The 72089-nt window shown below is 39.8% G+C and overlaps 1 protein-coding gene, 1 long non-coding RNA gene and 1 pseudogene across 3 annotated transcripts; 1 reads left to right on the forward strand and 2 right to left on the reverse strand.

The window, feature by feature from the left end:
* Positions 1-20691: 20691 nt before the first annotated feature.
* Positions 20692-26490, forward strand: LOC148006800 (uncharacterized). Its single transcript, XR_015644575.1, has 3 exons — positions 20692-21900; positions 22249-22378; positions 24271-26490. It is a non-coding gene; the product is annotated as an uncharacterized LOC148006800 (long non-coding RNA).
* A 4259-nt stretch (positions 26491-30749) lies between these two features.
* Vom2r4 (vomeronasal 2 receptor, 4) lies at positions 30750-45826 on the reverse strand. Of its 2 annotated transcripts, XM_087553733.1 has the most exons (7): positions 45621-45826; positions 44103-44111; positions 42776-43058; positions 41591-42394; positions 40410-40634; positions 32799-32922; positions 30750-31646 (listed from the first exon to the last, which is right to left on the reverse strand). In XM_087553733.1, exons 1-7 carry the CDS (start codon positions 45824-45826, stop codon positions 30763-30765), a joined length of 2535 nt encoding a protein of 844 aa, XP_087409859.1. In that variant the 3' UTR covers positions 30750-30762. The 2 variants fall into 2 exon arrangements, with proteins under 2 accessions (XP_087409859.1, NP_001092928.1); NM_001099458.1 differs by lacking the exon at positions 44103-44111 and having other exon boundaries at positions 30763-31646.
* Positions 45827-71486: 25660 nt separating this feature from the next.
* LOC148006801 (vomeronasal type-2 receptor 116-like) overlaps positions 71487-72089 on the reverse strand; it is an 8596-nt pseudogene continuing 7993 nt past the window's right edge.

Below are 72089 nucleotides of genomic sequence, written 5' to 3' on the forward strand. Positions count from 1 at the left end.
CTTGTATTCTGTTGGTGAAGCTTGTATCTACAGCTCCTTGTCTTTTATTTTGATTTTCTATGTCCAGGGTTGTTTCCATGTGTTCTTTCTTGATTGCTTCTATTTCCATTTTTAATTCCTTCATCTGTTTGATTGTGTTTTCCTGGAATTCTTTCAGGGATTTTTGTGTCTCCTCTCTATGGGTTTCTACTTGTTTATTTATGTTTTCCTGGAATTCTTTCAGGCATTTTTGTGATTCCTCTCTGTAGGCTTCTACTTGTTCTCTAAGTGAGTTCTCCACGTCTTTCTTGAAGTCCTCCAGCATCATGATCAAATACGATTTTGAAACTAGATCTTGCTTTTCTGGTGTGTTTGGATATTCCATGTTTATTTTGGTGGGAGAATTGGGCTCCGATGATGCCATGTAGTCTTGGTTTCTGTTGCTTGGGTTCCTGCGCTTGCCTCTGGCCATCAGATTATCTCTAGTGTTACTTTGTTCTGCTATTTCTGACCGTGGCTAGACTGTCCTATAAGCCTGTGTGTCAGGAGTGCTGTAGACCTGTTTTCCTGTTTTCTTTCAGCCAGTTATGGGGACAGAGTGTTCTGCTTTCGGGCTTGTAGTTTTTCCTCTCTACAGGTCTTCAGCTGTTCCTGTGGGCCTGTGTCTTGAGTTCACCAGGCAGGTTTCTTGCAGGGGAAAAGTTGGTCTTACCTGTGGTTCCAAGGCTCAAGTTTGCTCGTGGGGTGTTGCTTATGAGCTCTCGGTGGGGGCAGCAACCAGGAAGATCTGAGCCGCCCTTTCTGGGAGCTTCCGTGCACCAGGGTTCCAGATGGCGTTTGGTGTTTTCCTCTGGAGTCAGAGATGTGGGCAGAGTGCAGTTTCTTCTGGTTTCCCAGGCGTGTCTGCGTCTCTGAAGGTTTAGCTCTCCCTCCCACGGGATTTGGGTGCAGAGAACATTTTATCCGGTCTGTTTCCTTCAGGTTCCGGTGGTGTCTCAGGCGCAGGGGTCCTGCCGCTCCTGGGCCCTCCCCTACAGGAACCCAGAGGCCTTATACAGTTGCCTCTTGGGCCAGGGATTGAAAAGCTCTCAGGGAGAACTTTCCCTCGGGATGGAGACCCTCCAACTTTAATGACCAGACCGAGACACCACAGGATGCAATCAGCAAGAGGATTTGGTTTATTGTCAGGATACACAGGCACAGGCACCTGTGGGTACCAAACCAAGGGGATCGGTTAAACCACCCCTCGAACCATCCCTGTTGGGAATCAAACAGTTTTTGTCTTTGTGCCAGGCGTTCTCGAAGCTTAGCCATATTATCTCTTACTATTTTCCTAAAAGGGTCTGAATAGTTGAGAGCCAGATATGCACCAGCCACCAAATTGAATAATCGATCCCCGGTGCCTGGCGATGGGGAGATCAAAATGGTGGAGCCCCCCGTTGTGGAGAAGGGGCTTGTAGGGGTAGTCAGGAGGACGGTGTAGGGTCCTTTCCACCGTGGCTCGAGATTTTTGGTCTGGTGTCTGCGCACCCACACGGTGTCTCCAATCTGGAACGGGTGTGGCACCACTGGATGCTCAAGCTTGTCCTGGTAAGCAGCGGCCAAAGGTCTCCAGACGTCTCTCTGCACAATCTGTAGGGCCTGTAAATGGGCCCTCAGAGAAGGGCTGTCAGCAAAATCAGCAATGTTTGAATCAAAGAAATGGACAAATGGGGGTGGTGCTCTATACATTATTTTAAAAGGAGTTAGATCATGGGGGCCTGGGGTATTCCGGGCCCGATATAGAACTAGGGGAAGGAGGGCCACCCAATCCTTTGAACCAGTTGCAAGCATAAGTTTGGATAAAGTCTCCTTAATTGTTCTATTCATGCATTCTACCTGACCTGAACTCTGGGGTCTATAGGCACAATGTAATTTCTAATCAATCTCCAGCAATTTGGCCACCAACTGACTTACTTGGGAGACGAAAGCGGGCCCGTTGTCCGACCCCAACGCTTGAGGCATGCCATACCTGGGAAAGATTTCCTCGAGGAGCTTCTTGGTGACCATTTTTGCAGTCTCGTGCTTTGTGGGGAAGGCTTTGACCCATCCTGAGAAGGTGTCTACAAACACTAGGAGATACTTATATCCATATATACCTGGTTTAATTTCAGTAAAATCAATTTCTCAATGGATGTCGGGACGGTGTCCCTTAGGACGAACTCCTTGTCCAATCATGGTCCTTTTCGGGTTAACCTGAGCGCACGCTTTGTAACTCTCAGTCACCTTTTGTATCGCTTTGTCCCGATTTAAAAAACACAGATTTATCTCTTCTCGATCTAGTAAGGTTTTCATCTTCTTAAACCCCAAATGGGTTAATTTATGTAAAAAGGAGATCAATTCAAAAGTCATTTTTATTGGCATAACTGTCTTTCCTTTGTAGAACCACTGTTTTAGTTGAGGGTGGTAGATGGCCCCCATTTTTTTTTAGGAGCTCTATGTCCTCATGGGCATAAACCCAACTGGTTTGTCCCACTGGTGGGGGCGTGGGTTGGTCTGGGCTATTTAAGGGCAAGATTAGTTTGCTCATGGCCGCTTCTCGCGCCATGGCATCGGCCAGCCGGTTTCCTCGTGCCTCTGGGTTGTGCCCTTTCTGGTGTCCTGGACAATGTATAATACTCAGTCTTTTGGGCAAGAATAGGGCTTCTAAGAGGGCCAGAATTTCAGCCTTATTTTTAATATCTTTATCCTCAGATGTGAGCAGCCCCCGCCTCCGGTAGATCTCCCCGTGGATGTGTGCCGTGGCAAAGGCATAACGGCTGTCTGTATATATATTTAGCCTCTTACCTTTTGCCATCTTGAGCGCCTGAGTCAAGGCGATGAGTTTAGCCCGTTGTGCGGAGGTACCAGCAGGCAGGGTTTCGCCCAAATCACTTTGTCCTCTGTAGTGACCGCAGCTCCAGCCTTTCGCTCTCCCTCTGCCAAGAAGCTGCTGTCATCCGTGTACCATGTGTGGTCAGAATTCTGAAGAGGCTGGTCCGATAGGTCCGGCCTGGTTAACAAGGCTTGGTAGTGGGTCATGTGGGAATCAGAGAGCCAGCGGTCTGGGGTCTGCTTTACCAAGGCCTCCACTGCGTGGGGTGTTAGGATGGTGAGTGGCTGTCCCAAAGTCAATTTTCCAGTGTCCTTGATCAGGACAGCAATAGCAGCCACCATCTTTAGGCACGGTGGCCAGCCGGAGGCCACAGGGTCCAATTTCTTAGACAGGTAGGCCACAGGGCGTTCCAGGGTCCCAACCTTTGTGTTAGGACCTTTTTAGCATACCCCTGTTTCTCATCGATGAACAGTTACTGAACAAATTGTAAGGGTTTGGAACAGTCGGATGAATATCTTCTATCCTCTTGTTGACCTCTCTCAAGTCTTGTATTGGCCTATAATCTCCAGTGCTGGGTTTTTTTAACAGGCAGAAGAGGCGTATTCCAAGGCGACCGGCAGGGGACTAGGATGCCTTGATCCAGAAGCCTCGTAATGTGAGGCCTTATACCTTGATAAGCTTCATGTGACAGGGGGTATTGTTTTATGGAGACTGGAGTTGTATAATTAAGGGGGGCTGTTGGAGCGCCAACCCCATCCCACCAGTCTCTGCCCAAGCCAGTGGAAAATTCGTGACCCAAGTGTCTATTTCTAGGGATTGTGGCTTGTCCTGTCCTCTAATTGTAGGGTTAGAACTTGAAGGGGAGTTCCGTGGGGGCCAGTTATTTGGGCCCCTCCTTCCTCAAAATGAATTTGTGCTTTTAGTTTGGTGAGCAGGTCACGGCCCAGCAGAGGGTACGGGCAGTCCGGAACATGTAAGAAGGAATGGGTCACCTTACCGGTAGCCAGCTGAACCCGGCGGTCCGTAGTCCATCGGTATTGTTTCTCACCAGTAGCTCCTTGTACCCAGGCCGTCCGGTCGCTGAGTTGTCCTGAAGCTTGGGTGAGGACTGAATGCTGGGCTCCTGTGTCTACCAGGAAAGTAACCGGCTGCCCCCCAACTTTAAGCGTTACCCTGGGCTCAGGGGGGGGCTCCTGGCCCTGACCTCCCTAATCTTTATCTAGAGCCAAGAGGGAGGTTCGTGGTCGAGGCTTTCGGGGTCCGCCAGGCTTCTTGGGGCACTCTCTGGCCCAGTGCCCTTTCTCTTTGTAATAGGCACATTGATCTTTATCCAGCTTCAGCCCCTTTCGAGCTCCCCCCTATCTCCCTTCTTTTCTTGGCCCTGAACTACGGCGGCCAAGATTTGACTCAATTCTCTCTCTTCCCTCTCTCTGTGAACTCTATCTTCTTTTTCTTTTAGCTTCTTTAAGTAAATCCTGTAATGTATAGCCCTGTAAATTTTTTAACCTCTGTAACTTAGTCTTCCTGTAATACCTGTTTTACCTGAGCCAAATTAGTAGGGCGTCGTATAGCCCCTCAGAGACCCGCTAGAAGCAACTGGCGATAAAGGCGTAGGTGTCCCTTACCTTCAGCTGTATTAAAATCCCAGTTTGGTCTCTTAAGTGGGAATGTAGCATCAATTTCCTCAGGCAGCTGGGTGGGACGCCCATCATCTCCCAGAACATGCTTTTTGGCCTCTAGGAACACTCTTTGTTTTTTTTCTTTTTTTCTGAGGTTAAGAGGGCCTGTAAGAGCTGTTGGCAGTCATCCCAAGTAGGCTGGTGGGTAAGTAAAACAGATTCTATTAGGTCGGTGAGTGCCACCGGATCTTTGGAGAAATGTCAACTGCTGAAAACGGCCAGTATTGGGTCTGGCCACCCGTTCCCTGTCTAAGTGGGAAAGCCTGGGAGGTTGAATCTGGCATCACCTCGCGCTTATTGCGCAATCTCCCTGCGACAGGGGAGAAACCCTTATCAGACTGTGGCCCGGCAACTGATCTGGCCGGCAGCTCTGCCTCCTCCGTTTTAGCCGGGCCTGTCAGAGAGAAGATCTATGAGAGGGGAGTTTGGGTCTGCCGGGAGGACAGGTTTCTTAGAAGGCTCTGATTTCACAAAGGTAGAGACTGTCCCATGTTAGTTCTAAGGAAGATTAGGACACAGAGATAACAAACAACACCAACAGTCAAACAAACAACAGACAGGCGTGCTGCATGGCTTTGGTACCAAACTGAAAGCAAAAAATCAGATGGAGGTGGCAAAGGTCCAGGGCCCTCTGAAAGCCAAAAATACAGACAGAGGTGCCGTAAGTCCGGATCCTCCTCCTCTAACCAGAGTCCCAGATTGAGCCCCGAAAAGTCGGGCCCCTAACACCCTTGGAACGTCTTCCAGGGCTGCGGGGCGAGAAGTCCGAGCTCGTCAGCTCCTTCTTCGTCCCGCCCAAATTCCAAACAACCTGGCTGAGTGCTCACAGAACAGACCTGGCTGAGCGCTCACAGAACAGACAGAATAAGGCAGAATGAGACAGAATCAGACAGACGCCGGCCGGCTTACCTCCCAGTGGGTGGTCGGTGGTCCCTGGGTGGAGGATCTCCTTTCCCGGCCAACGCACCAAATGAAAAGCTCTCAGGGAGAACTTTCCCTCGGGATGGAGACCCTCCAACTTTAATGACCAGACCGAGACACCACAAGATGCAATCAGAAAGAGGATTTGGTTTATTGTCGGGATACACGGGAACAGGCACCTGCGGGCGCTTCAGTCACTCGGGGGACTGGCGTGCCCCACGGAACCAAGGATGGGCTTTTTATAGGATTTTGGGGAGCAGAAGCAAGCATACAGAAGCAGATGCATGGTTACAGGGATATAATTGGTGGATTCTAATGTGGCAAGGGTTCAGCCCCGGGACAAGTTTCCTAGCTACCTTCCTTAAACATAACGACTGACTCGGCCCCCCAAGGGTTCAGCCCGGGGGCAAGTTTCTTAGCTACCTTTCTGGAACATAACGGCTGACTTGGCCCCCCAAGGGTTCAGCCCGGGGGCAAGTTTCCTAGCTACCTTCTTGGAACATAACCAGGGTGTGGGACCTCTCCCGGGGCTTTTCTCATTGTCAGGTGCTCAACCGCAGTCGTCCTGTTGCCAGGCCTTCAACCAAACACATCCTGCTTGGCAGCCGCTGTGTACTCAGTGTTCTAACCTTTCTCTGAACCAGTCATCTTAAGTACAGCCTTGCAAAATGGCGTTACTGCTGCTAAGCTGGGGTCTTTCAGGATGTGGGCAGGGGTGGGCAGTGTTGGTGGTCTCCTCTGCTCTGCAGCCTCACGGGTGCCCACCTGATCAGGCAGTGAGGTCTCTCTCCCACGGGGTTTGGGAGCAGAGAGCTGCTGCGGGCCGGGATCCGAGGGTCTTACACACATTTTTTAAAGGGGAAAATCAATAGAATCTCATAAAGATGAGCCCATACTAATTATAAAATTTTTGAAAGTGGCAGCATGATGAGCAACATTCAAGCCAACTTTGGCTATATAGTGATGGTGAGGCCAGCATGTGCTCCAGAAGAGCCTGTACCATGAAACCTAGAAGAAAAGCAAACAAAAGAAAAGAAAGGAGTGCAGTGCTTTTGTTTGTACATGATCTATGTTCCCAATGCTTCAAAAATTATTGGTTGCTGTTATACATGGGCATAGCCACAGATGAGTGTCACATCAATGACTGAGGTGCAAGAGCTGTGGTCAACTTTTACCATGTACTTGAAGTTATGCTGCCATAAACTCCTATCACACGTCTTTAAATTTATACATTAATGGTACCTCAATGGACACACCCAGAACCAGCTACGTGATAGATGCCAAGTCACTGAACTGTAGTGTATCAGAGTCCTAGGAGAACATTCTCTCTTAATAAAATGTTCACCGTCATTTAGACAGAGCATATGTTGGGAAATTCCACACTAAAAACTAGGTAGCAATTATAACAGGCAAAATCATTATACAATAAAAGGGAGACAGAGGTACTGTTCACCAATGAGCACCAAAGCCTTTCTTTCCAGTAGTCTAATCAGAAAGTCATATAAGATAGAAACACCCTCTCATCAACATCTTGGAGAACAGGAAGGAACCTGAAAAGGGATTTGCTGCTGTACCATGAAGTTTTTGCTCCCCACTGTCTCCCTTGTAACAGATGAAAAGCCTAAGATTCGAGGAAGAATTTTACTCAAGCCTAGGTTGTAAAGTTAGGGAGAATCATTGACATTATAATTTCCCTGTGTTTTTCCAAAGAGGCAGATGTTTGGAGGTGGATTCAGTGGAGTGCTAGGAAAATCATTCCAAAATTAGGCAATTTTTGTTCCTGGACATGTTCTTTGAGCTCCTTATCTAGTAGGAATCAAGAGCACAGGCATGATACTTTGCTTTAACAAAATCATTATTGTCTCTACCTCCTCTGCATAAAAACATACTAGCTTTAGTGCAGCATTCACCCTCCTTAAGGCAGACTATAGTCTCTGGAATGATAGCTACAGACAGATGTACCCAGATAGATAGAGGGCCAGGCTACGGTGGAGCACCAAGGAAAGTTCTTCCTGGAAATAAAAAAAGGGCTCTTTTTAGATTTAACTTTCTTCTGTCTTTGGATTCTTTATAGATGCCCACTTCCATAATTAGCATCAAAATAATAGGATTTGAGCATTGCCTTTGCCCCTTACATGGAATCATGCCTTTTGCCTTTTTGATCCTACAATAACCAGCTAGGAGGAGGCATTCTTCTGAAGCATTCAGACACAATGGTGACCTTGCTTAAGAGACCATCTAATAGTTCCTGTCAGTCTTCTGAGCAGGAAGACTTGGAGTAATTTGTATTGTACTTGGAAACTAAGTGAACAAAAAAAGGGAAACACTGAGGGAATTAGAAGATCTGGTCAAGAGCCAGTGTGATCAGGGATTGGAAGTTGGTCAAATTTCTTCATGTGCATGTATGGAAAAATCACTGTGAGATTGCTCATCTTGTGTAGTTAATATAAACTAATGTTCCTACAGTGAAAGAAATAAATTCAAGCAAAGTAAGACATTTTAAATGGAGTCAAATTCTAATTAACAAAGAAAATAAAAATGTCTATATTCATACTTTAAAGTAAGAAAGGACAGGAAGAGAAAGATTGTTTAAGTCCATAAAACAAAAACCTCCAAACTGAAACACAGAAATGTCAAGGAAACTCACTATGTTCAGACTCAACAATTCATGAAGAACCATATGCTGTGGCTCACGAGCCCAGAAATCCAAGTACTCTCCAACCAACAGCAAAAGCATTCCCTGTAAGGACAGGAAGTGTAAGTTGGAAGGTCAATGACCTCACAATGGTACTCTTTGAGGTTAGAGCTGAAATGGAACAATGATTGCTGGGTACAGCCCACATTTTTTCTTTGCATTGAGTCCTAAAGATCTGAAAATATGTTCAGTGAAAAGGTAGAGACCTGAGCAAGATGGTTATACCTTGTTAGCAATCCCTAGATTCCCCTATGACCAATTTCTTTCTGCTAAGCTATATTTCCCAGATTTCCTACAACTTGCCCAAACAGGGCCACATGCCAGGGTTCAATCTTCAAATACATGACCCTTTCTTGGATAGTTGATAACCAAACTCCAATAAAGATTTCACCTTTAATAATACTAGGTGGAATCATTTGAATTGCAACAAGCTGCAGACTATTATGCTTCATTGTATATTCACACAGTATTGTGTGCGTTCTCTTGCTGGAATTTAAAACACCATGACCAAACAGAACTTGCTAAAGAAAGGGTTTATTTAGCTTAAATATCCCAACATATTCTACCATAAGTAGAATTCATGGTAGAGTCATGGCAGGACTCTTGAGGCAAGAAACAAGGCAGTCGCCATGGAATAAAGCTGCTTACATGCTTGCTGTCCTTGATTTTGCCTGTTTATGTATATATACATATATACAGCCATGACCTTGTACCTAGGGGTATCAATCAATCATGATGCTCCCCTAGAGACTATAAGCCAATTAAGATCCTTCTGCTTGGTCAGATTTCTGTAGTTTGTGTTACGTTGCCAAAACCTAAATGACAAAAGATAACATACATATATTAGTGGATGGTTCACTTTCACTTGAACCCTAACATTGAGTTATACCTATTGGTTTATAGAACCTACTTCATCCATCCTCATAAAAATTGGTTTATTTTTTTATTAGATCCAGAGTAAAAAGAGTAAAACGGTAGCTTCTGACTGACACTGCGATGCTGTGACAAAACGTTCTGTTGCTTGGGACACTCCAGGGTAAGCGACTATCCTCTGTGGGCTGAGACAGAGAGACTTTGTCACATTTTCACCATAAATTCTTCATCCATTTATTCAGCGCACAGAAAGCTAGCATCCCGGCTGGGGATTTAGCTCCGTGGTAGAGCGCTTACCTAGGAAGTGCAAGGCCCTGGGTTCAGTCCCCAGCTCCGAAAAAAAGAACCAAAAAAAAAAAAAAAAAAAAAGAAAGCTAGCATCCCAGAAGGCAGTGGATTAATATATTTGAAAAGATAGAGAAAAAAATACTTTGAACGATGTTCATTCTGGAATCTTCATCCTGGAAGGGAAAGTCACATATGATTTCCTCAATGAAACCTACTCTTCCCAGGCACATTTTGAGAAAGTAGAGCAAAGCAAAGCAAAGCAAAGCAAAACAAAACAAAACAAAACAAAAAAACCAATACACCTCAAACCAAACAACAACCAAAATAATTGAGAATGTAAAAGATTTACTGTGTACTTTTTGGCTCACACAACTCTAAAATGGCTTGTCAGGTCATGTTTGGATAACTTTAGTTCCCAAGGCCCCTTTTATGATTTTTATCTCAATTTGTTTCTTCAGTAATCCTGGAATATAAATACTAAAATAGTTTTTCTTTTCTCATCCTAATCCCTTAAAATCATCATGTTACTACTTCAGAATTATTAGTCATTGCCTTCAGCATCGATGCCATCTCCCACTATTAGGGCTCTTCTGGTTGTAATTTCTGATCTCCAGGCTCTCACAGACACTCTTTACCTCATAATATTTATTATGCTTGTTAGGCACTTTCATCTTATGACCAATCAACAAGATCCCTTGTCTATTTGCAGCTCTGAGGAAGTTCTAGAGGATGACGTTTGATTCTGGTCAGTGATTTGACCCTGACTATCTCTTAGTGGTGATCTGTCAGATAGAGAGCATTAGTGAATGAATGACTGTTCTGAGCCATACTCATCTTAGAACAAGACACCTTTGACCTCACAGAAGGCTGGATTTACCCCAAGACCCAGTCAATTTTATGTGTGACCAGAAGGAGTTAAACTTAACAAGACTGGCCCCAATCTATCTAGGGTGGTACCACCATTGTATAGAGTTAGACCTTCTTGAAAACAATGCTCTTTATTGTGATAGCCAAGGGAAGAGTCACTTAAGGGACTGAAGGACGTGAGTGGTCTTTTCTAACTTAGGGTGTTTCTTAAGTTAGGTTTTCTGAAGCTGTGGTAAACACCATACATAAAACTAAGTCAAGAATAAGGAAGAAAGGGTTCATTTCCTCCAACACTTTCCATGTAAAGTGACTGTAAAATGGGGAGCCACAGTAGAAACCAAAGGTCAAGAACTGTAGCCAAGACCACAGGTGAAGGTTGGTTTTTGGCTTGCTCCCTCTGTCATTCTACCTTCTTTATACTAAGATACTAGGAACTACCTGCCCAGGGATCACCCATAGTAAAGAGGCAAGGCATTCCTACCCCAATTAATAGTTAGGAATGTTCCCTATAGGCATGCATTCAGGCCAGTCTTGTAGGCAACTTTTCTTATTCTTATTCTTATTCTTATTCTTATTCTTATTCTTATTCTTATTCTTATTCTTATTCTTTCTTATTCTTATTCTTATTCTTATTCTTATTCTTATTCTTATTCTTATTCTTATTCTTATTCTTATTTGTAGTAATAGTAATCATGCCTGCTGAGTCCTGGGAGCCTCATTTACCCTGGTGTCTGGGAGCCTCTGGTGGCTATCCCCAGTTCCTCATTCCTCCCCTGCTACACATTTTTTATTCGATTACCTGACCATCCTCGAGATCCTGATGCTGTGTAGCTTATTTCCCCCTCTATTCTCCCTCCCGGTTCCACTATCACTCCTCTCCTACAGTCATCCTGTTACACACTCAGTGCAGGACTGAAGCATTTACACCCTGGTCTTCTCACATTTTATGCACAAAATGTTCTGTGGGTTGTATGTTGGGCATTGTGTGCTTCTGGATTAACATTTACTTATTAGTGAGTACATACCATGAATATTCTTTTGCATCTGGGTTACCTCACTCAGGACGATATTTTCTTATTCTATTTATTAGCCTGTGAATTTCATGAAATCATTGTTTTTATTGCTGCATAGTACTCCAATGTGTATGTTTCTCACATTTTTCTGTATACATTATTTTGTTAAGGGACATTTGGGATGTGACCAGCTTCTGGTTATTATATATAAGGCTGATATAAGCACAGTAGAACATGTGTCCTAGTTATATGTTGGAGCATCTGTTGAGTACAGTCCAAGGAATGGTATAGTTAGGTCCTCAGTAATAACTATTTCCAATTTTCTAAGGAACCACCAGACTGATTTCCAAAGTGATTTAACCAGCTTCTCGTCCCACCAGCAATGGAGGAGTGTTCTTGTTTCTGTGCATCCTCTCTAACATCTGCTTTAAATGGATTTTTTAACTTAGCAATTCAGACTGGTGTGATTTGGAAATTCAGGATCATTTTGATTCCATGTCCCTAATAATTAAGATGTTGAACATTTCTGTAGGTTCTTCTCAGCCATTTGAGATTTCTTGGTTGAGAATTCTCTAAGTATGTACTCTAATCTATAATAGGATTATTTGGTTCTCTGGAGTATACCTTCTTGAGTTATTTATTTTGGATATTAGCCCTCTATCAGATGTAGGGTTGATAAATAGCATTTCCCACCCTGTGGGCTGCCATTTTGTCCTATTGACAGGCTTCTTTGCTTTACAGAAGTTTCAGTTTTATGAGGTACATTTGTTGACTGTTGCTCTTAAAGCATAAGCCATTCAGGAAGTTTTACCCTGTGCCCAAGTACTCAAGGCTGCTCATGACTTTGTCTTCTATTAGATTCAGCATATCTGGTTTTATGTGGAGGTCCTGGATCTGCCTGTACTTGAGCTTTGTATAAGGATTTAAAAATGGATCAATTTGCATTCTTCTACTTGCAGGCCACCAGTTGAACCATCACCATTTGTTGAGCATACTTTTCCCCCCACTGGATAGAACAGGTGACCATAAGTGTGTGGATTCACTTCTGGGTCTTCAATTCTACTCCATTAATCTTCTTCCCTGTATCTCTGCCAATTTCATGCTGTTTTTATCACTATTGCTCTACACTATAGCTTGAGGACAGGGTCTGGAGGATCCCAGAAATTCCTTCATTGATGGGAAGAGTTTTTGCTATAATTAAATTTTTATTATTTCAAATAAATTTGAGAACTGTTTATTCTAACTTTGTGAAGAATTGAGTTGTGATTTTAATAGAGATTGCATTGAATCTGTAGATTGCTTTAGGTAAGATGATCATTTTGACTATATTAATCTTGCTAATCCATGAGCAGGAGATATCTTTTCATCTTCTGAAATCTTTTTTGAATTCTTTTTTCTGGGATTTGAAGTTCCCTTCCTGAAGAACTTTGATTTGCTTGGTTAGAGTCACAGCAAGATATTTTATATTATTTGTGACTATTTTGAAGACTGTTGTTTCCTAATTCTTTTTTTTTTTTATTAACTTGAGTATTTCTTATATACATTTTGAGTGTTATTCCCTTTCCCGGTTTCCGGGCAAACATTCCCCTCCCCCCTTCCCTTCTTATGGGTGTTCCCCTCCCCACTCTCCCCCCATTGCCGCCCTCCCCCCAACAGTCTAGTTCACTGGGGGTTCAGTCTTAGCAGGACCCAGGGCTTCCACTTCCACTGCCCAGGAGCTCTCTGCGGTGGCAGCAACCAGGAAGATCTGCGCAGCCCTTTCCGGGAGCTTCAGTGCACCAGGGTTCCAGATGGCGTTTGGTGTTTTCCTCTGGCGTCCGAGATGTGTGCAGGGTGCAGTCTCTTCTGGTTTCCCAGGCGTGTCTGCCTCTCTGAAGGTTTAGCTCTCCCTCCCACGGGATTTGGGTGCAGAGAACTCTTTATCCGGTCTGTTCCTTCAGATTATGGCAATGTCTCAGGCACAGCGGTCCTTCTGCTCCTGGGCCCTCCTCTGCGGGAACCCAGAGGCCGTATACAGTTTCCTCTTGGGCCAGGGATGTGGGCAGGGGTGGGCAGTGTTGGTGGTCTCTTCTGCTCTGCAGCCTCAGGAGTGCCCACCTGATCAGGCAGTGAGGTTTCTCTCCCACGGGTTCTGGGAGCAGAGAGCTGCTGTGGGCCGGGATCCACGGGTTTGGGGCTCCCGGTAAACACAGGACGTGCCCGGTCCTAGAGGAATTCTGCCTCTCTGTGTCCCGAGTTCACCAGGCAGGTATCTTGCAGCAGAAAAGTTGGTCTTACCTGTGGTTCCGAGGCTCAAGTTCGCTCGCGGGGTGCTGCCCATGAGCTCTCTGTGCCGGCAGCAACTAGGAAGTGTTTCCTAATTCTTTCTCATACCTTTTATCCTTTGAGTAGAGGAAGGCTACTCATTTGTTTGAGTTTATTTTAAATCAAGTCACATTGTCGAAGTTGTTTATGAGCTGTAGGAACTCTTTGGTAGAACTTTAGGGTTCCTTATGTGTACTATAATATCCTCTGCAAATAGTAATATCTTCACTCCCTCCCTCCCAATTTGTGTCCCTTTGATCTATCTCTTTTTGTTGCCTAATTGCTTTGGCTAGAACTTTGAGGACTATATTGAATATGTTGGCAGATAATGGGCAGCCTTGTCTTGTTCCAGATTTTAATGGGATTGCTTTGAGTTTTTCTCCATATGGTTTGATTTTGGCTATAGGTTTGCTATATATTGTTTTCATTATATTTAGGTATGCACCTTAATTTCCTGATCTCTTCAATAATTTTGACAAGAATGGGTGTTGTATTTTGTCAAAGGCTCTTTTTAGCATCAGTGAAATATCATGTGTTTTTTTTTTTCTTTCAGTTTGTTTATATAGTGGATTACGTTGATGGGTTTCCACATGTAGAACCATTCCTACATTCCTGGGATGAATCATACTTGATCACAATTGTCTTATTCAGGGTTTCTATTCCTGCACTCACATCATGAAAAAGAAGCAAGTTGAGGAGGAATGGGTTCACTCAGCTGACACTTCCACACTGCTCTTCATCACCAAAGTGAATCAGGAATGTAACCAAGCAGGTTAGGAAGCAGGAGCTGATGCAGAGGCCATGAAGTGATGTTATTTACTGGCGTGCTTACTTCCCCTGGCTTGCTCAGCTTGATTTCATATAGAACCCCAGACTATCAGCCCAGGAATTGCACCACCCACAGGAAGCACTCCTGCTTTGATCACTAGTTGAGAAAATGCCTTATTGCTGAAACTCCTGGGAGGCATTTCCTCAAGGGAAGCTCCTTTCTCTATGATAACTCCAGCTTGTGTCAAGGTGACTCACATAACAAACCAGGACATTGGGAGATAATCCTTTTGATATGTTCTTGGATTCAGTTTGCAAGAATTTTGTTGAATATGTTTCCATCAATATTTATCAGGGAAATTGGTCAGTAGTTCTCTTTTATTGATGGTTATTTTTGTGGTTTGGTTTGCCGTGTAACTGTGGCTTCATAGAAAGAATTGAGTAGTGTTCCTTCTGTTTCTCTTTTATGGAATAGTTTGAGGATTATTGGTATTAGAACTTCTTTGAAGGTATGATAGAATTCTGCACAGAAACAATCTGTTCCTAGGGCTTTTTTGGTTGAGAGACTTTTCTTTTCTTTTTTTCTTTTTTTCGGAGCTGGGGACCAAACTGAGGGCCTTGTGCTTGCTAGGCAAAGTGCTCTACCACTGAGCTAAATCCCCAATACCCGGGAGACTTTTAATGATGACTTCTAATTCATTAGCGGTTATGAGAATGTTTAGATGGTTTGCTTGATCCTGATTTAACTTTAGTACCTGGTATCTCTCTAGGAAATCATCCACTTCATTCAGGCTTTCCAACTTTCTTGACTATAGACTTTTGTAGTAGGTTTTGATCATTTTGTTTTAATTTCCTCAGTTTCTGTTGCTATATCTCCCTTTTCATCACTGATTTTGTTAATTTGGATACTGTTTCTGTGCTTATCATGAATCTGGCTTAAGTTTTGTCTATCTTGTTGATTTTCTCACAGAACTAGCTCCTAATTTTTGATTCTTTGTGCAGTTCTTTTTGTTTCTACCTTGTTGATTTCTGTCTTATTTTGATGATTTCCTGGCATCTACTTCTCTTGGGTGCATTTGTTCTAGAGTTTTCAGATGAGCTGTTGAGCTGTTGGTACATGATCTTTCCAATTTCTTTGTGGAGACCCTCAAAAAGAGTTATGAATTTTCTTTCTAGCAATGCTTTCATTGTGTGCCATAAGTTTTGGTATGGTGTGCCTTCATTTTCATTGATTTCAAAAGTCTTTTTAATATTTTTGCCTCAACTTCTTGAATGATAAATTATCTGTCTTATTATTTGACCTGTGGAGTTCATCTTTAAAATGCTTTGAAACCTCAGAATTTCAAAACTTTGGAAAGAGGAACAAGGAGAAGTCAGTAAAATGGCTGTTGTACAAATGTGAAGCTCTGAGTTCAAATTCCTTTTATCCATGTAAATTGTGAATATATTGTGGCAGGTGGATCCCTTCCATTTCACTGGCCAGTCATCTACTGTATAACAAACAAACAAACAAACAAAAACGACCATGAACCATGACCTTCATAGATGCATGTGGAACAAACATGTGCCCTTATTTGTGCTCTCATGTGTGTGCATGTGCATCACAAGATAGGCTGATGACACATTTCTTGTAGCAAAAATACTGAGGATGTGGAGCCAAAAAATTCAGTATATCAACACCAGCCTCATTACAGAGTGATTTTATTTTTTTTTTATTTTTTTTCATCTCTGAGAAGCCTTTCTGTGTCTCAGTCGGCCTCATGCCAAGTGCCTATGCACTCTGATTCTGTTCTTACTATGTTCTTTTTCAACTTCTATTTTGGACATTCTCTTATTTTAAAGCAGAGGCCGCCATCTAAAATCCTTTCTCATTTGAAAGTATTTTTTTTTAACCTCTTTAGTCTTTACCAAAACTCTGTCAATAGATTTCCATGACTTTTTTTTAAAATTTATTTAATACTTAATAATAATTCTTTGGTTTCCGGGCAAACATCCCCCTCCCCCCTCCCATTCCTTATGGGTGTTCTCCTCCCAACCCTCCCCCCATTGCCGCCCTCCCCCAAGCAGTCGAGTTCACTGGCGGTTCAGTCTTAGCAGGACCCAGGGCTTCCCCTTCCACTGGTGCTCTTACTAGGATATTCATTGCTACATATGAGGTCAGAGTCCAGGGTCAGTCCATGCATAGTCTTTAGGTAGTGGCTTAGTCCCTGGAAGCTCTGGTTGCTTGGCATTGTTGTACATATGGGGTCTCGAGCCCCTTCAAGCTCTTCCAGTTCTTTCTCTGATTCCTTCAGCTGGGGTTCTATTCTCAATTCAGTGGTTTGCTGCTGGGATTCGCCTCTGTGTTTCCTGTATTCTGGCTGTGTCTCTCAGGAGCGATCTACATCTGGCTCCTGTCGGTCTGCACTTCTTTGCTTCATCCATCTTGTCTAATTGGGTGGCTGTATATGTATGGCCCACATGTGGGGCAGGCTCTGAATGGGTGTTCCTTCAGTCTCTGTTTTAATCTTTGCCTCTGTAGGAACAGTTTTGAACATTTGAAAGATCAACACTTACTGTTGTTGTAAAAATATATAAATAAAAAAGTATGGTTGTCTTTTATCTCACTAGGTCCGCACCACAGTGCCCAAGGTATCTGCTAGATATCTTGGCAGAATCACATCCCAACTCTTCGGCGGCCCAGTGTCTCATCGCTAGACTGTCCTATAAACCTGTGTGTCAGGAGTGCTGTAGACCTGTTTTCCTGTTTTCTTTCAGCCAGTTATGGGGACAGAGTGTTCTGTTTTCGGGCGTGTAGTTTTTCCTCTCTACAGGTCTTCAGCTGTTCCTGTGGGCCTGTGTCTTGAGTTCACCAGGCAGGTCATTTGCAGCAGAAAAGTTGGTCTTACCTGTGGTCCCGAGGCTCAAGTTTGCTTGCGGGGTGCTGCCCAGGAGCTCTCTGCGGCGGCAGCAACCAGGAAGATCTGCGCAGCCCTTTCCGGGAGCTTCAGTGCAGTAGAGTTCCAGATGGCGTTTGGTGTTTTCCTCTGGCGTCTGAGATGTGTGTGCAGAGTGCAGTCTCTTCTGGTTTCCCAGGGTGTCTGCCTCTCTGTAGGTTTAGCTCTCCCTCCCACGCAATTGGGTGCAGAGAACTGTTTATCCGGTCTGTTTCCTTCAGGTTCCGGCGGTGTCTCAGGGGCAGGGGTCCTGCTGCTCCTGGGCCCTCCCCTTCGGGAACCCAGAGGCCTTATACAGTTGCCTGTTGGGCCAGGGATGTCGGCAGGGGTGGGCAGTGTTGGTGGTCTCTTCCGCTCTGCATCCTCAGGAGTGCCCACCTGACCAGGCGGTGAGGTCTCTCTCCCTCGGGGTTTGGGAGCAGAGAGCTGCTGCATACAGAGTGATTTTAAATCTAGCCTTGACTAAGTGATAAACAAACAAGAAACAAAAAGTGATGGTAGAATACAGAAGAAAAAGCGCCTTTTTATCAGTCATTTGCATTTCCAAAATATTTATGTTTCTAATTTTCAGGAAATAGTTGATCAGTGAGGGTAGCTGAGGTGGTTTTAGTAGGAATGGCCCCATAGACACATGTGTTTGAATGCTTCATCAACAGGGAGTGTTATTATATTAGGAGGTGTGGCCTTGTTGGAGTAGGTGTGGCCTACATAGAGGAACTCTGTCAATGAGGTAAGCTGTTGTGGTTTGCCCTGAAGTTATCTGTATTTTGATGCTAATTCCACTACCCCAAGGACAGCTGCCTAGTCAAGGACTCAGAACTCAGGTGACTTCACCAGAACCACCTCCCCATTGAATTTGTAAAGTACAGGTTAGGGGCAGGTACAGGATAGAAGGAGGCCTGTCATTGGAGGAGAAGGAAGGATGGGCAGGAGAGAAGTTTGAAGGAAGAGGAGTAGCTGAGAAGAGAAAGGAGGAGACAGGAGGGAGAGAGGGGCAGAGAAGCCGTGGCAGGACAAGATAGCAGGTGATGTTAAGATTCCTGTGTATCTACAGGTTGTTATTAATGTTCTCAAGGGATGGATGGTACCAGGCTTTGTATGTTTAAGTGGGCAATTATATCTTATCAATTGGGTCAAAGATTATTGTGTCGTGTTTTCTTTTATGTGAAGGTTTGAGTGTAGGAAAGTGTGTGGTGACAAGAGACACTGGGCCGCCGCAGAGTTGGGATGTGTTTCTGCCAAGATACCTTGGGCACCGCGGTGCGGACCTAGCAGGATAAAAGACAACCAAACTTTTTTATTTATATATTTTTACAGCAACAGTAAGTGTTGATCTTTCAAATGTTCAAAACTGTTCAAAACTCTTCTTGCTGCCTGATGATGTAGACATAAGACTCTCGTCTTCAGAACCTGCTCCTTACTGTGACTGAACCTCAGGAAAGAGCACCAATTAAGGGCTTTCCTTTATATTAGTTGTAGTCATCATGGTATCACTTCACAGCAATAGAACAGTGACTAAATCAATCGGGAGGAAGAGTTCATGGAGAAATATTCCTATTGGCTTGCTCTCTTTGGTCTGCTATCCCTATGCTCTTATAGAACCGAAGACCCCCACTTAGAAGTCATTCCAGGCACTGCGAGTTGCACACAGGAAATTACTTAAGAGACTTGCCCAATTGTCAGTTGGATGGAGACAATACCTCATTTAATGCATCTTCTTCTAAATTCAACTCTAGTTGATATTAGGTTAACAAAGACTAAACAGAATACACATTTAACATTTTGTGAATTCTTGTCCTTTGAGCTTTTAAGTTTGATACTGCTGATTTCTATCCCAGGAGGTCTTGAGCTTGTCTTTGCATGGCTAACTTAAAACGATACTTTTAAATTCCTTCAAGGGCCTGGAGAGATCACTTACCCATTAAATCATTGACTGTTCTTCTATAGGTCCCAAGTTCAATTATTAACACTCACATGACAGCCAACAACTATCTGCAATTCAAGAAGCAGGGAGTCAGATCTCTTTTCTGTCCTCTTACATACCAGGAATATGTGGTACATATTCATCCATATAGAGACAGGCAGACATTTTTGCACATATAAATAAGTTTATTTTACTAAAATAATAAAAATAAATTTCATTTATTTTCAAATTTTTATTTATTTTATGTGAATGAATTGTCTCAGTCAGAAAAGGATGTGGAATCCACTGGAACTAGAGTTGCATTTAGCATGTTGGAGTTGAGCATTAAACCTGAAGAACATCTAGTGCTCTTAACTGTTATACCTTGTCTGCAGTTCCAAAATAAATGTTAATAAACTTTGCTTTCATCTATGTGGAGGTAGCAGTGCATGCTTTTCATCCCATCACTTAAGGCACATGGCTTTCTTGAATTTGAGACTAGCTTGATCTACAGAATATGTTCCAGGACAGCCAGGGCTATGCAGAGAAACCATAACACAGACAACCAAAAGAAACAAGAAAAAAGAAAAAAAAGTTCCTACATCCTGTAAGTCTAGAAATAACAGCCCTGTATAGGATTGTGATTTATTTTGAGGAGAGGCTAATGTTTCTCAGGGTGACCTAGAACTTAATATGTAGCTAAGGCTGGTTATATCATCTCATGGTGAATCTGACCCAACTTCTCAGCTTTCTAACTACTGGAATTTCAAGCAATATTCCTAAGCCCTACCTTTTGGCTACATCATTCAAAAGATGTACAGAGGGGGCTGGAGAGACATAGGAGTAGTTAAGAGGAGCTGACTGTGCTTCCAGAATACTAGAGTTCAATTCCCAGTACCCAAATGGAAAGCCTCTGGCATTCACTATGCATAGCACACACATACTGCAATATATATATATATATATGTGTGTGTGTGTGTGTGTGTGTGTGTGTGTCTGTGTCTGTGTATCTGTGCATGTGTGTGTGTGTGTGTGTGTACACACACACACACATATACATGCAGGCAAACAACAACCAATCAATAAATAAATAAACACATACATACACAAATACATAAATACAAAAATAAATAAATATGACGTAAAAAAGAGATTTTAAAAAGATATATGAGGGCTGGAAAGATGACTCAATGTTAAGAGAACTGACTAGTTTTCCAAATGGTACCTAGCTCAGTTTGCAGCAACCATGTGGTAGCTCAGAACAAGGTTTAATGGGATCCAGTGTCCTATTCGTCTTATTCTGCTGTATCTGAAGAGATCCATAGTATACTCAGATACACTAAATAAGTAAAATGTTTTTGAAATATGATTCGAACAAGACTCTCTATACTTACTTTCCTTTAAGAGATTTCCCTTTCCCTGTTTTTTTTTTTTTTTTTTTTTTTTTTTTTTTTTTTTTTTTTGTCTATATAGTTAAAGTTTGTGCCTATTCCTGTGTGACTGGCTGTATAGTTTGACATGCCTGTCCATTTCTTTTCTTTTTTCTTATCTTTCATTTTGTTTGTTTGTTTGTTTTATGTTGCTTTTGTTTTTTGTTTGTTTGTTCGTTTGGATTTTAGATGGGGTTTCTCTCTGTGTTGATCTGACTGTCCTGGATCTCACTCTGTTGACTAGAGTGGTCTCAATCTGAAAGAGTCCCATTCCTCAGCATTAAAAGCATCCCTCATGCAGGGATTAAAGGATTCACAGCTGCCTGGATAATACAGGATTTCTCTCTGTGTAGCCTTGCATGTTCTCGAACTTAGTTTGTAAACAGGTTAGCCTGAAACTCACAGAAATCCACCTGCTTTTGCCTCTGGAGTTCTGGGATTAAGGCAAGTACCACCACTGGTGAGCAACAACTAGCATTTTTAACGTGGGTTCTGGTGTTTACACTAAGCAAGCCTTTCACTGAGAGGGTGTAGGCTATCTCTCTACCCCACCCCCTTTTGTCAGTATTGTCTTTTGTCTTGAGACAGAGTCTCATATAGTCCACCTGACCTTGAACTGATTATTTTATTTGAAGGTTTTTCCACTACTTTTATAAATAAACTTACAAATTCAAAAGTCTACTGATAGAACTAAGTAGTTTTAAATATACAGTTCTGCAGAAAGGGAACCCTGGCATAGAGAAAAGGCATAGATGCCATGTTGGGAGCGATGCCCTTGAAGCCCTCCATTGTTGATGTTATTATTATGGTTAGAATTAAGTATGACTGGGTTCATGGAAAATCCCCAGCCAGCTGCAGAAGACTAATACAAATCTGGTGGTCAAGAAAAATAATAATATGATAAAGATATCCTGCTGACTAATAGATATAACAAACCTGTGACCTTTCTGACATCCTGTCCTAACCCTGACCACAGGAATATTGTGTCCTTGGCCTGTGTAACTATTTCTTACTCTCTCCCTCCCTCTGTTACCCATGTTATGGTATACATTCAGCCTTGGGAAAAAATAAAATTGTCGCCTGGATCAGACTCTTGTCTTGGCTTCCTTCTTCACATCCTTTGTCCCCTATTCTGTTCCAGGTACACCCCTGGACCAGTCGTTTACAAATGGTGCCCAGTGTGTGGCTGTTTGGAGGTCTCCTGGAGGAGAATGTCATCCCCAGTGAATAGGCAGGCCTGTCTTTCTTGTTTCTCAGAGCCTTTGCTCCCCCTCAGAGCTTTTGCTCCTCCTTGGAGCCTTTGCTTCCCCGCTTCTGGCAACCATGGACTACCCGACCTTGGTTCAGAGGCTTGGTGTATGTTTCTCTACGGATGACACAGATCTCAGTGGTGAGTGATGGGACAAGCATTCTACAGTTACCTTTTGTGACAGGACTCAGGGAGTCATTCAAGATGCGAAGAATAGGGATAAAAAAAAGAAAAGAAAAAAGAAAAAAGTAAAGAAAAAAATTTTTAAAAATGCTTAGATTTTGTAGAAATATTTGTCCATAGTTCCCCCAGGAGGAAACAATTAACACAAAAGATAGTGCAGAGTTAGTGATTGTTTTTGTTGCTGAAATATCCCCTCTGTAATGAATAAAAATTGTGTGCTTTTTGGGTTTGAGGTTGCCTCTTCCTGTATGGTTGGGCAACCCCACATACCTGGATTAAAAACCTTATACCCTCATGCTATTGCAGCGGTCACTTTGTCAATCTGTGCTCTGTGGGTGGCCCTCCTGAGGTAGGGCCACTATGGGGTCTTACAACATTTTGGTGCACCTGCCAGGAACTGTGCTCCCCCAGACTACAATTGTTGAGGATATTGGAGGTAAGCTCTAGCAAATCTGTGTTTTGTGTTCTGTGTTACTTTCTGTTTTGTCTCTGTGTCGCGTCTCGTCTTTGTTTCATATTGTCTTGTGTTTGTCTTCGTCTGCTGTCTGAAGAGTTTGAGTCCCCCCTGGAGAGAAGTTAGAGTCCCCTTGGTGGTTGCTGTGGGTCCTGTGAGGGGCTTATGTCTGTGACAGGCAGACGTGCTAGTTGTCACAGGCCACAGGCCCTAAAGGATGCTCTAGGAGGAGAAATAATCTAGAGGACACTCTGGTATCTCGTTGGGAGGTGGGGTCAGATAGTCCTCCTCTTCCTGGAAGCAGCTTAGGTTAAGCTGCAGTTTGGGCCAGGTACTGAAGGTATCAGGCATTTGTGGAAATTGCTTATAGGACACCTTGTCTTGGTCTTGTTTGTCTAGTTTGTTTTCTGCGGTATTGTCGAGTATCTTCTTGGCTTTTGCTTCACTTTTGAACTTGGACTGATGACTGTGTTTGAAATCATGGACTTAAGACTGTGTTTGAAATCATGGAACTGTTTGTTTTGTTTGTCAAGGAATTTTACTTGGTCCTCTTGGTGCTTAACTTGGAAATGATTTGCTTGAAAGAAATTGTTTTCTGCCAGGGAGTTTTGTCTTTCTCTCTTGAGCCTCCTTCCCAAGAAGAGATGCCCCTCCTTTTGATCCCCTTGCCCAGTCTAGCAGATGTTAACAGTTTATCACACATGTATATGAAGGACTCCAGGTTAGCGAATGATCTTGTCCGAAGTAGGCATTAACAAGAACCTGAAAGCTTTGCCTTGGATCCTGAAGAAAGGTTCTCCCTATTGCTTAGACATTCACAGCTTCTAAGAAAGGGAAGCACAGAGTGAGGAAGTGTGGGGCTGAGGGTGGCAGCTAGCAAGCAAACTGCAGGCTGCACACAGGCAGCTGCGCAGCTCAGGCCAAGTCAGCATAAGAGGAGTTTCAAGGTGATGAGCCTGGCTGGGGTTGAAGCTTTAACAGCAAAAAGATAGATTATTATGAGACCTTTGGCCCTGAAAAAAAAATTGCAGTTGCTGCCTTCAGTGGCCAGACCTTCAACACTTGCTCACAGAAGGAGAGCATTCATTAAGAGAAGTTCTTTAAGGGAGCCTGCCTTATCTGCTGGCCCTATTCCAGGAGAGGAGTTGATCTCCAACATTAAGTTACCTTCCCCGTTAGTCATCATTGACATAGAGAGTGCCTCTGATCCTAACCCTGCAGCAGTCAGTTCCTGCCCCTGTGGTCAAAATGCCCCAGGTTGGGGGTCAGGGGAGCCCCTAAAGTATTTTCATAAAGAGTGTGCAGCAGACTGTGAATAACTTTGTTTTGCCAGACAGAACAGGCTTTACTCTAGGATGATAAGAGGAGAAAGTCTTGGCACTGGCTCTTCAGCTTACTCCAACTGGAGGCTGTGGCCAAGGTCAGGATCAATGTTTTCTTTTCCATGGTCCTCTAAGCCAGTAAGACAGCTTGGTGAAGGACTGTTACTGAAGTCCTGGGAGGGCTGTAGTTCTATTAAAGATCAGTATTCCAGTGTTAGCAAACTCTATATTGGATATAAGAGGCAGGAAGCCCAACTCAATTGTGAGCCTGCCTCAGGAATGGCAACAGAAAGAGTCCTTATAGTCAGTTATCGCTAACTATAGCTTACTCTCTGATACCTGAGGCTTCAATCGGATAACACCCTCCTGGGCAAGTCCCCCTTCAATACTAGATGCTATTCTCTCCTGGTCTCTTGGCTCAAGTTCGCCAGGCACGTCTGACTGCCTGGAAGAAAATTTCCCCCTAAAGTGGATGAACCATACAATTCTTTTGTCAGCTGCTTGGCATCTAGCACCCAGGTCCTAACCATCTCTCCATCCTTTTGTTATTAGTTCTTACTGGAAGCCTAGTGATGTTTGGAGACTGGATCTCTTGAGAGGCAGAGCCACCGAGCTGACACTGAAGGGAGGTACTCCTTAAGCAAAATCTAAGTCCAGAGAGACAGCTGGTAACAGACTCCGGCTGTCCCTCTGCTCACCTTTCTGTTTCACAGGCACAAAGCTTGCGTTTGTATTTGCAATGGCCTTTTCATTCCAAGAAAGCTGCCTCGTTTGTTTAGCTGTGTGACTGAATGCCATTTGTCACCTGATCTGGTTGTTCCACCAGCTCTCTCCAGGTCACCCTCTAGCTTTCTTGCCTGGCCCCTTTCTCCTGTTCTTAAGAATTTTATCACCTAATACACTGCATTGTTTGAGTTATAATATCTCCCATACTACTAATATACATGTCCCAGATTCCCGTTGTGAAGGTTCTAATTCTAAAACAAGGGAATGGTTCATCCCCCTAAATATTAAATTTACCTCCACGGTTTGAAACCTGGATTGGACACGTGGATATACTTGGGTTCTTAGAATGTTTCAATCAGGTGCTAATACAGGGATTGTATTTACCATAAAATTGTTAAAAGAGCCTGTACATTCCTACTCCTCGGCTTCTGGACACTGATCCAAAGAAGAAGCCCAGGGAGGCACTGAACATGGCACAAGGTACATGCGACTTCATCTACAGCCTGCACTTCACTGAGAGGAGCTGCTTGCTCAAAGAAGTGCAACACTTCGAGAACATTGCCATCACAGAAGAAAAATTGGAAGTCCTACCACCCCACTCCAGGACAGCTGAGATATGTATTCTTCTACAATGTGATACCTTTTGTAGGGTTGACTTTTTGGATAATGCAATTATGATTGTTACATGAAACCAAACTGAATTGTCTATTGGAATTATTTTGTGAATGTCAACAATGGCAGTCAACATGTTATTTTTCCTTCTATGTATCAACATATTATTTAACTTTCAGTTATTGATACTTTACTATACTGAGTTTTGGTTTGCTTTTTTCTGACATAACATGCATGGGATAACTATTAATGTCTTTATTTTTTCCCTGATGGTTATAATTCAATGCTGAGGTTTCTCCAAATTATTTAAAATGTTTAATATCAGTTAAAATTGTAATTCTCTGCCTGGTGGCATCCTTTCTGTGATATTTTATGAAATTCTGGTTTGTGAGACAAAGTCAGTGCTTAGATATTTCCTGTGTCTTAGAATATGGTTAAAGAAAACATGAAACAAGTCAGAAAAGGCTTGGAAAAGAGAAAATGAGAAAGAGAAAAACCTGAGAACTGGTATCAAAATTGGTCTCTGTTGGGTCCCCTAGTAGGCCTTCTTTTGCTTGTATCTTTTGGCCCTTGGACATTTAATTGTTTAACCATCTTTGTTAAACAACACGTAGATAATATAGCAGCAAAACTTATTCAGGTATATTGTCATAGGCTAGCTATGGAGGATGCTTTGATGATGGCCAAGCTCACCTACACATCTCCTCCCAGCCCAGGCAAGGACATTTTTTGTCCTTCGGCCAAATGAGGCCAACATTCTTTTCTGCCTGCTGTCCTGATGCCTTTGCTGAAAAATCAACAAATTGTCACCCCTGCATGCTGAGCTGGACAGTCAATGATGGGTAAGAGAGTGATATATTCATGAATAAAGGGCCTAAGACAGAAGGCCCACCATTAGCTGCTGCCTTATCCCATGATGGATCCTGGCCACAAGATTCTCTTGGCCATGTGACAAATACCACTCCAACCTAAGACAGACACAGTTCCCGAGGGGCTCATTCCAGGACATCACGGCCATTTGGCCACCTTTTCATTTGACTGTAAGGAACGGGGAGATGTTGGGAGCAATGCCCTTGAAGCCATCCATTGTTGATGTTATTATTATGGTTAGAATTAAGTATGACTGGGTTCTTGGAAAATCTCCAGCCAGCTGCAGAAGACTAATACAAATCTGGTGGTCAAAATTAATAATAATATGATAACATTTGACGTGTTAAGATACCCAATGTGATGACCTGTAAAGTTTCTGAAACACCAACATCCTGCTGACTAATAGATATGAGAAACCTGTGACCTTTCTGACCTACTCCCTGACCACACGAATATTGTGTCCTTGGCCTGCATAAATGTTTCTTACTTTCCCCCTCCATCTGTTACCCATGTTATGGTATAAATTCAGCCCTGGGGAAAAATAAAATTGTCACCTTGATCAGACTCTTGTCTTGGTGTCCTTCTTCGTGTCTCTTGTCTCCCATTCTCTTCCAGGTACACCCCAGACCCTTCACATACAACATTTGATCCAATTGATAAGATATAATTGTCCACCTAAACATACAAAACTCTGTACACATTTATAACAACCTGTAAAGTTACAGCGTGGAATCTTAACATCAGCCTCCCTATTCTATTTTGGTGGCTTCTCTCAGTCTCCTCCCTTGCGTTCCTGGCTCCTCCTCTTGCTTCAATCTTTTCTCCCACCTGTCCTTCCTTTTCATCCAATGACAGACCTCATTCTATCTTGTGCCTGCCTCACCTGTGACATCACCCCACACTGGGAGGCTCTAAGATGAATGGCCATAACACAGTTTTCACAGTATTTTGAGTTCCCCTATACAACGTCTAGAAATAGTTTCTCCTACATGATTTGGAAATTTATATTAGAGTGTCTGTGGATCTTGGAAGACTGCTATCAACTGAAGTAACACAAATATTTTGAATAATACTATGTTAATATACATACATTAAAATATTTTGTATACCTAATTCTAATTTTAATTTTTATTACACTTATTGTATTTTTAATTTTTATGTTGGTTATTTCACTTATTTACAATTCAATTGTTATTCCTCTTACAATATTCCCTTCCAAAAAACCCCTATTCCACCTGGTTCTATGAGGTGCTCCCTCATCAATCCATGCCTTCTTGCCTCACCACACTAGATTTCTGCTAAGCTGTACATCAAGACTTAACAAGACCAAGGGCCTACCTTTCCAATGATGCCAGAAAAGTCCATCCTATTCTACAAATGTAGCTGGATCCATTGGTACTTCTGTGCTTATTTCTTGCTTTGTGGCTTAGTAACTGGTAGCTCTGGGAGTTCTGGTTGAATGATATTGTTCTTCTTATTGCCTTGCAAATACCTTCAGTTCCTTCAGTCCTTTCCCTACCATGTCCATTGCTGCCCCTGTGCTATATCTGATGGTTGGGAAAAAGCATCTACATCTTTAATGATAAGGCTTTGGCAGAGCCTCTCAGAAGACAGCTACAATAGTCCCTGTCAAGAAGCACTTCTTGGCTTCAGCAAGAGGGAGTGGGTTCCACATGGATCCCCAGGTGGAAAGTCCTTTCCTGCAATCTCTTTCCCCCTTTGTGTCATTGTATTTCCTTTAAACATTAGTGATATTGGTAAAAATTTTGGGAACTGTGAGTGGTCTCATTCCTCAACAGGAGGGAGTGCCTTTTCTCTCCAAATGATCTCTATAGGTTCTCTCTCCCTTGTTGAGTCCTTCAGGTAAGGTCATTCCTATTGCATCCTGGAAACTTCTTGCTTCCATGGAATCTGCGACTTTCCAGTAATTACCTTCAGTTTTTATTCACCATTCCTTTATACCTCTGTTCAAAATCCTTTCCCTTTTGTTTTCCCACCTTTTTTCCCCCATCTTTATTAAATTGGGTATTTCTTATTTACATTTCAAATGTTATTCTCTTTCCCAGTTTTCATGCCAACATCAACCCAACCCCTCCCCCTACACTTCTATATGGGTGTACCTTGTGCAGTACTCCCACCATTACTGAACTCTCAAACAAGACTCCTGTTCACTAGGAGTCCAGCCTTGGCAGGACCAAGGGATTGCCTTCCACTGGTGCACTTACTAAGCTATTAATTGCTACTTATGTAGTTGGAGCCCAGGATCAGTCCGTGTTTGAGATTCTTCCCCACTTTTTCTTCTATTAGTTTGAGTGTATCTGGTTTGATGTAGAGGTTCTTGATCCACTTGGACTTAAGCTTTGTACAGGGTGATAAGCATGGATCGATCTGCATTCTTCTACATGCTGACCTCCAGCACCATTTGATGAAAATGCTATCTTTTTTCGATGGGATGGTTTTGACTCCTTTGTCAAAAATCCAGTGACCATAGGTGTGTGGATTCATTTCTGGATCTGCAATTATGTTCCGCTGTTGTATCTGCCTGTCTTTATACGAACACCATGCAATTTTTATCACTATTACTCTGTAATACTGCTTGAGTTCAGGGATAGTGATTCCCGCCGAAGTCCTTTTATTGTTGAGGATAGTTTTAGCTATCCTGGGTTTTTTGTTATTCCAGATGAATTTGCAAATTGTTCTGTCTAACTCTCTGAAGAATTGGATTGGAATTTCATTGGGGATTGCATTGAATCTGTAGGTATCTTTGGGTAAAATGGCCATTTTTATTATGTTAATCCTGCCAATCCACGAGGATGGGAGTCTTTACATTTTCTGAGATCTTCAATTTCTTTCTCCAGAGGCCAGAAATTCTTATCATACAGATGTTTCACTTGCTTGGTTAAAGTTACACCGAGGTACTTTATACTATTTTGGACTATTATGAAAGGTGTCTTTCCCTAATTTCTTTCTCAGCTTCTTTCTTTTTTGTTTAGAGGAAGGCCACTGATTTATTTGAGTTAATTTTATACACAGACACTTTGCTGAAGGGATTTCTCAGGTTTAGTAGTTCTCTGGTGGAACTTTTGTGATCACTTAAATATACTATCCTATCACTTGCAAATAGTGATATTTTCACTTCTTCTTTTCCAATCTGTATCCCCTTGATCTCCTTTTGTTGTCTGATTGCTCTGGCTAGGACTTCAAAAACTATATTGAATAAGCAGGGAGAGAGTGGGCAGCCTTGTCTAGTCCCTGATTTTAGTGGGTTTGCTTCAAGTTTCTCTCCATTTAGTTTAATGTTAGCTACTGGATTGCTGTATATGGGTTTTGCTATGTTTAGGTATTGGCCTTCTTTTTTTAGCATCTAATGAAATGACCAAGTGGTTTTGATTTTTCAGTTTGTTTATATGCTGGATTAGGTTGATAGTTTTCTGCATAATAAACCATTCCAGCATACCTAGGATGAAGCCTACTTGATCATGATGGATGATTGTTTTGATGTGCTCTTGGATTCAGTTTGCAAGAATTTTATTGAGTATTTTTGCATCGATATTCATAAGGAAAATTGGTCTGAAATTCTCTTTCTTTGATGGATCTTTTTGTGGTTTAGGTATAAGAGTAATTGTAGTTTCATAGAAGGAATTTGGTAGCACTCTGTTTCAATTTTGTTCAATAGTTTGGATAGTATGGGTATGAGGTCTTCTATGAAGGTCTGATAGAATTCTGCACTGAACCCATCTGGACTTGGGCTCTTTTTGTTTGGGAGCCTTTTAATGCCTGCTTCTATTTCTTTAGGAGTTATAGGGTTGTTTAAATGGTGTATCTGTTCCTGATTTAACTTTGGTACCTGGTATGTGTCTAGGAAATTGTCCATTTCCTCCAGATTTTCAAGTGTTGTTGAATATAGTCTTTTGTGGTAGGATCTAATGAGTTTCTGAATTTCCATTCACTCTGTTGTTATGTCTCCCTTTTCTTTTCTGATTTTGTTAATTTGGAAACACTCTCTGTGTCCTCTGGTTAATTTCGCTAAGGGTTTATCTATCTTGTTGATTTTCTCAAAGAACCGGCTTTTGGTTCTGTTGATTCTTTCTATGGTCCTTTTTGTTTCTACTTGGTTGATTTCAGCTCTGAGTTTGATTATTTCCTGCCTTCTACTCCTCGGTGTATTTGCTTCTTTTTGTTCTAGAGTTTCAGGTGTGCTGTCAAGCTGGTGACATATGCTCCCTCCGGTTTCTATCTGCAAGCACTGAGAGCTATGAGTTTTCCTCTTAGCACAGCTTTCATTGTGTCCCATAAGTTTGTGTATGTTGTACCTTCATTTTCATTAAATTCTGAGAAGTCTTTAATTTCTTTCTTTATTTCTTCCTCGTCCGGGTTATCATTGAGTAGAGCATTGTTCAACTTCCATGTATATGTGGGGATTCTTTCCTTATTGTTATCAATGACCACCTTTATCCTGTGGGGGTCTTATAGGACACATGGGATTATTTCTGTCTTTCTGTATCTGTTGAGGCCTGTTTCAGACCGATTATAATGTAAAAAAAAAAGATTTCTTAAAAACACATCTCTAAAAATCAAAGCGATTGTAGCCTCTCCTTAGTGGAGATCTCCTGTTCTCAATATGTTTAGGTTTCTGAGAGCTCATTTGCTACCAAAACTTACTAATTGGTATTGCTTTATGCAGTGTTGTCCTGTGGTACAAATACTATCCCTAGATATTACTTAATTTTATTTGATGATTTATGAAAACTATTGTTATGACGAAGCAAAATAGATATGTTGACCACCATCTAACATTTTAAAAGTACCAAAAGGTCAATAAATCAATTTATCTTTTTATTTCTGAAGAACATTTAAATCTGGTTGAACTAAAAGAACATAACACTTTTGGACAAATATACACCCTAGCAACCCTGCACTAGAAGCCAAGATGGAGAAAACCTCAACAACAACCATAACCTTCCCCCTGGTGCTGTGGTATACAGGGAGGAAGGTGATCCAAACACTGTAGAAGACCAACATGCTGAATGTTAGGAACTTGGCCTCATTGAATCTGTCAGGAAGGTTCCTAGCCAAGAAAGCCACAGTGAAGCTCCCCAGAGCCAAGGAGCCCAAATATCCCAAGACAATGTGGAAGGCAATGACTGAGCCTTTGTTGCAAATGATGATTATCTTCCCATGTTCAGATTGTATATCTCTGTCAATAAATGGAGGAGATGTCACCAACCAGATTGCACAGAGAACAAGTTGGATTAGGGTACAAATGGGAATGAGCAAGTTAATTGCCCCTTTTATCATCATCTTTCTTATCCTTCTCCCTGGTGTAGTAAGCTTGAAAGCTGTGACCACAGTTATTGTTTTGGCCAACACAGTAGAAATAGCAACTGTGAAAAATATTGCAAATGTGGTCTGCTGCAGGATGCAGGTGGCCTGGTTGGGATGTCCAATGAAGAGCAATGAGCACAGAAAACAGAAGGCTAGAGATATGAGCAGGATGTAGCTGAGAATGCGGTTATTGGCTTTCACAATGGGAGTATCCCTGTACTTCACAAAAGTGACTAGTACTAGAATTGTGATGGCTGAGAAGGACAGGGCCATGCATCCTAGAGCCATCCCTAATGGATCTTCATAAGCGAGAAAAGTCACAACTCTTTGGAGGCACTCGGTTTGTTCTAAGTTGGCGTACGAATCCTCTGGACATCTCACACAATGCTCCATATCTGCCGGCAAAGAACAATAATCCCTTATAAGATATCATGATCATGTAGTTAATAATCATATATTTGTTTTATTCAGAGGATTTATTAATAAATAGTTTGGTGTTGAGAATATATTTTGTTCATAATTGCTCTAGGGTCTACTAACTTAAGATTGCTGTCAATTAACCTATGCTTTGTGAGGGAACAAATCATTATCATAGAAAATGGAAAAGTTATCTCTTAAACAAAAATGAAATAAAAATATGATGACTACTAATATGCATAATCTCAGTTCATTTTATTTCTCAAACCATAAATTTGCTATTGCCGACATATTTTTTTGATGCCGGTTGATGAAAACCATTAGGTATTGTGTTTGCTCTGGGAATTGTGCACTGTGTCTGTATCTACACATAGGCTTGTGAACATCCAATTCCTCATTCAAATGCTGTTCGTGTGAAGGAATATTCTCATTTTTGAAGCTGTATGGCTCATAAACTTATGCATGTCCCTCTTATTGTGGCATCATTTCCTTTCCCCCAACTAAACTTTCCATGATTATGGGTATAGAAAGTTATGGCATGAAGATTATTGATATTGACATTCATCCTGCTTTCCTTAGTTAGGCTGTAATTAATGATAAGCACTCTTCCATCTCTTGTTGCATTCTTGAAATCATCACTCTTTTTCTAATTCATTGATAGGACATGCCTAATCCTTTATGGCATGTAAGTTCTTAAAATATGTTTCAATAGAGAACACTTGTTGTTCTGAGCATCTTGTCTTTGTCAGGGACTAAGCCGGGTGACACAAAGATAGTAGACAGTACATGTAGTCAAGACTCTTTTTACAAAGAATCAAAAAAGAGCAAACATCTGCTTAGGTTACACCTAAAATTATTTTTTAATAATTGTAACACATGTATGTCCCCCTAAATATTTTCTGCATGATATAAAATCATTAACCATTATATTGTGAGAGACATGAGTTGTTTGTAGAAGATATTGCAGGTAATTTACTGGGTCCAAGAGAAAATGATATTATTTAACTAATTAAATTCTGAAACATGGAGATTTTTGGACTGTAGTTTCCATCTAGGTCATATCATATTTCTAGTTTGTAAAGAGAAGGTATTCAAATTCATCATATTTTCTTCTGCATGCAAGCATGTACCTGTATCATTGGCAATCTCATTTTCTTGGCACTGGACACAATCAAAGCAGCAGTCGGCTGTTTGTTTCTGATGAATTTTTCTGAATCCTGCAGTACATGTCACACTACACACTGAGGAGGGAACCTGAGGCAATACACATACAGACACACAGACACACAGACATCCAGACATACACACACACACACAGACACACCCACACACACAGACATACACAGACACACACACACACACACACACACATATATATATATAAACATGAACTATACACATTATATATGATATATAAATATGTATTTAATTTGTATGTGTGTGTGTAATTCATGATTACATCATATGTAAAATGACACACAGATTAATATATGGGATATTACCAGATATATTCCTCTGACAATTTATTATTTTGTATTACCCGGCAATGCACTGAATGTCATACAAAAATTACTATGTCATGTAATATTATAATTTAACATTTCACGTGTCAGAATCTAAATTTTGTCCTTCCTAAACTTGTTAATTCAAGTGGAACATTTTTGTGGCATCAGTTTTTCTCTCAAGATTTAGAAATATAATAATAGCTCTGCTCCCAAACCCCGTGGGAGAGAGAACTCACCGCCTGGTCAGGTGGGCACTCCTGAGGCTGCAGAGCGGAAGAGACCAACAACACTGCCCAACCCTGCCCACATCACTGGCCCAAGAGGAAACTGTATACGGCATCTGGGTTCCCGGAGAGGAGGGCCAAGGAGCAGCAGGAGCATTGCGTCTGAGACACCGCCATAACCTGAAGGGACCTACCAGATAAACAGTTCTCTGCACCCAAATCCCATGGGAGGGAGAGATAACCCTTCAGAGAGGCAGACACGCCTGGGAAACCAGAAGAGACTGCAATCTGTACACATCTCTGATGCCAGAGGAAAACACCCCACGAGCAAACTTGAGCCTCGGGACCACAGGTAATACCAAATTTTCTGCTGCAAGTGACCTGCCTGGTGAACTCCAGACACAGGCTCACAGGAACAGCTGAAGACCTGTAGAGAGGAAAAACTACACACCTGAAAGCAGAACACTCTGTCCCCATAACTGGCTGAAAGAAAACAGGAAAACAGGTCTACAGCACTCCTGACACACAGGTTTATAGGACAGTCTAGCCACTGTCAGAAATAGCAGAACAAAGTAACACTAGAGATAATCTGATGGCGAGAGGCAAGCACAGGAACCCAAGCAACAGAAACCAAGACTACATGGCATAATCGGAGCCCAATTCTCCCACCAAAGCAAACATGGAATATCCAAACACACCAGAAAAGCAAGACCTAGTTTCAAAATCATATTTGATCATGATGCTGGAGGACTTCAAGAAAGACATGAAGAACTCCCTTAGAGAACAAGTAGAAGCCTACAGAGAGGAATCGCAAAAATCCATGACAGAATTCCAGGAAAACACAATCAAACAGGTAAAGGAATTAAAAACGGAAATAGAAGCAATCAAGAAAGAACACATGGAAACAACCCCTGATATAGAAAACCAAAAGAAGAGACATGGAGCTGTAGATATGAGCTTCACCAACAGAATACAAGAGATGGAAGAGAGAATCTCAGGAGCAGAAGATTCCATAGAAATCATGGGCACAACTGTCAAAGATAATGTAAAGCAGAAAAAACTACTGGTCCAAAACATACTGGAAATCCAGGACTCAATGAGAAGATCAAACCTAAGGATAATAGGTATAGAAGAGAGTGAAGACTCCCAGCTCAAAGGACCAGTAAATATCTTCAACAAAATCATAGAAGAAAACTTCCCTTACCTAAAAATAGTGATACCCATAGGCATACAAGAAGCCTACAGAACTCCAAATAGATTGGACCAGAAAAGAAACACCTCCCGTCACATAATAGTCAAAACACCAAACGCACAAAATAAAGAATATTAAAAGAGTAAGGGAAAAATGTCAAGTAACATATAAAGGCAGGACTGTCAGAATCACACCACACTTTTCGCCAGAAACTATGAAAGCCAGAAGATCCTGGACAGATGTCATGCAGACCCTAAGAGAACACAAATGTCAGCCCAGGTTACTGTATCCTGCAAAACTCTCAATTAACATAGATGGAGAAACCAAGATATTCCATGACAAAACCAAATTTACACAATATATTTCTACAAATCCAGCACTACAAAGGATAATAAAGGGTAAAGCCCAACATAAGGAGGCAAAATATACCCTAGAACAAGCAAGAAACTAATGGTCTTGGCAACAAAACAAAGAGAAGAAAATCACACAAACATAACCTCACATCCAAATATGAATATAACAGGAAGCAATAATCACTATTCCTTAATATCTCTCAACATCAATGGCCTCAACTCCCCAATAAAAAGACATAGATTAACAAACTGGATAGGCAACGAGGACCCTGCATTCTGCTGCCTACAGGAAACACACCTCAGAGACAAAGACAGACACTACCTCAGAGTGAAAGGCTGGAAAACAACTTTCCAAGCAAATGGTCGGATGAAGTAAACTGGAGTAGCCATTCTAATATCAAATAAAATCAATTTTCAACTAAAATTCATCAAAAAAGATAAGGAAGGACACTTCATATTCATCAAAGGAAAAATCCACCAAGATGAACTCTCAATCCTAAATATCTATGCTCCAAATACAAGGGCACCTACATACGTAAAAGAAACCTTACTAAAGCTCAAAACACACATTGCACCTCACACAATAATAGTAGGAGATTTCAACACCCCACTCTCATCAACGGACAGATCATGGAAACAGAAATTAAACAGAGACATAGACAGAATAAGAGAAGTCATGAGCCAAATGTACTTAACAGATATTTATAGAACATTCTTTCCTAAAACAAAAGGATATACCTTCTTTTCAGCTGCTCATGGTACTTTCTCCAAAACTGACCATATAATTGGTCAAATAACGGGCCTCAACAGGTACAGAAAGATAGAAATAATCCCATGTGTGCTATTGGACCACCATGGCCTAAAAATTGTCTTCAATAACAATAAGAGAAGAATGCCCACATATACGTGGAAATTGAACAATGCTCTACTCAATGATAACCTGGTCAAGGAAGAAATAAAGAAAAAATTAAAGACGTTTTAGAATTTAATGAAAATGAAGGTACAACATACCAAACTTATGGGACACAATGAAAGCTTTGCTAAGAGGAAAGCTCATAGCACTGAGTGCCTGCAGAAAGAAACAGGAGAGAGCATATGTCAGCAGCTTGATAGCACACCTAAAAGCTCTAGAACACAAAGAAGCAAATACACCCAGGAGGAGTAGAAGGCAGGAAATAATCAAACTCAAGCTGAAATCAACCAAGTAGAAACAAAAAGGACCATAGAAAGAATCAACAGAACCAAAAGTTGGTTCTATGAGAAAATCAACAAGATAGATAAACCCTTAGCCAGACTAACGAGAGGACCCAGAGCGTGTGTCCAAATTAACAAAATCAGAAATGAAAAGGGAGACATAACTACAGAAACAGAGGAAATTCAAAAAATCATCAGATCGTAGTATAACAGCCTATATTCAACAAAACTTGAAAATCTGCAGGAAATGAACAATTTCTAGACAGATACCAGGTACTGACCTTAAATCAGGAACAGATAAACCAGTTAAACAACCCCATAACTCCTAAGGAAATAGAAGCAGTCATTAAAGGTCTCCCAACCAAAAGGAGCCCAGGTCGAGAAGGGTTTAGTGCAGAATTCTATCAGACCTTCATAGAAGACCTCATACCTAAATTATCCAAACTATTCCATAAAATTGAAACAGATGAAACACTCCTGAATTCCTTCTATGAAGCCACAATTACTCTTATACCTAAACCACACAAAGACCCAACAAAGAAAGAGAACTTCAGACCAATTTCCCTTATGAATATCGACGCAAAAATACTCAATAAAATTCTGGCAAACCGAATCCAAGAGCACATCAAAACAATCATCCACCATGATCAAGTAGGCTTCATCCCAGGCATGCAGGGACGGTTTAATATACAGAAAACCATCAACGTGATCCATTATATAAACAAACTGAAAGAACAAAACCACATGATCATTTCATTAGATGCTGAGAAAGCAATTGACAAAATTCAACACCCCTTCATGTTAAAAGTCCTGAAAAGAATAGGAATTCAAGGCCGATACCTAAACATAGTAAAAGCCATATACAGCAAATGTTAGCAAAATGTTGCTTACATTAAACTAAATGGAGAGAAACTTGAAGCAATCCCACTAAAATCAGGGACTAGACAAGGCTGCCCACTTTCTCCCTACTTATTCAATATATTTCTTGAAGTTCTAGTCAGAGCAATCAGACAACAAAAGGAGGTCAAGCGGTTACAGATAGGAAAAGAAGAGGTCAAAATATCACTATTTGCAGATGATATGATAGTATATTTACGTGATCCCAAAAGTTCCACCAGAGAACTACTAAAGCTGATAAACAACTTCAGCAAAGTGGCTGGGTATAAAATTAACTCAAATAAATCTGTAGCCTTCCTCTACACAAAAGAGAAACAAACCGAGAAAGAAATTAGGGAAACGACACCCTTCATAATAGACCCAAATAATATAAAGTACCTCGGTGTGACTTTAACCAAGCAAGTAAAAGATCTGTCCAATAAGAACTTCAAGACTCTGAAGAAAGAAATTGAAGAAGACCTCAGAAAATGGCAAGATCTCCCATCCTCATGGATTGGCAGGATTAATATAGTAAAAATGGTCATTTTACCAAAAGCGATCTACAGATTCAATGCAATCCCCATCCAAATACCAATCCAATTCTTCAAAGAGTTAGACAGAACAATTTACAAATTCATCTGGAATAACAAAAAACCCAGGATAGCTAAAACTATCCTCAACAATAAAAGGACTTCAGGGGGAATCACTATCCCTGAACTCAAGCAGTATGACAGCAAGAGTGATAAAAACTGCATGGTATTGGTACAGAGACAGACAGATAGACCAATGGAACAGAATTGAAGACCCAGAAAGGAACCCACACACCTATGGGCACTTGATTTTTGACAAAGGAGCCAAAACCATCCAATGGAAAAAAGATAGCATTTTCAGCAAATGGTGCTGGTTCAACTGGAGGTCAACATGTAGAAGAATACAGATCGATCCATGCTTATCACCCTGTACAAAGCTTAAGTCCAAGTGGATCAAGGACCTCCATATCAAACCAGATACACTCAAAGTAATAGAAGAAAAACTAGGGCAGCATCTGGAACACATGGGCACTGGAAAATTTCCTGAACAAAACACCAATGGCTTATGCTCTAAGATCAAGAATTGCCAAATGGGATCTAATAAAACTGCAAAGCTTCTGTAAGGCAAAGGACACTGAGGTTAGGACAAAACGGCAACCACCAGATTGGGAAAAGATCTTTACCAATCCTACAACAGATAGAGGCCTTATATCCAAAATATACAAAGAACTCAAGAAGTTAGACCGCAGGGAGACAAATAACCCTATTAAAAAATGGGGTTCAGAGCTAAACAAAGAATTCACAGCTGAGGAATGCTGAATGGCTGAGAAACACCTAAAGAAATGTTCAACATCTTTAGTCATAAGGGAGATGCGAATCAAAACAACCCTGAGATTTCACCTCACACCAGTGAGAATGGCAAAGATCAAAAACTCAGGCAACAGCAGATGCTGGCGAGGATGCAGAGAAAGAGGAACACTCCTCCATTGTTGGTGGAATTGCAGACTGGTACAACCATTCTGGAAATCAGTCTGGAGGTTCCTCAGAAAATTGGACATTGAACTGCCTGAGGATCCAGCTGTACCTCTTTTGGGCATATACCCAAAAGATGCCCCAACTTACAAAAAACACACGTGCTCCACTATGTTCATCGCAGCCTTATTTATAATAAACAGAAGCTGGAAAGAACCCAGATATCCTTCAACAGAGGAATGGATACAGAAAATGTGGTACATCTACACAATGGAATATTACTCAGCTATCAAAAACAATGACTTTATGAAATTCGTGGGCAAATGGTTGGAACTGGAAAATATCATCCTGAGTGAGGTAACCCAATCACAGAAAAGCACACATGGTATGCACTCATTGATAAGTGGCTATTAGCCCAAATGCTTGAATTACCCTAGATGCCTAGAACAAATGAAACTCAAGACGGATGATCAACTGTGAATGCTTCACTCCTTCTTTAAAAGGGGAACAAGAATTCCCTTGGCAGGTAATCGAGAGGCAAAGATTAAAATAGAGACTGAAGGAACACCCATTCAGAGCCTGCCCCACATGTGGCCCATGTATATATAGCCATCCAATTTGACAAGATGGATGAAGCAAAGAAGTGCAGGCCGACAGGAGCCGGATGTAGATCGCTCCTGAGAGACACAGCCAGAATACAGGAAACACAGAGGCGAATCCCAGCAGCAAACCACTGAACTGAGAATAGGACCCTCGTTGAAGGAAACAGAGAAAGACCTGGAAGAGCTTGAAGTGGCTCGAGACCCCATATGAACAACAATGCCAAGCAACCAGAGCTTCCAGGGACTAAGCCACTACCTAAAGACTATACATGGACTGACCCTGGACTCTGACCTCATAGGTAGAATGAATATCCTAGTAAGAGCATCAGTGGAAGGGGAAGCCCTGGGTCCTGCTAAGACTGAACCCCCAGTAAACTAGATTGTTGGGGGGAGGGCAGCAATGGGGGAGGATGTGAGGGGAACACCGATAAGAAATGGGAGGGGGGAGGGGATGTTTGCCCGGAAACCGGGAAAGGGAATAACACTCGAAATGTATATAAGACATACTCAAGTTAATAAAAAAAAGAAATATAAAAATAGGAACACTGAGTTCCTAGGAGAGAGAAGGTAGGATATATCAAGAAAGAATTGCTCAGTGAGTAAGAACAAAGGATGTCATATAAGACTCTCATACAATTAATGAACTTCTCCTAAGTGTAAAAGAAAACCTTTAAATCCCATTCCATCCATCCCCCTGCTTCTATTAGAGAGCTTCTCCAACAAATTGGATACCCTGGCTTCATTGATCTAATATTCTTATATTCTGTGGCATGCACCCTCCAGAGGACCAAGGGCCTCCCTTCACTCTGATGCCAGATAAGGCAATACTCTGTAGAGGAGGAGAAACTGGGAAGGAAGATAATATTAAAAAGTAAATAAATAAAATTAATAATAAAAATCTATAAAATAGAAAAAGAAAAGTTTGAATCTGGAAAAATACTTCTCTTAATCAATCCATTCTATACTCAATTGGGCTACAACTATGTTCATATAATCAGATAAATTCATTGTTTATATATATATACATATATATATATTGCTATGAATTTAATAAATATATTTCTGTAGTATGGGGTAAATAGTCACATAGATGGAATTGAACATGGAATTCAGAGTCCTTTGATGGCTATGACCAGATTACATGAATTTCAGTGTTATTTAATTTTGGTGCTTGTAACTGAGAATGGTCATTTGCAAGTCTATTTATTGGTCTTAACTACATGGATATTATTTGAATGTTTGCTATTTTAAAATTCAGATATCTTTAAAAAATAAAAATTTTAATATACCTACCAGTGTTTCTTCTGTGACCCACTCCCAGTCTTCAGATATATGAAGTTGTTGACTCTGTGGCAAACAAGGAAAATAGCTTCCTATTTTCACTTTTAATCCAAGGCCTTGTGGAAAATACCAAATGATGAAAATGTCATACTTGGCACAATAATTTTCCTTATGATTCATATTTACCAGTTCTCCAACAGGGTTAATAAATACCCTAGTTTTTAGCAAAGAAGCCACCTGAATGAGATTAATCATTAGATGATTATATATGCATATCAATACAGTGAATGCCAAATTGAGAATGTTCCACAATCTTTTAATGTCTTTCAGAAAATACAGGTTAAATTAATCCCATGTAGTAAAGTGCATGATACTGCATTATTACAAGTTATAATTACATATTATATTGTGTAATTACAAGTTAATATATTCAAATTAATGTTTGATGGTTAAAAAAGCTAGAATAAATGATTACCAGAGAACAAATCACATGGTATGTGTGTATATGTGTACACATGTCTGTCAAAAATTATATTTAAAAGCTGGAGCCAAATAAATATGTAAGAAATAAGGGGAAGTAAAGAAGTCTGGAAGTGGTTGGGGATTTAGCTCAGTGGTAGAGCACTTGCATAGCAACCGCAAGACCCTGGGTTCGGTCCCCAGCTGCGGAAAAAAAAAAGAAAAAAAAAGTGTGGAAGTTTTGGAAGTAAAGAATGGTATGGGATCAATCATGTACATACTGCATACATGTATGAAATAATCATTAACTTAATGAAATGTGCACTGTTAATCATATGTGTTGTTATAAATAATAATTAATTTAAATGAATAGCTATTATTGGAGCACATGTATTTATTTTTGAGAAATTCTTTTTGAGAAAAATATTCTGGTCTAGTCATCACTTAAGGATTTTCTGATAAAACTCTTGGCTCCTTTTGAATTTTGACCTCATTCGGTTAAATGTTGAAACACATTGTCACACAATTCACTGACATTTATAAAAATGTATTGTCTCCTATTAAAACTTATCACTGGGAATGATATATATCCATGTAAAAAGGTCATTTTGGAGTTTTGAAGTATAGAAAACTTTATACCAAGAGATAACCTCTAACAAATGTATGTGAACTTCTCAGGGGCCTGAAAGGTCACATTGATAAATCTAAGCATTATGAAATGTAACAAACGTTACCTGCTGACAGTCAGTGAATACTCCTTTGGGATCTGCCATTTTCTGAGACTCTGCTTGTTGAAAAATGAGTTCATGGTAGGTGTGGGCCACAGCATACACAGCATTATACAAATTGTAACCTTCTTCACTCAGGACCATGTCAAATGTGTGCTGTACTAACCATTCCAATGGGTTGTTGAACGTAAAACAATCCATTTTCTTCTTGTTCTTTGAGATTGAACAGTTAAAATGGTTCCACTGCAGCATAGACTGCGAAATGTCTATTGGATACTTGGATGTGTTTATTGTTTGCATAAAATTTCTAAATATAGTGATGTCATTGTGGTGATGGGCAAAAGTGACAGTCCCATGGGAGAAATCAAGGCTGAAATCTTTTTGGTTTGTGATGACATCCCATTGTGAGGTTGTGATCCAGATTCTCTGTGCACCTAAATATGCCCATCTTCTAAAGCTGAGTTCTAGAGTGGAGTTCATTTCACCATAAATGACAACAACCTTTGCTGAAGATGTCATAAGTTGTTGGTCATATATCTTAACTCTTGTCTTATATATCTGCATGGTTTCTGGGATCATAATCACAAAAGCTAAACAGATTGCATGCCTTTGCATTTCTTCTCTCAAGTCTGAAAGAAACTGAATACCTTGGTCATCATTTGAGATGACCAGTCCTATCCAAGTCCATCCAAAATGAAACATCAAGGAGACCATGCCACAGAACAAATATGTGTCTTTGTTTGCTCTCTGATAGATATAGGGAAACTGGTCATGGTCACTCAGATTAGGGTTAAATGAGCCAAAGAAAATCTAAAGAGTACAGAAGAGAGGATGAAACATCCACATGAGGAATATGATTGTTAGGAGGTTTAGACATATATAAAAGTAATGTTTCTCACTGTTCAGAACTCAGATTAAGGGTAGTAAGATTAAACTATACATATCATATATTTTTCATATTATATTCTAGAATATTCCTGACAAATCTGAATGTTCTATAGAACAGTTTTTCCTGTTTGCCCAGGATAGCTATACAATCTGATTATTTTATTGTGTGTGTGTGTGTGTGTGTGTGTTTGTGTGTGTTTGTGTAGCAGTATACCCACAAATGCATGGGGTCCAAGTTTTCTTTTAGGCACATATAAATGTAATTTAAAAGTTGGTAATCTGTCCAGTGTCACACATTATTACCTTTGGTGTCCTTGAATAAATTGACAGTTTTAAGGAAGTTGTCCATGATGGTCCTGTCAGGTTTATATCACAACGTTGCTTTATTCCACAGAAATAATTAATTCGTTTGAAAATTTTGCTTTGATGTGAATATGCTTTATCCAGAACTCCCATTGTATCCTCACACAGGCCAACAATGATGGAAAATATCAAAGACATGTTGGATAAAAGATAAGGATTCTTGTTGATCTCATCGATAGCAAAAAACAGTACCAGAAAAAACTCATATTTTCTTGCTGGTATCCTAAAACCAAGCATAATGATGATTAAGAGAGATGCTTGAAAAATAAAATTTCAATTGCAGTTAAGTTTGTACCACAAGACATTCTAAATCTCTAAGTGTCATGAATTAAGTCTCATAAAATTTAGATCTTAAGATTTGAATACAATTTAAGAATTCATAGACCTAGGACACTAACCTATGGTGAATTTTGTAATTGTGAAAGTCAATAAGGGGACTATTTTATCTCTGAACACCATCTTCAAACTACATTAGAGTCCAATTGAGTAAGACTGTTACAATATAATCATGGAGATGTAATTCCACAAATACAAAATAAGAAGCATGACTTAAACTACACATGAAATATGTAACACATTTGCATTATATTTTTAGTATTTAAATGTACTTTATATTCAAACATGTTAATAATATTTCATATTTTTTGAATCATGTTATATCCAAAATTTTGTTCAACTTTTATATTCATATACTTTTGCACCCTAAAATATCATTAATGCATATTTAATAATGTCTATTACTCATGATCCTATACCTAATGTTACATACTAATTTGTTTCAAAACTCAAAATATCCTTTGAGTATCAAGCAGAGTAAAAGAGCATAAAATATTAAAAAGTGAATCATTTAGAAATATTTTCAAAAGCCCTTATATAATAATACCTAACATAGAGTAAGTGTATGCAAAATGAATTATGTATCTGTGTAAATTATCTAACAATCAGTTTACTTCGAAAAGCGTATCAGTGTTTTTAGGAGAGAATTTATGGTATCAGTAAGAACATTTTTCAAATTTCAAATTAGCAAAAACTCTTTCAAGTCAAACATTATGAAAATGCTAATTTTATGCATAGTGAGAAGCATTATCAATAATATTTCCTTGTTCACAGAACATGCTTTTAATAGTTTTCACTGTTAGTATTCATTAAACAATAAATATTCAAAGATATATTCCACTTAAATTTATTTATTCATTTCAAGTACATTAAATGATAGAATATCCTATGTAACCTGAATAATAGTTTATAGGCTCCATTACACATCAACTTAAAGTTACTTTTCAGTGTGTTGTTACTATTTTAATTTTGTAAAAGTAGATTGAGATTTCTCTTAACACTTCAGGCTTCTTAATTCTTTAAGATTCTTTAAGAGTTGTCTGAGCAGTAAGACTTTCTTTCACTTGGAATGTGTACCTCTGCCCAAGCACAGTTGGAAGTTCATCTGTTCATCTGTTATTATTAGCAATTACCTCTCATCAGGAGTAAAACACCAAACATGATCTTTTGCTGAAATTAGCACTTTTCAATTAAATGTTTGGAGCTAAGTTTTCCTTTCTAAACCGTAAAAATGTATTGACGCAATTCACATATTTGTAAATTTAAGTCTTACTATCGCTTATAGAAGTGTCAGTAATGAGAATGTCCACTATTTTTTCCAATGAGATCGGGGATGATAAAGAATGCATCAGAAATGAAATTTCTACTGACCCACACAGAATTACAATAATGTGAAGCCACCACTACTATCAAAGTGTACACAGTATACTGTGGCTATCAATTAGAAAATATTTTGTTTAAATCCCAAAGACACAAAATTTGAATATGAAATGGGATGAGAGTCAGTGATATAAAAGTGCAGGAAACTTCAGTTTATGAAAGAATGAAGTCCCAAGCAGATTGATTAGCTAAAATTTGAGTGATTTCAGCATCCCTTCTCTCATGATCTGCAGCCACTAATGATAACATCTCACACTTGGAATCTAAGCAGTATGTATCCACATTGAGAACAGCTTCTTATCCACAAGAAGTACATTTATTCTCCTAGATGTTCTCGAATGTTATATATTTTTAGAAATTAAGAAAAATATTGAATATCTATATAATGCAGATAATAATTCTAATATGGGCATAAGTGTTTGCTTCACTGGATGAAAAGATATTCTGGTAACAGTATAAGAATTCTGGCAGGCTTTTCCATATTCAGTGACAGCTCCAGAATGACAGGAGAGGCTCATTTAAAGACTATTTTATAATGCAAAGCATATATATGTGATCATAATATATATGTAATAATATACATTTGATCATATATAATAGACATCTTTCCACCACCCCACCACACATATTTCAATGTATAAGTGTATGCCCAACTTTTAGAGGCCAAAATTAGATAACCATTTTATTGAGGCCTTTCCATGCATGCTATACAGGAATGCTAGGCAGAAAGTTGAAGAGAGACAGTGATGCAGTCACTAGCCATAAGTGGGGATTATGAATTCAAGGTAAAGGTAAAAACATATTTCAACATATGATATCAAAAAAGATTTAAGAGATAGAATTCAGTCTCTCTCATTTTCCAGCTCTGTGAACTAGAGCCAATGTAGTAAACCTAAGGTAAACTGTGACAAATTTGAAAATATTAAAATAGTGATTGAAGTTATAATTAATTTTCTGTGGTTCCTAAAGTTACAAGGAGAATAAAAAGGACAGAATCTCACAGGTTTTGTACACAGTTACATATTTCTAATTCATAATATTGAAGCATGAAATAATGTTAATAACTTACCTAAAATTAATAATGCGAGTATAAAAATTTTCTTCAATAGGACTCTCGAGTGTAAAAAGGACAAAACCGCAGTCACTTCGCAAATCTCCATCATTATCTTCACTCCTCTTTATTCTCCAAAAGCAACTGGGTTCAGTCAAGCTGCACAAGATGAGACAAAACTTCAGGGAAAAAAAGGCAATAGTGAATGCCCACATCTTCTTCATGTCTGCTAGGATCTAGCATGGAGCAATTGTGAAACCTGATTCTTATGCAGGCAAACATAACACACACATTTACACAAGTTTGTATTTTTTAAGGCTTCAGCTGACGGGTGATCCACTTAATTATATTCAACAGTTTCTTTCCATTCATCATATGTTCTGCTCCCTGGATACAATGGGAAAATTCTGGCCTCAAGCTCTACATCTGAGGTCTGAAAACTTTTGATCAAAATATTTCCAAAAACATGTTTTGAAGATAATGTTCTCCATCCACAGCTGCCATGATTTCATTAACATCCATGCCATAAATATTCCAAAGGGCAATTTTCTCTTGAACAGCTTCAACAGACCATGTGTCAACAGCAATACATATGAACCCAATAGATTTCCTCAGAATTTTTTTATTAAGACAAGAGTTGCAAAGGCATAAATGTTCCATATCATTTGGACTTTGTGTTGAATAATGACACATTAGGTCCTGCATTCCCTGGTGTAGGGAAGGGAAGATTTACATCCAACATTGAGCCAGGAATTAAGAATGTTTACAAAATCTCCTCAGATTTCCCTTGATTCTTATCATCTGGAGAATGTCATTATGCTAAATTTAAAAATTCCTGGAATCATATAGATTCAACACTCATCCTGTCCAATAGCAGTTCCTATGCAGACATTTTATGAGCTGTAATGCTGATCATTTGCCTGATAATCATTCCTTGACACTTAAAGACATTTGGTAAATATTTGTTTTTTGTTTGGTGTTTGTTCACACCTCATTAAGATGGTTGGGAACAATTTTATATTTTTTATTTAAAAGAATGAAAGTATATAGCTGTCGTTTATGAGGGAGAATTTTATTGGTAATATTATTATATAACATTTTTATGCCTAGTTGGTATTTGTTTTGAAATGGTATTGTCTTGGATTACATTGCAACAAGACAGATGTATGTCTGATATGTAGGTTGATTTCTATAGGCAGCAGAGGACTGGTACAAGTTAGGTCAATGCCATGATTGTACAGTAAAAAAAAATAAGGTGGGAGACACTGCCCGGACCTGAAGGGACCAGATCAACAGTTCTCTGCACCAAAATTGCGTGGGAGGAAGAGCAAAAGCTTCTGAGGGCACACATGCCTGGGAAGCCAGAAGAGAATACACTCTGCCCACATTTCTGACTCCAGAGGAAAACACCTAATGCCATCTAGGACCCAATACACAGGGGCTCCTGGAAAAGGCGGTGCAGGTCCTCCTGGTTGCAGCCCTCACGGAGAATTCAAAAGCGGGCCCCCACAAGCAACTTGAGCTGTGGGACCACAGGTAAGACCAACATTTCTGCTCCAAGCGACCTATCTGGTGGACTCAGGACACAGCCCCACAGGAACAGCTGACAGGAAAGACTACACACCCGAAAGCAGAACACTCTGTTCCCATAACTGGCTGAAAGGAAACAGGAAAACAGGTCTACAGCACACAGACACACAGGCCTATAGGACGTTCAAGCCACTGTCAGAAATAGCAGAACAAAGTAACACCAGGGGTAAAGTGATGGCGAGAGGCAAGCACAGGAACCCAAGCAACAGAAATCAAGACTACATGGCATCATCGGAGCCCAATTCTCCCACCACAGCAAACACTGAATATCCAAACACACCCGAAAAGCAAGACTAGATTTAAAACCATATTTGATCATGATGCTGGAGGACTTCAAGAAAGACATGAAGAATTCCCTTAGAGAAATGCAGGAAAACATAAAAAAAAAAAAAAAAAACATGTAGAAGCCTACAGAGAGGAATCACAAAACTCCCTGAAAGAATTCCAGGAAAACACAATCAAAGAGTTGAAGGAATTAAAAATGGAAATAGAAGCAATAAAGTAAGAACACAGGGAAACAACCCTGGATATGGAAACCCAAAGGAAGAGACAAGGAGCCGTAGATACAAGCATCACCAACAGAATACAAGAGATAGAAGAGAGAATCTCAGGAGCAGAAGATTCCATAGAAACCATCAACACAACAGTCAAAGACAATGGAAAATGGAAAAAGCTACTGGTCCAAAACATACAGTAAATCCAGGACTCAATGAGAAGATCAAATCTAAGGATAATAGGTATAGAAGAGAGTGAAGAATCCCAGCTCAAAGGACCGGTAAATATCTTCAACAAAATCATAGAAGAAAACTTCCCTAACCAAAGAAAGTGATGCCCACATACATACAAGAAGCCTACAGAACTCCAAATAGATTGGACCAGAAAAGAAGCTCTTCCCATCACATAATAGTCAAAACACCAAATGCAAAAATAAAGAAAGAATATTAAAAGCAGTAAGGGAAAAAGGTCAAGTAACATATAAAGGCAGACCTATCAGAATCACACCGGATGTCTCGCCAGAAACTATGAAAGCCAGAAGATCCTGGACAGATGTAATCCAGATCGTAAAATTAAACAAATGCCAGCCCAGGTTACTGTATCCAGGAAAACTCTCAATTAACATAGATGAAGAAACCAAGATATTCCATGACAAACCAAATTTACACAGTATCTTTCTACAAATCCAGCACTACAAAGGATAATAAAGGGTAAAGTCCAAAATAAGGAGGTAAGCTACACCCAAGAAAAAGCAAGAAACTAATCGTCTTGGCAACAAAACAAAGAGAAGAAAAGCACACAAACCTAATCTCACATCCAAATATGAATATAACAGGAAGCAATAATCACCATTCCTTAATATCTCTCAACATCAATGGTCTCAACTCCCCCAATAAAAAGACATAGATTAACAAACTGGATATGCAATGAGGTCCATGGATTCTGCTGCCTACAAGAAATACACCTCAGAGACAAAGTCAGACACTACCTCAGAGTGAAAGGTTAGAAAACGACTTTCCAAGCAAATGGTCTGAAGAAGTCAGCTGGAGTAGCCATTCTAATATCGAAAAAAATCAATTTTCAACTAAAAGTCATCAAAAAAGATAAGGAAGGACACTTCATATTCATCAAAGGAAAAATCCACCAAGATGAACTCTCAATCCTAAATATCTATCCTCCAAATACAAGGGCAACTACATCCGTAAAAGAAACCTTACTAAAGCTCAAAACACACATTGCACCTCACACAATAATAGTAGGAGATTTCAACACCCCACTCTCATCAATGGACAGATCATGGGAACAGAAATTAAACAGAGACATAGACAGACCAAGAGAAGTCATGAACCAAATGGACTTAACAGATATTTATAGAACATTCTTTCCTAAAGCAAAAGGATATACATTCTTCTCACCACCTTATGGTATGTTCTCCAAAATTGACCATACAATTGGTCATAAAACAGGCGTCAACAGATGCAGACAGATAGAAATAATCCCATGCGTGCTATCAGACCACCATGGGCTAAAGCTGGTCTTCAATAACAATAAGGGAAAAATGCCCACATATACATGGAAGTTGAACATGATCTACTCAATGATAACCTGGTCAAGGAAGAAATAAAGAAAGAAATGAAAACTTCTTAGAATTTAATGAAAATGGAGGTACAACATATCCAAACTTATGGGACACAATGAAAGCTGTGCTAAGAGGAAAACTCATAGCTCTGAGTGCCTGCAGAAAGAAACAGGAGAAAGCATATGTCAGCAGCTTGACAGCACACCTAAAATCTCTAGAATAAAACGAAGAAAACACAGCCAGGAGGAGTAGAAGGCAGGAAATAAACTGAGAGCTGAAATCAACCAAGTAGACACAAAAAGGATTATAATAGAATAAACAGAACCAAAAACTGGTTGTTTGAGAAAACCAAGAAGATAGATAGACCCTTAGCCAGACTAACCAGAGGACATAGGGAGTGTGTCCAAATTAACAAAATCGGAAAAGAAGAGGGAGACATAAAAACAGAATCAGAGCAAATTCAAAAAATCATCAGATCCTCCTAAAAAAGTCTATATTCAACAAAACTCTAAAATCTGGAGGAAATGGACAATTTCCTAGAGAGATAACAGGTACCAGAGTTAAATCAGGAACAGATAAACCATTTAAACAACCCCATAACTCCTAAAGAATTGAACCAGTCATTAAAGATCTCCCAACCAAAAAGAGCCCAAGTCCAGATGGGTTCAGAGCAGAATTCTATCAGACCTTCATAGAAGACCTCACACCAATACTATGCAAATTTTTCCACAAAATTAAAACTGGTAAAGCACTACGGAATTCCTTCTATGAAGCCACAATTACTCTTATACCTAAACCACGCAAAGACCCAACAAAGAAAGAGAACTTCAGACCAATTTCCCTTATGAATATCAACGAAAAATACTCAACAAAATTCTTGCAAACCGAATCCCAGAGTACATCAAAACAATCATACATCATGATCAAGTAGGCTTCATCCCAAGTATGCAGGGATAGTTTAATATACGGAAAACCATCAACGTGATCCATTATATGAAGAAACTGAAAGATAAAAACCACATGATCATTTCATCAGAAGCTGAGAAAGCACTTGACAACATCAACACACCTTCATGATAAAACTCCTCAAATGAACAGCAATTCAAGGCCCCTACCTATACATAGTACAAGTCATATACAGAAAACCAGTAGCTAACTTTAAACTAAACTGAGAGAAACATTAAGCAATCTCACTAAAATCAGGGACTAGAAAAGGCTGCTCACTCCCTCCCTACTTATTAAATATAGTTCTTGAAGTTCTAGCCAGAGCAATCAGATAAGAAAAAGGAGATCAAAAAAGTAGAGATTGGAAAGGAAGAAATCAAAACATAACTATTTGCATACAATATGATTATATACTTAAATGATCCCAAACGTTCCACTAGAGAGCTACTAAACCTGAAAAACACCTTCAGCAAACTGGCTGGGTATAAAATTAACTCAAATAAAACAGTATCCTTCCTCTATACAAAATAGAAACAAGCCAATGCAGAAATTAGGGAAATGACACCCTTCATAATAATTCCAAATAATATAAAATACCTCAGTGTGACTTTTACCAAGCAAGTTATAATCTGTATGATAAGAACTTCAAGCCTCTGAAGAAAGAAATTGAAGATCTCAGTAGATGGACAGATCTCCCATACTCATGGATTGGCAGGATTAATAGAGTAAAAATCGCCATTTTACCACAACTGATCTACAGATTCAATGTAATCCCCATCAAATTTTGATCCAATTTGTCAGAGTTAGACAGAAAAAAATTGCAAATCCATCTACAATAACAAATCCCAGGGTAGCTAAAACTATCCTCAACAATAAAAGGACTTCCTGGGGAAATCACTATCCCTGAACTCAAGCAGTATTCCAGAGCAATAGTGATAAAAACTGCATGGTATTGGTACAGAGACAGACAGATAGACCAGTGTAATAGAATTGAAGACCCAGAAATGAAATCACACACCTATGGGCACTTGAATTTTGACAAAGGAGACAAAAATATCCAATGGAAAAAATGGCATTTTTGGCAAATGGTGCTGGTTCACTATGAGGTCAGCATGTGGAAGAATGCAGATCAATCCATGCTTATCACCCTATACAAACTTAAGTCCAATCGATCAAGGACTTCCACATCATCCAGATAAACTCAAGCTAATAGAAGAAAAAGTGGGGAAGGACCTCAAACACATGGGCTCTTGAGATAATTTCCTGAACAAAACACCAATGACTTATCCTCCAAGATCAAGAATCGACAAATGGGGTCTCATAAAACTACAAAGCTTCTTTAAGGCAAAGGACAGTCTTCTTAGGACAAAATGTCAACCAACAGATTGGGAAAAGATCTTTACCAATCCTACAACTCATAGAGGGCTTATATCTAAAATGTACAAAGAACTGAAGAAGTTAGACCGCAGGGAGACAAATAACCCTATAATAAATGGAATTCAGAGCTGAATAAAGAATTCACAGATGAGGAATTCCGAATGGCTACAAAACACCTAAAGAAAGGTTCAATGTCTTTATTCATAAGGGAAATGCAAATCAAAACAACCCTGAGATTTCACCTCACACCAGTCAGAATGGCTAAGATCAAAAAGTCCGGCGATAGCAGATGCTGGCAAGGATGTGCAGAAAGAGGAACACTCCTCCATTGTTGGTGGGATTGCAGACTGGTACAACTAATCTTGAAATCAGTCTGGAGGTTCGTCAGAAAATTGAACATTGAAAAACTTGAGGACCCACCTATACCTCTCTTGGGCATATACCCAAAAGATGCCCCAACTTATAACAAAGACACGTGCTCCACTATGTTCATAGCAGCCTTATTTATAATAGCCAGAAGCTGGAAAGAACCCAAATGCCTTCAACGGAGGAATGGATAGAGAAAATGTGGTACATCTACACAATGGAATATTACTCAGCTATCAAAAACAACGAGTTCATGAAATTCGTAGGCAAATGGTTGGAACTGGAAAATATCATCCTGAGTGAGCTAACCCACTCACAGAAAGACATACATGGTATGCACTCATTGATAAGTGGCTATTAGCCCAAATGCTTGAATTACCCTAGATCCCTAGAACAAAGGAAACTCAAGACGGATGATCAAAATGTGAATGCTTCACTCCTTCTTTAAATGAGGAAAAAGAATACCCTTGGCAGGGAAGGGAGAGGCAAAGATTAAAACAGAGACTGAAGGAACACCCATTCAGAGCCTGCCCCACATGTGGCCCATACATATACAGCCACCCAATTAGACAAGATGGATGAAGCAAAGAAGTGCAGACCGACAGGAGCCGGATGTAGATCTCTCCTGAGAGAAACAGCCAGAATACGGAAAATACATAGGCGAATGCCATCAGCAAATCACTGAACTGAGAACGAGACCCCCGTTGAAGGAGTCAGAGAAAGAACTGGAAGAGCTTGAAGGGGCTTGAGACCCCATATGAACAACAATGCAAACCAACCAGAGCTTCCAGGGACTAAACCACTACTCAAAGACTATATATGGACTTACCCTGGGCTCCAACCTCACAGGTAGCAATGAATAGCCTAGTAAGGGCACCAGTGGAAGGGGAAGCCCTTTGATCCTGCCAAGACTTAACCCCTATGGAATGGTATGGTTGGGGATGGGCGGTAATGGGGGGAGGATGGGGAGGGGAACACCCATATAGAAGGGAATGGGGAAGGGTTAATGGGATGTTCACCTGGAATCCGGGAAGGGGAATAACAATTGCAATGTAAATAAGGAATACCCAAGTAAATAAAGATGGAGGGGAAAAAACTGTATTCAACAAATGATGCTGGGTCAAGTAACAGTATGCATGGAGAAAAATGCAAAGAGATTGATTTTTTTCTCTTTGTGCAAAATTCAAGTAAAATTGATACAGATAGTATAGTACACTTTCACAATAGAGTACTATTCATCTATTAAAAACAATGACATCATGAAACTTGCAGGCAAATGGATGGAACTTGAAAATATTATACTAAGTGAGGTAACACAACCACAAAAGAACACACATAGTATATACTCACTGATAAGTGGATATTAGGGAGAAAGGCTACAAATATCCAAAGTACAACACAAAAAACATATGAAACTCAAGAAGGAAGACCAAAGCGTGGATGTTTCAGTACTCCTTTGAAGAGGGAAAAAATAATCATCATTGGTAGAGAATGGGAGGAAGCTGGGAGAAAGAAAGAAGGGAAAGGAGAAAACAAGGGCAAGATCAGGTATGCAGGAGTCAGGGGAGATGAAATGGAACAGAGGTTTGTAGCAAAGGTGGATAAGGAACTTGAGGTACCCACCAGAAAAACAGATGCCAGAAAAGATAGAGGTTACCAGAATGCAACAGAGATAACAATAGAAGAAAAACGAACAAATAAGAGAAAGGGCTTCGGGGCTGGAGAGATGACTCAGTGGTTAAGAGCAGTGACTGCTCTTCCAGAGGTCCTGAGTTCAAATCCCAGCAACCACATGGTAGCTCATGACCATCTGTATTGAGGTCTGATGCCCTCTTCTGGTGTGTCTGAAGACAGTTACAGTGTACTCATAAATAAAATAAAATCTTGAGAGAGAGAGAGAGAGAGAGAGAGAGAGAGAGAGAGAGAGAGAGAGAGAGAGAGGGCTTCTAGAGAACATAATGAAATGTTAGGCACGGTCTCTATTTAAGGGATGGGACCAAACACCCATCTCAAACATATTAATCCATAATTGCTCCGGTCTAAAGGAAATACAGGGAGAAAGAGTGGAGCAGTGACTGAAGGAAAGGCAATCCAGAGACTGCCCCACCTAGGAATCTATCCTATATACAACCACCAAACAAAGACGCTATTACTGATGCCAAGAAGTGCTTGCTGATAGGAAACTGATATAGCTATCTCCTTATCAATACAGATGCACAGGCTTGTAACCAACCATAGGACTGAGCAGAGAAACCACAATGAAGGAGTTGGAGGAAGAACTGAAGGATGATGGGGTTTGTATCCCTATAGGAAGACAATAATATCAACCAACCAGAACCTTTAGATGTACATGAAACACAAACCAAAGTATACACATGGAGAGACCTTTGGATCCAGCTGCATATGCAGCAGAGTATGGCCTTATGTGGAGACAATGGGAGGGAAGCCCTTGGTCCTGTGAAGGCCAGATGGCCTAGCATATAGGAATGCATGGTGGTGATGCAGAAACATGTCGGTGTGGTGGGGAGTATTCTTATAGATACAGGTGTGAGGAGGTAATGGGATAGGGGATTGTGAAAGGGAAACTGGGAGGAATAATATTTGTAATATAAAAAAAATAAAAAATCAAACAAAAGGCTAGGACTGGTGGAAAGCATCTGGCCTGGACTGGTGGATGAGCAGAGAGGCCCCATGGACATATGGAAGCCTTCCTCTGTGATGAATTAATGCCAGAGCCATCAGACAGCAAGGTTACAGCACTCCTAAACAATACTGATTTCTAAAATTCAAAGAAGACTCTGCCTTCTGCCTCATGAAAAATAATGTTGTAAGACATGGACTTCATTTATTTCAACAAAGGATCCTTTAAATATTAAGTGTATAATTTCATTCTCTCTCTGACTTTTATTGGAGTAATTCTGGTGGCATAGTTAATGTTAGAATTTCTTTAATGAAACAGAAAGACTGAAGGAAATTTGGATTTATTTTGCATTACATTTCTAAGAACCATCCATCACTGAGGGAAATTGGGTCAGGAATAAGACTAGAACCTGGAAGCCTGATCTGAGATCAGGAAGAATTGCAGTCTTCAAACTCACCCCAAATGTATTTCTCAGTTTGCTCCTTTATAAATCCTAGGCCCCTGATCCACACTTGACTATGAAGCATTAATTATGAAAATGCAGGTCTGCATTTAGCACCTGCATTTAATCCCATTATTTGGGAGGCAGAGGTAGGTGGATCTCTAAGTTCAAAACCAACATGGTCTACAGAGCAAGTTCTAGGAGAATTGGGGCTATAGAGAAAAACCCTACTTCAATATGTTAAATAAAATTGAAGAGACAAAAAGAAAATGACTCAGAGCTCCTAATGTTACTACTTTGAAGATCTGCTAGAACTCTGTGCTGAATTCTTCTAGCAAAGGGCTTTTTTGTTTATATATTTGTTTGTCTGTTTTGTATTGTTTTGTTTTGTTGTAGAGTGCAGTTTGTAAAATCATTTACATCTCATTGGCTGTTATATAACATCTATACACAGACACCCACTAACACACACACACACACACACACACACACACACACACACAACACAAACACCCATGTTCTCATTTCTTACACACTTTCCAATTAGTGGACTTCACATGATTCAAATTATATCCTTAAGACAATTACTTTCTTCTATCTATTGTAATGTTTTCCTATTTGTAATTTTATTTTTCTTCAATATTTTATGTATTTACATTTTAAAGTTATCCCCTTCTCCCTCCCCAGTAACCTACACCCCCGCTCCGGGTTTCATTGAAGATGCTCACTGTCTGACACGCACACGCTCTAAACTCAATGCCCTGGCATTACCCTACGTTGGAGGAAAGGAGCCTTCACAGCAGAAAGGACTTTTCCCCTTCAGGATGCTGGACAATGCCTTCGACTGTTACAAATGTGGCTGGAGTCATGGGTCCCTCCACGTGTACTAATTAGTTAGTGGTTTAGTCCCTGTAATTTCTGGTGGGTTCTGGTTGGTTGATGTTGTTCTTCCTAAGGTGTTGCAAACCCCTACATCTCCTTCAGTATTTACTCTAACCCCTCCATTGGAGTCCCCTTGTACAGTCCAATGGGTAACTGCAATCATCCTTATCTGTATCACTAAGGCTCTGTCAGAGCGTCTCAGGAGACACCCATATCTGTTTTTTGTCAGCATGCACTTCATGGCATCAGCAATAGTGACTGGTTTTGGATTCCCCACATAAAGGATGGATCCCCAGGTGTGGCAGTCTGTGGGTGATCATTTTTCAATCCCCTCTCCACTCTTTGTCCCTATATTCCATTCCATGAGTGTTTTTCTCCGTTCTAAGAAGGACTGAAGCATCTACATTTTGGGCTTACTTTGTCTTCAGCTTCACATGGTCTGTGGATTGTTTCTTGGGTATTCAAAGTTTTGGGGCTAATATCCAGTTATCAGTGAAAGCATAACATGTGTGCTCTTTTGTGACGCAGTTACCTCACTCAGGATGACATTTTCTAGTTCTATCCACTTGCTTAAAAATTTCATGTAGTCATTGTTTTTGATGGCTTTGTAATATCACATCCTGTAAATGTACCACGTTTTCTGTACCCATTCTTCTGTTGAAGGACATCTAGGTTCTTCCCAGCTTCTGGCTATAATAAATGAGGCTTCCATAAACACAGTGGAGCATGTGTTTTTGTTATACTTTGGAGCAACTTTGGGTGTATGCCCAGTAGTAGTATAGCTGGATCCTCAGGTTCTCCTACGCCAAATTTTCTGAGGAACCACCATAAAGATTTCCAGAGTGGTTCTAGCACCTTGCAATCCCACCAACAGTGTAGGAGAGTCCCTCTTTCTCCACAACCTTGACAGCATCTGCTGTCACTAAAGATCTTTTCTCAATCTGTTGGTTGTTGTTTTGCCCTAAGAACAGTGTCGTTTGCCTTACAGATGCTTTGCAGTTTTATGAGATTCCATTTGTCAATTCTTGATCTTAGAGCATAATCCATTGGTGTTTTGTTCAGGAAATTTCCTCCAGTGCCCATGCTTTCGAGATGCTGCCCTAGTTTTTCTTTTATTGGTTTGAGTGTATCTGGTTTGATGTGGAGGTCCTTGATCCACTTGGACTTAAGCTTTGTACAGGGTGATAAGCATGGATTGATCTGCATTCTTCTGCATGTTGACCTCCAGTTGAACCAGCACCATTTGCTCAAAATGCGATCTTTTTTCCATTGGATGGTTTTGGCTCCTTTGTCAAAAATCAATTGACCATAGGTGTGAGGGTTCATTTCTGGGTCTTATATTCTATTCCATTGGTCTGTCTGTCTCTGTACCAATACCATGCAGTTTTTATCACTATTGCTCTGTAATACTGCTTGAGTTCAGGGATAGTGATTCCCCCAGAAGTAGTTTTATTGTTGAGGATAGTTTTAGCTATCCTGGGTTTTTTGTTATTCCAGATGAATTTGTAAATTGTTCTTTCTAACCCTCTGAAGAATTGGATTGGTATTTTGATGGGGATTGTGCGGAATCTGTAGATCACTTTTGGTAAAATGGCCATTTTTTACTATGTTAATCCTGCCAATCCATGAGCATGGGAGTTCTTTCCATCTTCTGAGGTCTTCTTCAATTTCTTTCTTCAGAGGCTTGAAGTTCTTATCATACAGATCTTTCATCGTCTTGGTTAAAGTCACACCGAGTTATTTTACATTATTTGGTACTATTATGAAGGGTGTCGTTTTCCTAATTTCTTTCTCGGCTTGTTTCTCTTTTGTGTAGAGGAAGGCTACTGATTTATTTGTGTTAATTTTATACCCAGTCACCTTGCTGAAGGTGTTTATCATGTTTAGTAGTTCTCTGGTGGAATTTTGGGATCACTTAAATATACTATATCATCTGCAAATAGTGATATTTTGATTTCTTTCTTTCCAAACAGTATCCCTTTGATCTTCTTTTGTTGTCTTATTGCTCTGGCTAGGACTTCGAGAACTATATTGAATAAGTAGGGAGAGAGTGGGCAACCTTGTCTGGTCCCTGATTCTAGTGGGATTGCTTCAAGTTTCTCTCCATTTAGTTTAATATTAGCTATTGGTTTGATGTATTTGAGGTATTTTATATTATTTTGGACTAGTATGAAAGGTGTCCTTTCCCTGATTTCTTTTTTCTCTAATTTCTGGGTTGTTGTTTTTTCAGGAAATTTTCCCCGGTGTCCATGCATTCGAGGCAATTCCCAAATTTTCTTCTATTAGGTTGAGCATATCTGGTTTGATGCAGAGATCATTGATCCACTTGGACTTAAGCTTGGATTAAGGTGGTAAGAGTGGCTTGATTTTCATTCTTCTAAATGCTGACCTCCAGTTGAAAGAGCACCATTTGTTGAAAATGCTATATCTTTGTTACACTAGAGGGTTTTAGCTCCTTTGTCAAATATCAAGTGACCATAGCTGTGTGTGTTCATTTCTGGGTATTCAGTTCTATTGTACTGATCTTCCTGCCTGTCTCTGTACAAGTACCATATAGAATTTTATCACTATTGCTCTGCAATAGAGCTTGAGGTTAGGGATGGTGATTCCCTCAGAAGTTCTTTTCTTGTTGAGGACAGTGTTCACTATCCTCGTTTTTTGTTTTTGGTTTGTTTTTTTTTTTTTTGGTTTTTTTTTTTTTTGGTTCTTTTTTTCGGAGCTGGGGACCGAACCCAGGGCCTTGCACTTCCTAGGCAAACGCTCTACCACTGAGCTAGATCCCCAACCCCCTATCCTGTGTTTTTAAATTACTCTTTCTAACTCTAGGAAAAACTCACTTGGAATTTTCATGGGGATTGCACTGAATCTGTAGATTGCTTTCGGCAAAATGGCCAATTTTACTATATCATTCCTGCCAGTGCATGAACATGTGAGGTCTTTCCATATTCTGAGATCTTCAATTTTGTTTTTCAGACACTTGAAGTTCATTTCATAAAGGTCTTTCACTTACTTGCTTAGAGTCACACCAAGGTATTTTATGTTATTTGTGACTATTGTGAAGGGTGTTGTTGCCTTAATTTCTTTCTCAGTCTGTATACCCCGTGAATCGAAGATGTCTACTGATTTCTTTGAGTTAATTTTGTACCCAGCACATTGCTGAAGTTGTTTATCAGGCTTAGTAGTTCTCTGGAGGAACTTTTGGGGTCACTCAAGTATACTATCACATCATCTGCAATTAGTGATATTTTGAAATCCTCCTTTCTAATTTGGATCTCTTTGACGTCCTTTTGTTTTCTTATTGGTCGTGCTAGGATTTCGAGTACAATATTGAATAAGTAGGGAGAGGATGGACACCCTTGGCTAGACCCTGATTTTAGTGGGATTGCTTCAAGTTTCTCTCCGTTTATTTTAATGTTGGCTACTGGTTTACTGTAGATTGCATTTAGTATGTATGGGCAATGAACTCCTGATCTTTCCAGGACTTTTATCATGAAGGGGTGTTGATTTTATCAAATGCTTTCTCAGCTTCTAATGAAACTATCATGATTTTTTTCCTTTGAATTTGTTTATATAGTGAATTACATTGATGGATTTCCACATAGTGATCTATCCCTGCACCCCTGCGATGAAGCCTAATTGGTCATGATGGATGAATTTTTGGATGTTCTTGGATTATGTTTGCTAGATTTTTATTGAGTATATATGAGTCAATATTCACAGCAGAAATTGGTCTGAAGTTCTATTTCTTTGTTGGATCTTTGTGTGGTTTAGATATAGGGATGAGTGTAGCTTCATTGACAGAATTGGTTAATGTTCCTTCTTCTATTTTGTTGAATAGGTTGGAAACTATTGGTTTTATGTCTTCTATAAATGTCTGACAGAATTCTGCATTAATGCTATCTGGTAGTGGGGCATTTTTGATTGGGAGAATTTTAGTAATTGCTTCTATTACCTTAGGGGTTGTGGGAATGTTAAGGTGATTTATTTGGTCCTGAATTAACTTTGGCCCCTGTATCTTTCTAGAAAATTGTCCATTTCATTGAGATTTTTCCAGTTTGGTTGAATATAGATTTTGTAGTACAATCTGATCATTTTTTGAATTTCATCAGATTTTCTTGTTATGTCTCCCTTTCATTTTTGAGTTTGTTAATTAGGATACTGTCTCTGGGCCCACTGGTTACTCTACCTAAGGGTTTACCTATCTTGATTATTTTCAAAGAACAAGCTCCTGGTTTTACTGATTCTTTGTAAAGCTCTTTTTTATTATACTTGGTTGATTTCAGCTGTGAGGTTGATTATTTCCAGCCATCTACTCATCTTGAATTTATTTGCCTCTTTTTGTTCTAGATCTTTATGCATACTGTCAATCTGCTAATGTATGCTATCTCCTGTTTCACTCTGGAGGCACTCAGCACTATGAAACTGAAGATATCTAGCAGATATTTGAGATACCACAGTGCCAGACATTGACTGTTTAAAAGACAGCATTTTATTTTTTTATATTTTTACAAAAACATCCCAGAATCTATGCCCTTTTTCTGAATGCACCTTATACTTCAGCTACAGAACATAGAAGTACTAATCTGAAACTAACCAGGAAGTTTCTATTCTGAGGAAAATAATTCAGCTTTACTGAAGTACTTATAAGCTTTTCTGATAGTGAAATCAAATCCAGGTCCTACCCAGTTGTTGAACTTGTGGACCACCACAAAGCATAGAAAGAATACATATATTTTACTAGAGCTGTGGCAAATATAACTTCTAATATACTCTTAAATCTTGAGAGCTTAGAGCCTAACGGAGAACCAAATAATTCTATTTCTGTAAACCATACTAATTCTTAATATCTATCCTTATCCACACATAAGCATAGTACTGTTTATTAAGAATAAAAGTTATTTTCAATTGACTTATTAAAAATAAGACAATTTTTAATTTTCTGCGTTGCAGAAAATCTGTACTTGTTAACATGATGGGACATCTAACTTTGGGGTGTCCAACCCTATATGATACCTGCACAACATGACACCACGCCCTGGAGTTCACAAGTAACTTCATGTGAAGTGACTAGAAGATTGTGAAATCTAGAGCACTAGGGTTCCTGCTGAGAGGAAATATCTTCTATGTAACAGTGGAGCTGCAGCTTGACAACATTATAAGTGAATTACCTAAGGAAGACATACAAAATGACATTACCAGTTGGCATGCCATAGGGACGGGGACATTTTCACGTAATCACACACCTAAGTGGGTAATGGTATGCATTCAACTGATGCTGAGAGGTTGACTTTCAGTCTTCTTCTATGTTATATGACATCCTATGTATCCTCATCATTAGGAAACATGTGTGAAACATATATTTATGAGGGTAACCATAAATATGCATGAGTATTAATCGATAAATCATTAAACAAATCAATCAATTTAAAAAAAATTACCTGTATGAAATTGTGAACTATAAGATTTTAACCACTCTGTTCTCTATGATAGTCCTGTCAGTACTAACTACATAACTGAAGATCACTTAAAAGATGTATTTAAGAGAAATCTAATTAATTTTTAACTGGATATTTTATGTATTTACATTTCAAATGTTATCTCCTTTGGCCCCTCTTCTATCCCCCTTTCCCTCCACATTCTTCCATGAAGATTTTCCCATTCCCATGCACCCACTCCCAATTCAATGCCTTGGCATAATGCTATATTCGGGGAATGAGCTTTCACAGGGACAAGGGCTTTTCCTCATATTGATGCTGGACATGCCAAACTATGCCACATAATTGGCCGGAGTCATGGGTCCCACCATGTACTTTTGGTTGTTGGCCCTGTCCCTGGTAACTGTGGGTGGAGGTCTAGTTGGTTGATATTTCTGTTCTTCCTATGCATTTGCAAACTGCTTCAGCTCGTTCAGTCCTTTTAACAACTCCTCCATTGTCTTCCCTATGCTCAGTCTGATGGTTGACTTCAAACCTTATTTGTTTTAGAAAGGCTCTGGTAGATGCCCTTCAACAGAGGAATGGATAAAAAAATATGGTACATCTACACAATGGAATACTACTCAGCTATAAAAAACAATGACTTTATGAAATGCATTGGCAAATGGATGGAACTGAAAAACATCATCCTGAGTGAGGTAACCCAATCACAGAAAAGCACACATGACATGCACTTACTGATAAGTGGCTATTAGCCCAAATGCTTGAATTACCCTAGATGCACAGAACACATGAAACTCAAGATGGATGATCAAGATGCAAATGCTTCACTCCTGCTTTAAAAGGGGAACAAGTTGAAGGAATCAGAGAAAGAACTGGAAGAGCTTGAAGGGGCTCAACACCCCATATGTACAACAATGCCAAGCAACCAGAGCTTCCAGGGACTAAGCCACTACCTAAAGACTATACATGGACTGACCCTGGACTCTGACCTCATAGGTAGCAATGAATATCCTAGTAAGAGCACCAGTGGAAGGGGAAGCCCTGGGTCCTGCTAAGACTGAACCCCCAGTGAACTAGACTGTTGGGGGGAGGGCGGCAATGGGGGGAGGGTTGGGAGGGGAACACCCATAAGGAAGGGGAGGGGGGAGGGGGATGTTTGCCCGGAAACCAAAGAATTATTATTAAGTATTAAATAAAGAAAAAAAAAGAAATATCCAATTTAAAAAAAAACAGGTTAACAAAAATGTAGAAATTTTATCTAATTTTAAATTAAAAATAAAACTAATTTTGCTAAAAAAAAAGGGGGGGGGGAACAAGTATACCCTTGGCAGGGAATAGGGAAGCAAAGATTTAAAGAGAGGCAGAAGGAACACCCATTCAGAGTCTGCCCAACATGTGGCCCATACATATACAGCCACCCAATTAGACAAGATGGATGAAGCAAAGAAGTGCAGGCCGACAGGAGCCGGATGTAGATCTCTCCTGAGAGACACAGCCAGAATACAGCAAATACATAGGCGAATGCTTCCAGGGACTAAGCCACTACCCAAAGACTATACACGGGCTAACCCTGGACTCTGACCTCATAGGTAGCAATGAATAGCCTTGTAAGATCACCAGTGGAAGGGGAAGCCCTTGGTCCTGCCATGATTGGACCCCCAGTGAACGTGATTGTTGGGGGGAGGGCAGTATTGAGGGGACTATGGGGAGAGGAACACCCATAAAGGAGGGGAGGGGGCAGGGTTAGGGGGATGTTGGCCCGGAAACCGGGAAAGGAAAGAACATTCGTAATGTAAATAAGAAATACTCAGGTTAATAAAAGATATGAAAAAAAAACAAAAACAAGAACAAAACAAAACAAAGAAACAAAAACAAAACAAAACAAAACAAAAAAACAGAAAGGCTCTGGTACAGCCTCTCAGGAGACATCCAAGTCAGGCTCTTGTCCGTAAGCACTTTTTGGCATCAGCAATAATGACTGGGTTTGGTGGCTGCATATGGTATTGATTCGTAAGTGGGGGGTTTTCTTGATGACTTTTATTCAGTCTCGGCTCCACTCTTCGTTCCTGTATATCTTCCTGTTAGTATTTTGATTTCCCTTTAAAGAAAGACTGAAGTATCCACATTTTGAACTTCCTTCATGTTGAACTTCATATGGTCTGTGAATTGTTTCTTGGGTATTCAGAACTTTTGGGAAATATCAAATTATCAGGGAGTGCAGAACATTTGTGTTCTTTTGGGACTGGGTTAAAGGACTCAGGATGATATTTTCTAGTTCCACCCACTTGCTTAAATATTGTTTTTACCCATTGTTTTTAATAGCTGAGTAGTTTTGCATTGTGTAAATGTGCCACATTTTCTGTATTCAATTTTCTGTTGAAGGGCATCTGGCTTCTTTGCAGCTTCTTGCTTTTATAAATAAGGCTGCTAAGAACACCGTGGACCATGTGTCCTTGTTATATGTTGGAGCATCGTTTGTGTGTATATTCTGAGGTGTAGTATAGCTGGTTCCTCAGGTACTTCTATGCCACGTTTTCTGGGGAACCACCAGAATGATTTACAGAGTGGTTGTAGCCCCTTGCAGTCCCACCAAAAATGGAGGAGTGTTCCTTTTTCTCCACATCCTTGCCAACATGTGCAGTCACCTGAGATTTAATCTTAGCCATTCTGTCTGGTGTGATGTGAAATCTCAAGGTTGTTTTGTTTTGCATTTCCATGACAACTAAGGATGTTGAGCATTGCATTAGGTGCTTCATGCCCATTCGCTATTCCTCAGGTGAGAATTCTTTGTTTGGTTCTGTACTCCATTTTTTAATAGTATTATTTGGTTCTCTGGTTGACAATGGGTGTTTTAAAGCCTCTTGCCAAAATTTTTAATCCAATTTGACAGTATATAAACGAATTAATAATTCTGAAATATGACACCAAGAAGAAAGTGAGAAACAAAAAGACTAGAAGATGGAGTTTCTTAGAAAGACTTATGTTTTGTTTATTTTGTACCAGTGCCCTTGACTGAGAGAATGAGTGATGGTGTTGATTCCAGAAGATTCTACAATCCACCAAGCTTTCTAGCCAATATTCAACATAGGCAAATGAAATTTTTAAAGGTGAGTGAATCTTTGTTATTTCTTGTAAGATATTGTCTCATCATTCATGTTAGTCATAAGGTCACTGTGTAGAAGAAGATGCCTTTGATTAACTTATAGTCCTCCCATATGCCTTTTTCTTCACAAGATTACAGGCATTTGGCAGCAACTCTACACAGTTTCCCAGAGAACATTTATGTAATTGTAACTGCTGCTGTTTTACATGTTATGTGGTTTATATGTGGGATTGCTTGTGCACATTAGGAAGTACACCTGCGAAGTGTATAGATGCATGCCATAATCCCTTAGTGATGATTGACTTGAAAAATTTATTTTCAGGACTAGTGTGAGTTCTTGAATTTGAGTCTAAAATAGGTTAGGTCCAAATATCTTCAATTCAGAAAAAATAAATCTCAGAAAGTTTCAAAGTATTTTTGTTGTCTTTTGATTTGTTTTGCTTTCCCATTTATTTTAATTCATATTTGTGTGATTGGAGAGACACATATGTCCATGAGTGCACGATGACAAAAGAGGATCATGAAAATTAAAAGATGTATGCACACGTGCTTGTGAGCCTGGAAACAACATTCCCTTAATTAACAAACATTCTCCACAGTCCCAAATAGAGAACATTTAATATTTCTATTCAAATTAAAAGTACAGATGCTTACAAATACCAGATATGATCTAGCATCACACAGCCTGATTTTAACTTTGTTTCTCAAAATCTATTCTTGCCTCATCCTTCGTATTGAGAATATTAATATCATATGCCACCATGCCTAGCATTAGGAGTTTATTAAAAAGCAATTTCTTAAAAAACACTTCAATCGGCACTTCCTGTGTTTACCGGAAGTCCCACACCCACGGATCCCGGCCCGCAGCAGCTCTCTGCTCCCAAACCCCGTGGGAGAGAGACCTCACAGCCTGATCAGGTGGGCACTCCTGAGGCTGCAGAGCGGAGGAGACCACCAACACTGCCCACCCCTGCCCACATCCCTGGCCCAAGAGGCAACTGTATAAGGCCTCTGGGTTCCCGTAGGGGAGGGCCCAGGAGCGGCAGGACCCCTGCGCCTGAGACACCGCTGGTACCTGAAGGAAACAGACCGGATAAACAGTTCTCTGCACCCAAATCCCGTGGGAGGGAGAGCTAAACCTTCAGAGAGGCAGACACGCCTGGGAAACCAGAAGAGACTGCACTCTGTGCACATCCAGACGCCAGAGGAAAACACCAAATGCCATCTGGAACCCTGGTGCACGGAGGCTCCCGGAAAGAGCAGCGCAGATCTTCCCGGTTGCTGCCGCTGCGGGGAGGACTTAGGCAGCACCCCACGAGCAAACTTGAGCCTTGGAACCACAGGTAGGACCAACTTTTCCCCTGCAAGAAATCTGCCTCGTGAACTCAAGACACAAGCCCACAGGAACAGCTGAAGACCTGTAGAGAGGAAAAACTACACGCCCGAAAGCAGAACACTCTGTCCCCATAACTGGCTGAAAGAAAACAGGAAAACAGGTCTACAGCACTCCTACACAGGATTATAGGACAGTCTAGCCACGGTCAGAAATAGTAGAACAAAGTAACACTAGAGATAATCTGATGGCGAGAGGCAAGCGCAGGAACGGAAGCAACAGAAACCAAGACTACATGGCATCATCGGAGCCCAATTCTCCCACCAAAGCAAACACGGAATATCCAAACACACCAGAAAAGCAAGATCTAGTTTCAAAATCATATTTGATCATGATACTGGAGGACTTCAAAAAAGACATAAAGAACTCCCTTAGAGAACAAGTAGAAGCCTACAGAGAGGAGTCTCAAAAATCCCTGAAAGAATTCCAGGAAAACACAATCAAACAATTGAAGGAATTAAAAATGGAAATAGAAGCAATCAATAAAGAACACATGGAAACAACCCTGGACATAGAAAATCAAAAGAAAAGACAAGGAGTTGTAGATACAAGCTTCACCAAAAGAATACAAGAGATGGAAGAGAGAATCTCAGGAGCAGAAGATTCCATAGAAATCATTGACTCAACTGTCAAAGATAATGTAAAGCAGAAAAAGCTACTGGTCCAAAACATACAGGAAATCCAGGACTCAATGAGAAGATCAAACCTAAGGATAATAGGTATAGAAGAGAGTGAAGACTCCCAGCTCAAAGGACCAGTAAATATCTTCAACAAAATCATAGAAGAAAACTTCCCTAACCTAAAAAAAGAGATACCCATAGGCATACAAGAAGCTTACAGAACTCCAAATAGATTGGACCAGAAAAGAAACACCTCCCGTCACATAATAGTCAAAATACCAAACGCACAAAATAAAGAAAGAATATTAAAAGCAGTAAGGGAAAAAGGTCAAGTAACATATAAAGGCAGACCTATCAGAATCACACCAGACTTTTCGCCAGAAACTATGAAGGCCAGAAGATCCTGGACAGATGTCATACAGACCCTAAGAGAACACAAATGCCAGCCCAGGTTACTGTATCCTGCAAAACTCTCAATTAACATAGATGGAAAAACCAAGATATTCCATGACAAAACCAAATTTACACAATATCTTTCTACAAATCCAGCACAACAAAGGATAATAAAGGGTAAAGCCCAACATAAGGAGGCAAGCTATACCCTAGAAGAAGCAAGAAACTAATCATCTTGGCAACAAAACAAAGAGAAGAAAAGCACACAAACATAACCTCACATCCAAATATGAATATAACGGGAAGCAATAATCACTATTCCTTAATATCTCTCAACATCAATGGCCTCAACTCCCCAATAAAAAGACATAGATTAACAAACTGGATACGCAACGAGGACCCGGCATTCTGCTGCCTACAGGAAACACACCTCAGAGACAAAGACAGACACTACCTCAGACTGAAAGGCTGGAAAACAACTTTCCAAGCAAATGGTCAGAAGAAGCAAGCTGGAGTAGCCATTCTAATATCAAATAAAATCAATTTTCAATTAAAAGTCATCAAAAAAGATAAGGAAGGACACTTCATATTCATCAAAGGAAAAATCCACCAAGATGAACTCTCAATCCTCATCTTCGGTTGGTTTATATACAAGTGTGCAATTTCTAGGCTTGAAAGTAAAATGATGCTATCTGGTGCTGGATAGAGGAGCCTTATTTTTTATTATGGCAGCTTGCTATTTTTGTAACATGGTGATTTGGTTGAACACAATAAAGTACAGTAGTAACTGAAAAAAAATGGTGGCCCAGGTTATTCCAAGTGTCTCTAAAAACAATATAGACTATTCCTGTTGCCCTTCGTTGCTTTCCTAAATCATTACGTTAAGTCCCAATTATTGAAGACATTACACATTTTGAGACAATGCTAAGAAGATTCTAAATGTATCTGTCCTGAAAGCTTAATTCTGGAGTTTGTTATAGTACTAGAAGGCATAACACAGCCTTCCAATGGAGGAGAGTAAGCAATAGCCTTACCCAGCTGTGACGCTTATAAACCACAATAACCAACATGGCAAGATATCACTAAAGGTGCACTAGTGGCCCTCCTAGATTGCGAATTAATCTAGTTAGATATAAGGTCAGGTTAACAAGAGGAAAATAATACCTAGTATAAAAACCTAGCCAAATAATTGCAGCTAGTTTGTTCCTGGATCCTAAAGTAAAACTTACTATCATGAACTTGCTAAGTCAGTATAATTCTTAATTACATTATAAATATTTACCCTTACATCCACATATAAGTGTAGCTCTTGTCCCTCATCAAGGAGGCTTCTCTCAGAAATATATGCAGTGTATTTCAGAAAACCACAACTAAACAAAATTCAGAGACCAACTGATGTATCTTCAACACAACTCCTGTACCTGAGATGGGACGCAAGTAATATCACAGAAAATTATGGGAGGGTTGTTAAGAGCCTCAGGAACAGAAAGTCAGCTGTGAGATTGTATCACCTAAAAAGGACAGGGATGCTACACCAATAACTCAATGATATAGCTACCTAGAAAAGAAAACACCAATAGACATGGTAACCTGAAGGGTGAAATCTCATGCCCCATCCCCTAGACAAATAGTATTGGCAAAGAATGACCATTGAGAGGGGGAATTAATATGCATGAATACATTGTTCTACTGCTTTCTAGTTATGGATGTGATGTTAATTTCCTTGCTAGGATAGGCTGTGTGTTTAACTGTGAGCCAAAATAAAATTGTTCTCCATGAAAAAAAAATTCAAAATACTTCTGGTGTCAAGCATCTTGACAAAGGGATCATCATCTGTATTTACGTCACAAACTTAAATTATAATATATGAAACTGTAAAAAAAACACTTCAATCATATTGTTCTGTGCTTAAGACCCCAGTCCTTGATTTATATCGAATTAGGCAACAACTTTCCTTTCGATTTCTGTTGCTGTGCTAACAGAAAATTGGGGAATTTTACGGTTCATTTGTATTCCTGCCTATAGAATTGCATTGGAAAAGCTTAAGCATGAACTAAAGGAAGCCATGGAGTAATAAAAATTACTGACTTGCTAAGTTTGGTTTTCGACACTGCACTGGACTGACAAGCCAAGTATAGTATTGCTCACATTGCATTGGGTCCAGCTATACTGATCACTAATCAAAGAAGCATTTAAACTCATGTTCACTTTTCCTCCTCTGAAATGATTCTAATTTTGTCAAGGTGATAAAAATTAACCAGTACAATATTTTGCATATGCTTTATCAGATGAACCTGTGGAGATGCATAATATGAAAATCACAAAGAAGAAATAAAGAGATAAATATTTAAATTAAATTAAATGAAAAAAAAAGATCTTGGTGAAAATGACATCTGTGGAAGTAACCTGATCTTAAAAATCTGTCAAAGATTTTCAAACTATTGCACATCATATAAGTACATATCAAAAGTTGACCATTGCTTATGATGTGCTCAATGATCAAGAGATATTTCTGAAAAAGTTACTTGGCACTGTTTTATCAGACTAAAAAACTTCCTTCACAGTCAGGGAAATGTGACAGTATGCAGAAAATGGATATTTGATATCTTATATATGGAGTGTAGGAGGTGTGATGGTCTGCAACCAGAAGCTTTAGTTCTAAATACTAGAATTCAAATTGGTAGAAATTACACTACATGTTTCCAGAGTAAAGGTAAAGGTTATAAAGATGAATGTATCCTCTTACAAAATTTTCCCTCATCCAAAGAAACAAAACAAAACACAACAAACAAAGAAACAAAAAGGTGAAACCAAACAAAACCAACCAACCAACCAAACGAACAACAACATCAGCAGCAACAACAACAACATCAACAGTAACAACAACAAAAACCCCAGGGATTAGTGAAGAAGTTGTTGGGAAAGATCTTCAGTGTCAAAGGATGAGGAAGTTAGCTGTGAAGAAGAATATTCTAAGAAGAGCATAGGTAGAAAAAAGTTTTAGGAATATGACTCCAAAAATACAATCTGAGGAAGAATCATTACATTGTGCATGTCAGTATGGAAGGAAGAAAGCTTGCAAAGCTTTTAGGCTAGAAAACAATTTAAATGAATCTTTAAGTAAGGGAATAGGAAATATTGTCACTGCTAGGGAAGGAAACAAAGAATGATTGGTTATGTAGTATCAAATGATGAGCCAGGAGAACATAAAGGTATGTAATTTTTACATGGTCCCTACAGTTTATATTTCAAAATGTACATGTATATAAACTACATGTATGTATTAAGCAATATTCAATGATATAAGAGCCCATGTGCCTTTTAGGAGTGCAGAGAGAGGTAAAAATGGTGTGTTAGAATAAGGATATATAAAGAAAAAAAACAGTTTAATTACACTCTGAAAAGTAAACTACCAAATAACAGTAAAAAAGTAAAAAATCAAAAACCATTATTTTGTAAAAATGACACTATTTCACAAACTACTGTTAAGAAATAGTAGTGTGTATGTTTTTGTATCTGTGTCTTTGTGTATGTAATATGAAACTAAGTAATCTTTAGTTATTCCTATTTTGAAAAAACGCATGAGATTCTTCATCTAAAGTGTTTTATATGTTTGCAAACTTCACTGACCAAATTTTGAACAGAGTAATTTGCATTACATTATTTTTCTTATCAAATTTTCTTAGTTAATGAGACACTCATACATCTCATAATGATATGGTGTGTTTTCACATAAAGATCAAAAGCAGGCAAAATGTGAACCCCATAATCCTTTTCATATACTGTACTCTTCTGAGTATGTTATTTGATATTCTGAATATCTTCATAGTATATTAATAATATTAAATTTTGTAACGATGCTCCACCCTCTACTAAGTTTCAACCTTGTTTCTCTTTTCAAATCAATGTCTTTCATTGCATCCATAATATATGGCATTCCAATTCCCACATAAGACAATTTACCAATTTGCTGATGTTTTAGTTTCTGTTGCTGCAGCAAACACCATATATGAGAAAACATATATGAGTAAAGTGTTATTTCCCTATGTACCTTGGTCACATTGAATTGAATGAAGCCAAGAAAAGTACATAGTTGCAGTGATTCAACGACAGTCCATGGAGTAATGCTGATTACTGGCTTCATGTCCATCCTATGACAGTCTTCTTCCTTATAACTTCCAGAGCAACTTGCTTGGAGGTGGCACTGGCTACATGGAGTAGAGTCACCTTATACTAATCCGTAATTAAGAACATTTCTTAAAAACATCTCTACAAATCAAAGTGATTGTAACTTCTCATTAATGGAGATTCCCTGTTTTCAATATGTTTCGGTTTCTGAGAGCTCATTTGCCACCAAAACTTACTAATTGGTATTGATTTAGGCAGTGCTGTCCTGTGGTACAAATACTATCTCTAGATATTAATTAATTTTCTTTGATGATTTATGAAAACTTTTGTTTAGACAAAGCAAAAAAGATATGTTGAGCTCCATCTAATATCTCAAAACTATCAAAGGGTCAATAAACCAATTTATCTTTTTATTTCTGAAGAACATTTAAATCTGGTCGAACTAAAAGAACATAACACTTTTGGACAAATATGCACCCTAGCAACCCTGCACTAGAAGCCAAGATGGAGAAAACCTCCACAACAACCATAACCTTCCCCCTGGTGCTGTGGTAGACAGGGAGGAAGGTGATCCAAACACTGTAGAAGACCAACATGCTGAATGTTAGGAACTTGGCCTCATTGAATCTGTCAGGAAGGTTCCTAGCCAAGAAAGCCACAGTGAAGCTCCCCAGAGCCAAGGAGCCCAAATATCCCAAGACAAAGTAGAAGGCAATGACTGAGCCTTTGTTGCAAATGATGATTACCTTCCCATGTTCAGATTGTATATCTCTGTCAATAAATGGAGGCGATGTCACCAACCAGATTGCACAGAGAACAAGTTGGATTAGGGTTCAAATGGGAATGAGCAGGTTAGTTGACCATTTTATGATCATCTTTCTCATCCTTCTCCCTGGAGTAGTGAGCTTGAAAGCTGTGACCACAGTTATTGTTTTGGCCAACACAGTAGAAATAGCCACAGTGAAAAATATTCCAAATGTGGTTTCCTGCAGGATGCAGGTGGCCTGGTTGGGATGTCCAATGAAGAGCAATGAGCACAGGAAACAGAAGACTAGAGATATGAGCAGGATGTAGCTGAGAATGCGGTTATTGGCT

The sequence above is a fragment of the Rattus norvegicus genome, chromosome 1, assembly GCF_021556685.1.
Source record: "Rattus norvegicus strain SHRSP/BbbUtx chromosome 1, alternate assembly SHRSP_T2T, whole genome shotgun sequence".
In the NCBI taxonomy this organism is placed as follows: Eukaryota; Metazoa; Chordata; class Mammalia; order Rodentia; family Muridae; genus Rattus; species Rattus norvegicus.

Excerpts from the sequence above, each read along its gene's own strand:
- Vom2r4 (XM_087553733.1), bottom strand. The coding sequence starts at position 45,826 with ATGAAGAAGATGTGGGCATTCACTATTGCCTTTTTTTCCCTGAAGTTT. Across the intron at positions 32,923-40,409 it reads GGGTCACAGAAGAAACACTG|GTTCCCTCCTCAGTGTGTAG; the intron begins GTAGGTATATTA and ends GTATTGCCTCAG. Across the intron at positions 31,647-32,798 it reads TGAGATTGCCAATGATACAG|ATATGGAGCATTGTGTGAGA; the intron begins GTACATGCTTGC and ends CTTTGCCGGCAG.